Source organism: Pinus tabuliformis, chromosome J (assembly GCF_031772625.1).
Source record: "Pinus tabuliformis cultivar Carrire ecotype Pingquan chromosome J, CPIR1, whole genome shotgun sequence".
Classification (NCBI taxonomy): Eukaryota; Viridiplantae; Streptophyta; class Pinopsida; order Pinales; family Pinaceae; genus Pinus; species Pinus tabuliformis.
The window spans coordinates 114,055,959-114,120,561 of record NC_142295.1 but is presented as its reverse complement, the minus strand read 5'-3'; the positions used below and the strand labels follow the sequence as shown (position 1 = coordinate 114,120,561).

The 64,603-nt window shown below is 36.1% G+C and overlaps 1 protein-coding gene across 1 annotated transcript; it reads right to left on the bottom strand.

Moving 5' to 3' along the window:
• Positions 1–20,414: 20,414 nt before the first annotated feature.
• LOC149225802 (abietadienol/abietadienal oxidase-like) lies at positions 20,415–23,989 on the bottom strand. Its single transcript, XM_089375149.1, has 9 exons — positions 23,751–23,989; positions 22,133–22,460; positions 21,819–21,968; positions 21,500–21,733; positions 21,328–21,414; positions 21,146–21,224; positions 20,930–21,042; positions 20,723–20,841; positions 20,415–20,528 (listed from the first exon to the last, which is right to left on the bottom strand). The coding sequence occupies exons 1-9, from the start codon at positions 23,987–23,989 to the stop codon at positions 20,438–20,440; spliced, it is 1,440 nt and encodes a 479-aa protein (XP_089231275.1). The 3' UTR covers positions 20,415–20,437.
• Between the last annotated feature and the right edge of the window lie 40,614 nt (positions 23,990–64,603).

Below are 64,603 nucleotides of genomic sequence, written 5' to 3'. Positions count from 1 at the left end.
CTGCATCTGCAATCCACTCATGATAAGATGACGTCAATATGATAAACCCTGTGTCTCATATGTTGCATGATGATCCATTGATTGAGCCGAGACAGGCTAAGAGAGAGGCTCTATGATTGTGCAGTTTTGCAGCTCACGTAGTTAGGGGTGAAGATTGAGCCATGAGACTGCACAATGTGCAGTTCAGGCTGGACTGGGAAAGCAAATTGCGTATATTTTTGGGAGTCAGTGAGCCAGGTTGAGAGGTTTTGCATTGTTTCATCCAACTTTATAGTTTTGGGAAGCATAGGACGTCAGGTGACTGTGCAATTTCACAACTCAGGAGCTCAAGGGCTAGGCTTAAGGTATGAGATTGTGCAATGAGTAGTTCAAGCCTAGATGGAGAGCATGATTGCATAGTTTTGGAGGCCAAGTCCTATGCTTAAGCATTGAAATTACGAAATGCATAGTACTGGAAGGAGAAGGGGCTAGGTGATTACATAGTTGTGCAATTTAGGAGATCAAGACTAAGCCTTGAGGATTGCAACTACATAATGCACAGTGATGGCTTGGCTAGAGAGAAATATTGCACAGTTTTGAGACTCAAGAGATGGGCTTGAACACTAAGGTTGTGAAATGTAGAGTTATGGGAGGCAGAGACTGCACATTGCATAGTGCCAAGCACTAGTACAAAATGGCTAATTAGTTACTAAAACAATGACTAAAATTTGCATATAAACAACCATTTTTCAATTGGTGACCAGTAGTAGTTAATTTACATTATCTTATAACACGACCAAATTTTAGTCGTTTTTAGCTTAGTCATTAATTAGTTGTCTCAATTTTATCGTCTAGTAGTATATTTAGTCATAAATTTGGTGATTAATTTAGTCAATGATTTAGTCATTTATTGCCACAATTAATGGCCAAATATACAACAAAATATATTACTATATGATCATCCGAGAAAACAAATTAATGACCAAAATGTTGGTCGTGTTATAAGATATTGTAAATTAGCTACTAATAGTCATATATATGCAAATTTTATTCGTCGTTTTAAACCAATTAATGACCAAAGAAATATGACTAAATTTTTGTCTTGTTATAAGATACTGTAAATAAGCTACTAATAGTCGTATATATGAAAAATTTAGTTTTCATTTGTAATGACAAATTAATCATTTGCATTAGTCATTTATATTTTTTTGATAGTTTCATATTCATTTTATTTTCATTCATCATTAATCAATATAAACTACTAATTTAGTAGTTTTGGAGTGATTTTATGTGTTCATTATCAATCAACATAAATTAATTAGTATGATTTTGCGACTAAATTGAAAAAATGCCATACAATGTGCACTGGTTCATCTAATATGAAATTCAAAATTACATATGTTAATTAAAATACTAAACAATATCAAGTGTAACTACAAATAATTTCAACCACATAAATTATATTATATGAAATGTCAAGTATTACAATATGAGTTTCCAACTTAACATTGGTTGGACTACAATTTACACATGAAATGTTGTTTCATCACTACAAAACATTATCATTGTGTTGCCAAGTCATTGCAGGTGAATTCACCAACTCTGAAGACTTGAACATCAGTCTCTATGTGTGTGTCTTATGAAGGATATTTTCTTTAAGAGTATCACTAGACCGATTCTCTTCTCTATCTTTTTGCATTTGTCACTCTAGTGTTAGTGTTCTCTTTCTTCAAATCCTGCTGCTTACCATCAATACTGAGTTCCTTTTCTAAAAACAAAAGAAGATATAGTGCAGAGTGTAAGGCATGAAAGACAATGAACACTAGAATATAAACTAAAGTAGATTATAAAGGATTTATATGACATATACCTCAACATCAACAATGTTAAAGCCATTCTTCCCCATAAAAGAAAGAAACTCAAACAAGTTTTCTTCAGTTGAGCGATAGTGGCCACTATGTGGCCATATGACCTGTATAAACAAATAAACGTCACAATAGAAAAGAAAACCTTAGTAACTTAGTCTTCAAAACTCAGGGAAAGCTTAGGCAAAATCATGCCAACTAAGTTACATGCTAAAAATCTCATGTTGTAAATAACTTGTGAAAACAAATAATCTGAGGTGTGATGTCTAATCCTTGTCATTTTATTCGCAACAACAGTATGTTCTCTAATGCATGAACTTGGTCAAGTATATAAATAACATCTGCTCAAATAAAAACATGAAAGTAAACTTTTCTAATAGTCATGAAACTATTTCAACACAAAACAATTAAAATGACTTCAGTCAATATCATGTAATACTAATTTCATCTTCAAGCTTTGGTTGTTGTTTAAATGGACATAATACCAAGTATTTTCAATCTCATAGTTAAAATACAAAGCAAAATTTAAAAAAAAAAACGTTCAAAATAAAATCAAACAATAAAGGGAGGATATCATGGAATTTACATTGCAATTATAAAAAGTTTGTTTACCTGTTCATCGATGTCTTATTAGGCATTCCTAAAACATTTGCTTGCCCAAAGTAACCATGATGTGAAAGAATCACAACATTAAAAACCATAGGAATACCTACTATAAACATTTCCAAAATCGATGGCTGAAGTGTCTAAAGGATCTCCAACAACAAATGAATCATATCCAAGACATGATCTCCATATTGTCTCTCCATCCTTTTTCCAATCACATTTCATGCAACTTGCCCACACCAGAGTCAAGTAACAATCAAATGAAGGCATTGACATTTGTTTTTATCTTCTATATGTATAAAATTTGAATATAATTTGTTTTGGGAACATATTAATTCGTATTTAAAGCCTTCCTGTCATGAGAATGTATCAATCAAGTAGGACATCAAAAAAATTGACCACAATGAGGTCCTCTAACAATTTCTACAATATCAATATTTGCCTTGTTGTGATATCTTGGATAGAAAAAAGAACATATATGCAAAAGAAAAAGCCTTATATTACTTATGTCCAAACTATGTATATGGTGTATTCTTAGGTATCCTTTTAAGATGTCCCTCTGCATTTACCAAAGCGAATTGTAGCTTGGTTAAAATCTATATCCTTTAATTCAACATCATTTTCTGCAAGATAAATGTCACAGATTAGTATTTCCCATTTCTCAACATGTTATACATGATAAATTGAAAGTCACATAAAAGCAAGAGCAAACCCTTTTCTAACCAAAACAAACAAACAAGCAGTGCCTCTAATATAACTTCACACCTCATAAATTACTTTGCCACGTGCTCAGACTAAAGGTGATATTCTTTTAATCATATTTAGGTCATATTTAATGGGATATTTGTATGTTTAGCATGATGTCAATCTGATGCTAAAAGAAATATATAAATCCAGGTTATTATCAGTGAAATTCAAGTATAATTCAAAAAAATAATGTAATTACAAGGTATGGAGAGAGAAATATCTTCACAATTAGGATTCTCGAGTTGAGTTGGTATTTGAATATATAGTTTTATCTAAAGAAGTGAAATAGAAAGATGATAATCGAAATAGCCCAGTGAATTTTTCATTAATTCATATTATATGTCTCTAAAGCAGCCAGGTCATCCTTCTATGCTATGTGATAGAGATTTACTGGCATAGAATAATAATGAATTAACTATCAAACACAATTATGCAATATATTAAACAAGGAAAGAAAAATGACATGGTTTTCGTATTTGTGTGCTTGAAAGAAATCCAAAATTGGTTGTGTTCTTTCTTTATCATGAAATAGTATTGAAGACAAATGTTGGTTTAAAAATTGAACTCCATTACCAATAGGAGATGGTCATGTTGGGTAAGGAAAGGATGAATTGAATGGCTCAAGGTCTAGCTCCAATACATAGTTATCCTTGTCACTACAAAATACAAAGTTGTCATCATTTTGTTATCCAGGTAAAAATAAAAATGAGTTTGTATTTGTGCACTTGTGATAGTATATGAAAAATAGAGCACTAGTGGAAATCAAAGTGTGTCATCCCATCATCCAACCTACATAGAAAACATATATATTCAGTTGTTGACTACAGTAGAAATCAAATGTAAAAGCCACTCAACTTGATCTTTACATGGCATAGGTGTAATGAAATAGTACAATAGAAGCATGCTAACTCATAAAAAAAAGATGATAAAAAGGAATAATGGAACATTGTTTCTTGCCACATAATTGGCATGAATAAAATTTCCACAGAAACCATCCAAAAACTGAGAAGAACTTATGGATAAATAACATATCATTAGTGTTTTGTACCCTCTTTAACACATGTAGCCTAGGGAAGTAGAGGAGGCAAAATGTAGCAAGATTCCAATTGTGTGGGATATAAAATAGAAATGTGAGAAAACATGCATGCCAATTCATGAAATATCACTCTAAATAATAGAACATGTTGAGGATAGTAATGATGAAAACAAAGCAATATGAATATCAGGTGCCTTTAAGTTTCACCGAGATTCAGATTCTCCACATTTTCTAATTTTATGAAAAAAATCAAGAATATATTAGGTCTACAGCTAAAAGAATATGGTTTGTCCTTTCCAGAAATTACTTGAAAACTTATATAATCGAGAGGCTTTTCAAATCCAAATCTCAACATTGTACCTATAGCTTTGATTGCTCCAATTTGGTATACATTTATTTTTGGTGGCCTACATACAATCAATATTTAGGTGCTTTATGATTCCATAGGAACTGACCCATCCTAAAGGTAGGCTAAAACTTGACTTTTTAAAGAAATGCCTCCCTTTAATCTTTGTAACATGATTTTTTTCACACTTGTGAAAAAAAGATACAGCTTTCACGGCAAGCGATAACTCTTATAGACATATTTCTACAACAATATTGTTTATCAATTAGAATACTTCTAAGTTCCCCCACTCATGTGATTAAATTTGAACACGTGCATGAGCATGAGAAAGCCTCAACTACAACTTATGTTGCTAGAAGGACCAAGAGAGTGGATCAGGAACGTGCCTTAATAGAGGGCTAAAGAGATGAATTTGAGGACATGCTTCATGCTTTAACCTTGGAGAGAAATCAGATAAAAGAAGCAATGGGGTTTTCTCTAGATAATGTCGACACAACTGGCGAGGTAGTTGAGGTACTTACAGAGTCTTTGACTCTAAAGGAGATGCCTATTCCAACTAAAGTTGCAAGGATCATGTTAGTTTATGATATTCTTCACAATAGTAGTGCTCTTGTGAAAAATTCTTCTGCATATAGGACAAATTTTGAAGCAACATTTCCTGATATTATGGAAAGATTTAATGACTTATACTGAAACATCACTAGTCGAATTACTACAGAAGCTTTGAGGGAGAGAGTGATGAAATCTCTCTCGGTTTGGTCAGACTGGTTTATTTTTTCAGATACTTATGTGAATGTACTGAGAGCTATCTCTTTTCAGTTTGGAAATTTAGGTGTCCCTCCTTTTCATTCAATATGTGGAGATGCCCCACCATTGAAGGAACTTGATAGTTTTGAAGCCGATCTTACGGACATAACAAACAAATTTGGTCCAAATCAAGATGTTGCTATGGAAATTGGAGAGGGAGAAAAAACTCGAGAATTTTTTAGTAGTTCCCTTGTGGAGCTTGAAAGACGGTGTAGGAAAAATGGTTTATCTATTCGTGGTGGTAGGGATGTAATGGTTTTTCAATTGCTTAGCTTAGAAGAAGCAAAGAAGCATAAGAACCAAGATCAAGATGAGGATGCCAAGTATATCTAGGTGGATGTTGGTGGCCACCCACCTATCCCACTTGGACCCCCACAACTATCTCTTTCATTTTTTCAGTTTCCTTAATTGTAGCACAATTTACTATTTTTAGCAGTTTTTCTTCCGGAGTTGTTTTGAGGCCCTAAAAAACGTTTTTCGGGAAAACTGGGACATGGTGGTAAACATGGAGCTTGTCATTCCACCATACATTTTTTGGGAAAAATGCAACTGATGTTTCTCTTCCCAAAGTTGTAGTCCTCGGATAGATCTTTCTAACGAGGTATTGTATGCGTCAAACAAAGATCGTATGACAAAGTTACGACCTCGGGAAGTTGATGTACCAATTTACCCAAAACAGGGCCCATAGTTTGGCGCTTCATCTCCTAGGGTTAGGGTTTTGGATGTTTAGGGTTTTCCATTGTTTCTCAATAATAAGTAGGCCTTCGAGCCTCATTGTAAGACGGTTCAGAGGCATGTAGCTGCCACATCTCTCCTCAAAGATAAGCTACCATTGCTCGAGCTAGTTTATTTCCATTTCTATTTTGTAAGCATATTTTAGTATTGTACATTAATGAAATGAAGTATTATTTATGTTGTATCTTTGTATTTATGGTTATCTCTATAATTTTTTGTGTTCCTGTTTAAATCCGGATCAGTGGTATCAAAGAAGTTTGCTCTTTCTTTGTTTTTCTTTGCATGTCCGTAATGAGGTCGGGATATTAGGAGTTAGGGCTTGAACTGGTCGAACCTTTGCAAGACCAGCCTTGAAAATCCCGATGACCTCCCGTGGTAGATGAAAAGAAAGATAAGGGGGTTGGAGATCCTATTAAAATCTTGCTCGAAGAAGCCCTCGAGTGACAAAGGAATGCAATGATGGAAAACTTTGCCCAAATCCTTAAGCGACTACCCAGGGGCGACGCATCTGCTTCCAACAACTACTCTGGAAATGCCACACCCTTTAAGGTACAAGTTAACTTTGAAACCCCCATATTCAAGGGTCAGATAGACGTAGATGCCGTAGATAAATGGTTAAATCTGCTAGATGGTTATTTTTCTGTTCATGATTTTTCCAGCCGGGAAAAGATCACTTTTGCACTTCTCAAAGTAGCCCCCCATGTCAAACACTGGTAGGAAACCTACTACGAGCAGAAGGATGAAATTACAGGCTCATTATTTTCAGCCACACCCACTTGGAATTCATTTTGGGATGCCATCATGGAGCAGTACTACCCTATCAAGAGCTATGAGGACAAATAGATAAAGTGGACCACGCTATGGTAGGGAGGGGACCAAGATGTGCTGGAGTTCACAAATATTTTTCATACCCTTCACACAAAGTTGGGTATCAAGGATTTTGAGCTGCATTTGGTAGTTAAATATCATGGCTGCCTACACAGGTACGTCCAGGATGAGATGGAGTTCCTGAACATCTCTTTTCTCGACACAGCATACCGATACGCTGTCAAGATCGAGCAGAATTTTAAACAAAAGAAGTGAGACTTTGGATCTGTAAATCCAAAGAACAAAGGACAAAGCCAAGGAGGGGTGACGCAAGGCAACCCATCGAAGTTGCAAGAAAAGAACAACAAAATGAATTCAAAGGACACATGAAATTGGTGTGAGTTCCATAAGATCCCGATTCACAACACAAGTGAGTGTCGGACCAAGTAGTCGTTGGTGGCTGAGTTGAAGGCTTCAGAATCAGATGTATGTTCTGACCCTGAGTTAGAACCCGACAAGGGGAATAGCAAAGACAAGTAGATCATTAACATGGAGCTCAGTGCCACTGTTGCCACTGCCAAGATCCAGAAGATTGAGCCCGAAGATCCAGAGGAGGGGGAGCATATTTTCCACTCACAAATGTGGTTGAAGGATTCGCCACTACAATTCATTATTGATAGTGGCAGCCAAAAGAACCTCATTTCAGCAGAGGTCATGAAGCGGTTGAGCCTACTAACTACGCCACACCTGTAGCCATACAATACTGGGTGGCTTCACAAAGGACGAGATTTATGATTCCGCCAACAGTGTCGCCTTCCCTACAACATCAAGCCCTTCACAAATGAGGTATTGTGTGATGTTGAACCTCTTAATGTTTGCGATGTATTATGAGGCCCACCATACTTATGGAGGCGACATGCTATGTATGAGCGAAGGCCTTGCATTGTTATTATTTCTTTGGGTAATTCATTATACGGGATACCAGAGGTAGCCCCACCTACCGCCACTTCTTTGATCTCTACTAAGAAAGGCAATAAGATCATCTCCCAGACTAGGAAATTTATTTTTTGTCTAGTTTGCTCTCAAAGTAAGGGGAAGATCATAGACACATCCATGGCCCCAAGGGAGGGTTCCTCCATGCAATAGAAGCAGGTGGATACGGTCATGAAAGAAAACAGGGACATATTCTCCTCACCCATAGGGGTACCATTACATTGTCAGGTCAAGCATTCATCCGATCTGACTCCCAGAGCACCTCTACCCAATGGGCTAATATATCGCTGCTACATTGTGAAAAGTGCCAACTACAAGTAGAGAAATGATCAACATCGGGTACCACACAAGTTTCAAGTGGGCGACAACTTTTGGTTGCATCTGTAGAAAGAACGCCTTACAAGAGCCCATCAGAATCTCCGACCACTCTGATATGGTCCTTACACCATTACCAAGGTTGTGGGAAACAATGCTTTGGATCATAGCATTCCCCCATTCCTTGGATTGCACTGAGTGTTCAATGTGGACCACCCTCGACCATGCTTCCCACCATTACTGTACACATCAGAGGTTGCAGAACAACTCACCAGGGACCAAGTTCAACAAAAGTTTCCTCATCTCATGGAGGAACTCAACGCAATGGGGAGCATTGCTTCCTAAGGGGGGTGGAATGATCTAGGTGGATGTTGTTGGGCACCCACCTATCCGACCTGGACCCCCACAACTATCTCTTTCAGTTTTTTAGTTTCCTTAGTTGTAGCACAATTTACTATTTTAGCAGTTTTTCGGGTACTGAATTTCGAGAGCTGTTTTGAGGCCCTAAACAACATTTTTTGGGAAAACTGAGAGCAAAATGGATCCATGGACCAATGTTTCTCTTCTCAAATTTGTAGTCCTCTGATAGATATTTCTAATAAGGTATTGTGCGCATCAAACAGAGATCGCATGCCAAAGTTACGATCCTAGGAAGTTGATGTACCAATTTACCCAAAATGGGGCCCACAGTTTGGCGCTTCATCTCCTAGGGTTATGGTTTTGGATGTTTAAGGTTTTCCATTGTTTCTCAATAATAAATAGGCCTTCAAGCCTCATTGTAAGACAGTTCAGATGCATGTAGCCGCCACATCCTCCTTAGAGATAAGCTACCATCGCCTGAGCTAGTTTATTTCCATTTCTGTTTTGTAAGCATATTTCAGTATTTTACATTAATGAAAGTATTATTTCTACTGTATCTTTATATTTATTGTTATCTCTATAATTTTTTGTGTTCCTGTTTAAATCCGGATCAAAGTATGGGTATAAATTTGCAATCAGAGGGAAGCATGCAAGAGAAACTGATGCTTATTTAAAATTGGGAGTGGGGAGGTGGAGCACAGGTGAAGAAAGAAAATCTATACTTGATGATGATAAGAACTATATATCCTTATCATCATCTAGGAAAAATGTTTAGGAAGAATCATCTTTATGGTCATGGGCTGAGGAACATGAATCTGTGGATGCCTCTTCCAGTGGAACTTTACCAAAAAATGTTGGTGTGGTGATGGTAGTGTCATGTGAGGTGCCCCCAAAAGTTCAAAATATTGTAGGCAATACCAAGGAAAATTAATTTCTCTACTCCTTAACTCATATTTCGACCCATCAATGTTTTGATAGACCAATTATTAAGATCATAGAATGATATTCTCTTTAATGAGGGAGGCCAAGGGCTAACAGTTTAAGGATATGACCATTTTTTTTAAACAGACAGTCTTGTTTGACTTGCAAGAACTTGGGTCTCAAACTCACTGCCAAGACAATGTTATTCACATGTCAAAGTTTTGAGTATGACTTAGGGCTGAGCATGAATGAGAGGAGTTCACTTAATATTACATAGAGTCACGGAAAAGAATCAAATTCAGAGTCCATTTGAATTATGATTCATGAAGTGTAGTAACAGAGTTGCTGAGCTTAATAGGGCTCATCCTTGTCGTGATCTATTACACTCGAATGGCATGAATGCATGAATTTCAAAAGGGTGAGGTATGATATAAATCTGGGAAAATTTAGACCAAATAAATAACCCAAGCTTGACACTTGAGATATGATATAAATATTGGGAAATTTTAACCAAATACATAACCCAAACCTTAAACCTAGTAGTGTGAAATCCATTGTTTGAAGTGTGGCTACTCCAGACAAATTTATTAAATAATTTTAAAAATTAGCATGCAAATAATTTATAAAAGAAGGGCATTTATTTGTCAATCAAATGTCAAACCGAATAACAATTCAAGCGATAACCCGCAATGACAATCCAAAATAGACAACGCGTGTTGGAAAAATGTTCAAAACTCATTGGGAACATCCTAATCCTACAGGTTGCTCATCTAAAGAAACCAAAAATGTTACCTAGCCTGGGAAACATGGAATGTTAATGATATAAATGAAAAAAAGATAAATAATTAAAACTGGTTGTCAGAACCAACGCAAACAATGAATGATAAACAAAATGAAAATGGGGCAAACTTTTTCATACCCACTCCATGAGACTGTCATCCACTTCCATACTCAATGTTGCCCAAGACTAAGCAGGTCATTCAACTGGTGTCCACATCCTCTTATCCACAATAGAATATGTTCGCGTATCCACATACACCATGCATTGGCCATACCCTTCCATAAAGAAAAAAATAAAAGAAAATGAATCCAGAACTCCTTTTTATTGACCAATAGTTTAAATATTTTGAATCCTGTATTTAAAAATAAGATTCTCATACCAATATCCTTGTTTTATTTGAAATTCTATTCAAATACATCACTTCTTCCAAAAACTTTACATACCATGGATTGTCATAATCCAAGTCATCAATTAAACGAAGTTCCATGATCTCTAGAGTAGGGGTACTCTGAAGAAGGCAACCAAATACATTGATTTACCTATCATGAAAATCAGTTATGTCTACGTAAACCTGTATTGTACGGAGATGAGAGAATGGGAATCTAAGACGTTCGAGTATGGGATATTTTGCAAGTTCCTGCATTGCATTTCAAAACTAGAATAAGCTAACTATGCACTAATTTACGAGGTAAAATAAATAAATATTCATTATGAACATCATGGAAAAAAACCATGGAATAATTTTATGGTCTTTTCACATCTTATAGCAAGCTAAATTTTTTAATTTAGGTAGTGTATATTTTCATTAAGGAATAGATATGAAACAAAGTCATTACTTGGTTTTGTTTCATATCTATTAGATATAATGAATATGCAAACAAGACATAATAATGAATCAAAACATAATAGTCAACCTAAGCTACATCAATATATGCTTTGTATAAAAAAAATGATGCTATACCCTGACAACTAGGTAGAAAATGCAAACATTCTTAAACATTGAAACATGTTGTTCACCACACATTTAAATAAAAGGAAGAAATTTTGTTCTTACCAAGACAAAGTTGTCATCCATTAACAAATGTTGGAGATTAGGAAGCCTCTCAAACAACCAATTGAGAAGACACATATTTATTTAGGTAAAGGGCCCAACAGATATGACCAACTCCTTTAATGATTTAAAGCTCCCCATCATCTCAATCAATCTGTCCACAAATAAATTGTACACATTATCAAGATAGGAGTATGACATTTTCAATCTTACAATGGGCATGACAAATTTGAATAATATAAAACCTAATAATGAAAATTCTCTTACAATGGGTATGCATTTTCAATCATAAATTTCATTTCCAATCCTATGATGCAGTATGCCCAAATCATAAACAGTGATTTGCTACTGTACATTAATATGTTCCATAGTGCATGTGTTTTCTATGTAATACGTTATAAATAGATATCAATAAAGTAGTGAAATGTAGATAGATTGAGATATGTTGAGATATAAATATATTGTATGACCCTGGCTATCAATGGTAACCTTCACATTGTTTCAATTTGTTGCAACATATCTAGAGAGAGGGTAGCTCCAATGTTGATCCAGTGGATGAACAACACTTGTCTGATGGTTCACTCATGAAATACATAGTGAAATGCTCTTCGACAATGAGTGTAGTCAGAGATCCTACAAATTAGTATAGATAGCCACTGTCATTTTTTGGAGTCTTGAAGGATGTTGATAGTTGTGGTGGAGTCAGAATCAGAAGTAATTTCTATGTTTGGAAAGCAATCCATGTATAAGCTGCTACCATGAATAGTTAAGTAGGTTGAGGACTGTCTTTGTAGATAACTGGTAGCCTGACTGAGTAATTATGCATCGCATCATGAGAGACATGTTTTTGTTGAGGAACATGGAGGTGTCTAGGATCTGCTCTATGTGGCAGAAGGGAATTTTCTCTTGCTAGGTGTTTCAAAGCAGATGATGTTGTTGTTGATTCCAAGCAAGTAAAAGAAAAAGGGCGAGTTGGTGAATGGATATTCATTATGGTTTGGCTATTCGAATGGGGCATCCAATCAAATTGGATGAGCATAAAACTAAGCTTAAAAAGGGGTCCTATGCAAGGTTTTGTGCTGAGATTAACTTGCAGAAGTCTCTCATGCTAGGGATCTTTGTAGGAGTGACAAGGGAAGGGTTTTGGCAAAGGATTGAATCTGAAATCACTTGGGTGGTTGATATGTCGGTCTTTCAGGGGAAAACAACACACCTATCCATTGAAAATACAGCCTCACTACAAATATCTGGATCAATGATACCCTTGCAGAAAAGTGCAAATTTACTACCTTGGTGCTACCCTCGTAGAAAAACCCAAATTTACTACCTCAAGGCTACCCCCAGTTATCACATGCAATCCGGCAAGGCCATGATTTCCCACACTGGTGGATGTAGGTCCAACGAAAAAATGAAAATGAAAGAAACTAATAGACAACAGAGTGTGGGACCTAATCGATGACAAATTGTTTGCAGGTGTTGACAGGACTTGCATCGACAGGGGTATTTAAATATTTATTGAAAGGGTGGTGGCACCCACTCTATTCATTGTCTTGCACCTTGTGTTCTTCTTACTGCATTCTTTTTTTTCTCAGCCCGCATACTCTCTCCATTATTTTTATTTTATTGTGTGATAAATCACCCAAAACCCTAAATTTACCGCCTCTACAGTTTAAAATTAGATATTAAAATTGATTTTCAAATAAAATAAGATGGCTATATTTTTTAATATTAAAATTTAGTTTTACTTTGCCCCATGGTGTAGATTAGTTGATGATAGAATGGGTTTTTAAGGCATTTCCTATGATGTTATTGGTTTAAACTTTGATTAACTTAGTGTGTCACGTGTGAGGCAATGTGGGCATACACTTGGAGGTGATTGTGGTAGTGGATAGAATCGATCCCTATCACATAAGTACAAGCTCACTATAGTTGTCAATTCTCTCATATACAAAATAATAATAATAATAATAATAATCTTATTTTTTAAATTTTATTGAACTAATTATTTATCAAAATTAGATGTTATTAAATGCATATGATTTTATTGGAAGTAATTTAGGTGATAAAAATAAAGGAAACTAATTTTCTTCTAAGTGTTTTCAAATTGTATCTCCACTCAAACACTCTCATAGAAAAAAAAATCTTGACCACACCCAGAATGCCTAAAAAGCAACTATCAAGCAAGCCACCCAATGTCACCTTGGTGGCCTTCTCTCACTCTTTAGACTACAAGAAGTATATCCTTGTCTAGAGGGGAATCCTTAAGGATCGAGCTAAGATAGGTCATTGAGTAATGAAGGTAAGTTCCTTAACGAAGACTATTTATTTGACACTACTCACTCTCAAAGTAAAAGGCCGGGGATAAGCATGCAAATAGTCAAACAAATCATGAATTATTAACAAATATTGAATTATTTTAATTAGACAACTATTCTTATTCATGCAACGAAATTATACTTGAAAAATGAAAGATAAATCTTACTCAATTAACCATATAACATGAGATGTTAGTGAAGCATATATACAATGGCACAATAAAAATAGAAAATGAATCATAAATTTTCCATACAAGTAAGGAATTAGATCATTCATCCATCGTATTCATGAGAATTGGAGATTGAGAGTTCGTTATCATCATCAAGAGACCATTCCCCAATTAAGAGATCATAAACCAATAGTATTAACTATGTTTGGGACAACAAAGAGTTACATGCTTGCGATGATAAATAAAGGAAATATTCAAACTTGTCATTGTTACTAAGGACAATGAAGACAACAAAGTTGAATATGGACTACTTACACATTTGTAACATTCAAATGTCATCCATTTATCATCAATTTATCACCATTTATAGTTGGGTAGTTTGTAACCATAGAATTGTGACCCAAACGATGTATTTGTAACATTCCAAAGTGTGTAATTACAACTAATGAACCATGAGCAATACCATTAGCGTGTGAGCACAATAACCACTATGTATTTAGAACAAATTACCATTAAGACTAGAGATCAATGTAATTTTTAAAGAACCCCTAAACAATAAGAAATTCCATATGTCAACATCAAATATTTAAGAATTGTGTGCATTGTCTAAATTGTGTGCAAAGTGCACCAATAGTGGCACTATTGGGCTTCAATCACTATCTCGTTATGTGTGTTAGGATGTGGCATTTCAAATTATAAAGTGATCATACATCTACAAAAAGGCAAGCAAGTAAACCATCAAGATAATCTTAAAATTAGTGAATTGTTAGCCTTATGAACCAAGTCATCTCACGTTCCCATGCATTGATTTGCCTAAGGGTGTGGTTAAAATGTCAAACGTGTTCAAAAAATGTAAGAAATAAATGTTTCAAGAACAAAATTTTACCATGATGAAAATTTGTAAACCCTTTTCACTATTATTTATAAAGAGCTTAAATATCAAGGTGCTTCATGCATTCATGTACTCATGTGAAGCTTAAGAGTGTTTACTATGCCATAGATATGTTACCTAGATCTATCAAAATCCAACATGAACAAGTAAAAACATGATATTGTGTCCCTACAAGTAAAGAGCTAATCATTTTTAATTTCCGCTAATCATTTTTAATTTTGTCACTTATTATCTAGTCATATATTTTAGTCCTATACTAAATTATTCATTTAAGTTAGTCACTTTTAGTTGAGTCACTTAATATCTAGTCATATATTTTATCCCTAGACTAAATTAGTCGTTTTTAGTTTAGTCACTTAAAATTGCTCAAACAAGTAGTAGTTCACTTGAAATAATTGTGGTGACTAACATTTTTAGCCGGTTAGTCACTAATCTCTCATTTTGTACTAGTGAAGAGACAAGCTTGTTGCTTTACGACTGAGACTGTGCAATGCGCATTTTAGGGGGGTTGGATGAGGCTGAGTGGCTCAGATAGGAGTTTTTTCCAATTTTGACTATGTATTGGATCAATGGGAGGAATTTGAATAAAAGAAAGGCTTGAACATGATCACACACTTGGCTCACTTGATGACACAACATGGCATACTTAGAACACATGAACAACATACTTTCCTTGCAACAACATTGCGACAACCCATTCCAAGTGCGACACTAAAGATACACTTTGAACTGACAATGACAACACTTGTGTGAAAGTGTGTGAAACTTTGGAAATGAGTGTGGAACATGTCTACATGATATAAAAAATAATTATCACAAATATTTCCCCTTGAAACAAGCCAAAACTCCACTTTACACGATAAGTGACAATTCCCGGGCCAAAATACGACACGCTATATGAAAATTAAAGTGCGAACAACACTTGAAATATGTGAATGATGGTGAAAAAAACACATGTCAGGGCAAAGATAACATGAAAACAAAACTAATTAAAGGGAAAGAAAGTCAAAGTGACAACCGAAAACATGAAAATGACACTCGAGAAAACAAAGGTGCATGATGTGACAGTTTCCAAAACTCACTGAAATAGAAGTACAAACACAACTAGAAGTGAGAAAATGTCGATGTCAGTGTGCACTAACTATCAACATGGATTGGACATCACATATGAATAGTCTTGATAGAACATGCTATGCTTGTTCAAGCTTGCATAAAATTATGTGCTCATGCACTTGTTATAGACTAAGCATGTGTCAGCAAGTGACTTCAACACTTCCAATCCAAGAAGGGAGCTTAAAAGCATCAACTGAGCAAGAAGTGAATATGGAACTATTGATCATAAGATCCAGAGTAGGCTCCAAAATTCGATTGTAGGAAAATTTTTGGAGGGTGTTTGTTGCAGCGACAACATAGTCCTCACCCTGTCAAACCTACAAGAACCCTTTGGTATTGAGACAGATACCTTCAAGTATGTTATTCATGTAGTCCTCGCTTAGCAAGGGAATCTAGTGGCCTATAACAATGAGACACTTTATAATATTGTCCAAATATACCCCACCTATGATAAGTAGATGTATTCCATTGTACATGCATGTCGGTAATGGAAACATTATATTCTAGGTAAGGAGAAAATCATCCACATATCACCAACCTCTTCAATTTATGCAGACATAGAGGAAGTTACAAAATGATTGCCATTGTAAATGGTCCACATATCTACAACAATTCCATTTGAACATTAAATACAAGAAGGGTAGCACCATTCACATTTCATATTGCCTCTGTCTGCCCCTATTGTGGCACTAAACATAGTTCTCAACTATTGTGGGCATGATACCTATAGATGGCCATAGCTATATGATACTGATTCAGAATTTGCTACCACCTACAAGATGTTGATAACCGGTAAGCTAGTTTCAAACTTCCACCTTCAGGAATGATTGTTGTGCTACTTAGGACACCTTTATGTTCCTTCAAGTGAGCTATTCCAAACTAATTTAGGAGGCACATTACAGTTGGGTAGCAAGGAACTTTAGTGTGAAGAAGACAATGACGGTGCTGCAAAAGTATTTTTATTGGTCGAAACTATGACAAGTATGAAAATATATTAGGTCTTGCATTGCTTGTGTCATTTCCAAACCAACCATTAAAAAATAAGGCATGTACACCCCTCTGCCTACTCCTAGCCAATCTTTGGAATCCATCTCCATTTACTATATGTTTGTCCTTCCTTCTACCAAGCATGGTAAAGATTGTTTGTTTAATGTGATCATTGATATATTTTCTAAGAAGGCCATATTGGATGCATGTAAGAAGAATATCATAGGATAAGCCACTACCAAGCTCTTCTTCAAACAGGTGCAGGAACATTTTGGGATCCCGCAAACCGTCATATCAAATCAGGATAGCAGTTTCTTAAGCACATTTTGGTTGAGCCTCTCGTCATTTTAGACACCAAACTCACCAACTTGATTGCCTTCCACCCCTAGACTGATGGCTAGACAGAGGATATCAACAAGATGATCATGCACATGTTACATATGTATAACTACAAGCACCCATAAACATGGGATGAGAGTCTCTCCTATTCCAACATAGCTACAACTGAGCTCTACATATCTCAACTGGCCACAACCTTTTTAGGTGGGCCTAGAATTTTAACCATTGTGTCATATTCATGTTGCACTACCCCTTGCAACTACACAGATAGAATTCGTAAATGTTCAATTTAAATCCAACAAAGCCACCAAGTTTACAGAATGAACTCAACACATCCACTAATAGGTTCATGTTATCCTGCACAAGGCCAATACTAAGTACAAATAACATTATGATTAACATTGGGTGCCACATAAGTTTAAATGAGTGAAAAGGTTTGGTTGCATATGTAGAAGGAACGCATTGTTGGGGCCTGTCAGAAGCTTTAGGCACTTTCCTATGGACCATGGTTGTGGGTGATAATTATTTTGAGCTAAGTATCCCTGATTCATCAACTTTCACTCAATGTTTAATGTGGACTGCCTTCAACCCTACTTTCCACTAATGTTGGACACATAAAAAGTTATAGAACAACTAACACTGATAGAGCTCAACCTAGATTGCATTGAATAGGCCATGACTTACCAAATCATGGACACATATATTAAGAACATTGTCCAATAGAGAATCCAACTATATTGAGTTGTCAAACAAACATTTGTCTTTGAATAACATTGGAAATCAAAATTTCTTCTCCTCCGATACACCTTTTTAACAAACTATTGTGTGTGTCAAACAAAGAACATCTGTCAAAGTTACAACCATAGGAAGATGAAATTCCAACTCACCCCATTGGGACCCATAAGCCTTTGGTGCTTCATCTCCTATGGTTAGGGATATGGATTTTTAGGGTTTCCTATTGTTTCTTCACAAGAAAAAGTCCTATGAGCCTCATTATAACATAATTCAAAAGGCACGTAGCCATCACGTCTCTTCTTAGACACAAGCCACCATCGTTCGAGCTAGTTGGTTTTCATTCTACATGTAAATAGTTTTAGCATTTCTAGTTATTAATTGAAATTCATTTTAATTGTATTTTAATTTTAAATCTGTATTTCATTTTGTTCCCTTCTTAAATCTAGATCAATTTAATCCAAAAGAATTTTAAAACTTATAATATTAATGTTAAAGGAAATTGGGTGTGTGGTCATGGATATGTACTTAATGTGCAATAACAAGATAAACATAATGGATGAAACGAATATTCCTATACTTTCTTTCACCTCTAGCCAAAACCACCAATGCCCCAAGTGAAGATGGCATTAAGATGCAAAGTCTTGGCTAAATCATTAGGGAATATAGGAAGATATAATTTTGTACTGGTAATATTAAAAGTATTATTACATCTACATTTAAAGAGAATTTTTGCTGCAATAAAGAATTAAAAAAAAATGGAAGACAATATACTTCAAGGAAGTGGTCAACCCTAATTTATAATATCAAAAGTATCTCTCATTTTTAACTAGCACAAAGAAGGAAATCAACATTGCTAAAATATGAACCAACTCCCATGAGCTATGTACTAAAACTAAACATTGGGAGATTCTAAAATACTGTGGGATGCAAGAATTTTTCACCTTTGTGACACTAAGAGGGTTGAAGGTGAAATGTGTTTTCTCCTAGAGTGCTTGAAAACAAGTATAAATTAGTGCATCTTTCATTTCGAGATAAGAAAAAAAAACACTTCGATACTCTTGCTCCTCTTGTTATCCTATACCAATTTGAAGTTTGGGGATGCAATATCTCTAGAGAATAGTAGAAAAATAGAGAGAAAATCGATATATATATATATATATATATATATATATATATATATATATATATATATATATATATATATATATATATAATGTTAATGTTGAAAACAATACACCTTATCTTATCCTCCTCATAGAAGTAAACCTTTTCCCCATTGAGTACATGGCTATGGTTAGGGATTGAATATATAAAAATAAAATAAAAAAACATGGATGATGAGAGGCTCCCCAAAATTTCTTCCAATGCTATCCAAAACCACCAATGGCTAAAAGAGGGAAGGCATTACTCTTAGCTAAAATCATTAGATAATATAGAAATATGTCATTTTATATGATACTAATAATATATTATGTCTAAATTTAAAGAGAATTTGTTGTGTGATAAAGGATTAGAAAATAAAATGAAGCTAAGATACTACAAGAAGTTGATCAACCCTAATCTAGAAGATCAAAAGTATCTCTTAGTTCTCACTAGGACAAAGAAAAAAATCAACATTGCTAAAATATTAACCAACTCACATGAGCTAGCAACAAACCATTCCCAAAACACCCTAAGATACAAGAATTTGTCATCTTTGTAACACACAATTGAAGATAAAAGGCACTTTCTCCTAGAGTTCCCTATGTACACCCAAATTAGATCTTTATTTCAAAATATTTTTCACAAAATCCACTTACTTAACCTCCTTAGTCTTCAAAACTATGTTGATCTTCTCTTAATGCCCTTTTTAGCATAGAAATAAGGATGTAAAGAAATCTAGGTATTCTGTTACCTTTTTTAAATTCAGATAAACTAGTTTACAGTCTAGATGTCATTTTATTCTTCTTCTTTTTTGTTACTCTGTTGAGCCTTTATTGCATGCAAAAACATTGATCTGCCCACAATGAGATGCTTATCACTAAAATTGTGAGATGACCCACAATGAGATGCTTATCACTTATGTAAGGCGACATCAAATCTAGATACCCTTGGAACTTTAATTCCCTAAAATCATCATTAATTCTAAAGAAAAATAAATATATTTCAATTTAGTAAAAAAAAAAACATTTTAAATAATTCATCATAAAAAATATTCAAATTTTCTAAAAAATATATAATATATCCCAAAATTCAAGTAACATAGATAAAATTAAACTTATATAAAATTAAAGTTAAGAAAAATAATAACAATGATTCTTCCCACAATCCCTCCCAATAACCCTGAATAAATCTAATTAATAATTTTATAATATAAAATAAAAGTAACAAATACTATAATTACCTATAATAATAAAAAATTAAATACAATATTTCCTTCTGAATTTTCAAAAAATTATTGTAGTTTTTTCCATAACTATGAATTAAAAATATGATGTTTACATAAATAAATCATAATCTCATAATTCATATGATGTTTACATAAATAAATCACATCCTCATTCCCGGGGATGGAGGCGAATCGGAAGGCCCTTGGTCAAGTGAGGTAACGGAAGATATGAGATCTTATCATTTGCAAGTGTTTCCCATCTGCAATTACATAGTTAAAAAAAATTATTAATCTGGTTTAAAAATAAATTATATATATCTATCTATATATATAGATTTATCTTTAAAAAATTATTAAAACCTAATGTTATGGGTTTGAAACTATAAGTAAATAAATATCAAAATATGTCTTCTTTGTTTTCCAATATAAAAAATGTTACAGTAGAAATATAAACCTGAATCTTGTTATGAAAATGTGGAAAAAGAGAGCCAACTCAAGTTTAGCTAGATTATATCCTGGGCAAAGCCTGGCTCCAGCTCCAAAAGGTATATAAAATGGATCATATGAAGAATCCTGCAATATGATTAAAGTTTAATCATTCTAATTAAATTCCTTAAGAATATTCTAAATTCAAAACATAGATTGCATAAAATTAACCTACCTGATTTTGTTGCCATCGCCATGGATCAAACTTCAGAGGTGCATCGAACTTTTTATCCAGATGGTTAGCCGTGGTAAATGCAAAAATTACCCATCCTTTAGGAATAACATAACCTGAAAAATAAAAAATAAATATGAAAAATGTTTTATTAAAAATAAAAATAATATTTTTCATCTTTTCTAAAATGGTTTTCAAAATATATACATTTCACAATACCTTTCACTTTTGTGTCTTCCATAGCTTCTCTGAAAAACCCTGCTGCCAAATTACTTAATCTAAGTGTTTCATTTATGACCTGTATAAAATAAATAAAAAATATACTTTAATACATATCTTATCATATTAAAATAAAAACAAAATTGTATTAATATGGAATGAAATAACTGCAATTTACATACACATTGAGTAAATTTCATTGATGTGTAATCATCCCAGTTGAGTTTGTGATGGCCACCTTTAACTTTTAATATAGCATCATGCTCTTCCTGCCATGAGCATCACAAAATACCCTAAGTCCACCATAAAACCTGACTGTGTTACTCAGTGTTAAATATGAAAAACTGTACATACCTTCATCTGTTGCAATGCTCTGGGACAATCACTGAGAAATTTGATGGCAAATGGCATGGCTCTGAAAGATGTCTGGCCAGCAAAGAGCAAAAATAGAATAAAGTCACAAATAATTTCCTCTGAAAGGGTACCTTCTTCCATGAGCCTTGCCAGCAAATCATGATGAGCCACCTCTGGATGCTGCCTTCTCTCTTCCATTGTCTCTAAAATCTTTTTTATGAGAAGCTCCCTAGACTGCATCAATCAACACAGCAAATAATGAAAATGATAACTTAAAACTTTTTCACAACAAATTGTGATAACCAGATGATACTCATACCTTAATCCCATTGAAATAAGTGGAGCCAGGAATCTTGATAGGAAGTGCAACAGATGCATTGCCAAAATCAATGAACAGCTTACGAATTTCACTTGTCTCTTTGGAAGAAGATAAGTCTAGCAATTGTTTGGCCATCAAGTTGATGATCATCTGCAACAAGAAAAAACTGTATTATGAAAACTCACATGATTTCCAAATCTGCTGGCTGCATCTAAATGAAAAGATTGTTAGAATTATCTGGTGCCTGCATGTGCGATGTAGATGAAATGATTAATAAATTTTAACATGGAACCAAACCAATCTAGCTTGCTTGCCTGGTGACACTCTTTAAAAAGAAAAATCTCCTTCATCTCTGCCCATCTATCCAGAGTTGAGTGCACCAGAGTCTGTATTTCCTCCATAAAGTCAACTTTGAGCCTCTCAGATCTCAGCAAATTCACAGCTATTCCATGGAGCTTCCTGTGCAGGTCGCCATGCACTGTGAGCAGCCCATATTTGCCAATCATAATATTCATAGCCTTAGGGTATTTGGCTCGAAAGAGCCTTCCCTCGTTCTGCAGCACAAACTTTTTGAAGTGGGCATCTGCCGAAACAACCATCTTCTCTCCATATAAATGAGATATGAAAATGTCCGACTTATACCTGCAATTCTTTCCATCCATCAACTACAAGAAAGTGAAGCAAAAAAAACCACACAACAGCACATTTGCAGTTTTTTCTGATCACATTAACCAGAACCCTGAGGAAAAAGTTTCAAAACACAAAATCGTATTTTTGAAATTAAATTTGCAATTTTCCCTATCCTAACACATCCACATCAAAGTTGGTTTAAAGTTTCAAAATAGTATATATATATATGAATGATAGAAGTTAAATTTAATAATAGTTAAAATTAAATTGTATAAATTTATTTTAATTTTGAATTTATTATTAATTTATAAAAATCATTTTTTCAAAAATATTATAAATTTGTTTCAATCTTAAATTTATTATAAATTTATAAAATTCAAAATTTTAAAAATATTTATGTTTTTTTTCTTAAATTTAAGTGTAAAAATTTTATATTACACTTTATTTATTTTAATTTTCTATTCTCTAGCTATTAGGATGATCTATCTTCCTATTTAACCTTCTTCAATCTATCTCTTCATCTTGCCCTAAAGATGAACTACACTTGCTGATTCTAAATGAGTTGACCAAACATTGGCAATGTAATTTTTTCCAAAAATCTTCATAAATTAACAAGTTATGAATCACAGAAGCTTGAATTCGAATATTCCTTGATACTTAAATGGATTTCCTTTATATCTTAAAATATATACACAATTACACTCTACGAAGTTTTCTGTTTTAAAAACTTGTTTCAATTTTAATATAAATATTTCCATAGTCATTAATTTGATGTATATCAAATTTTTTGGTGAACTCTATGTTGTCATTTATATGTCTAATTTTTCAGGTCAACACTTCACTTATTTTCAGGGACATTAAGCTTTTCTAGATGAAGTGTTCACTGGAAAAGTTAAGCAGATAAATAGCAACAAACAGTTCACCAAAAATTTCTCGTTTCAATTTTCAATTTAGTTCACAACAGATTTGGAATTAAAAAAACTAGCCTAATTTTATATTTATATATTTTTTCAGAGAAAAAAAACCAACCTAACTTATTTATATATATCTTATTAAATATTAAAAATATCATCCATTAGAAAATCCAAATAGATCAATTCAAAGGGATCTATTTGCCCAACAAACTAACAAAGCCTAACTTAAAAAGGGAAAAAAAATTGAACAACCCTATAAATTATACACTGCAACAACACTATCAACAAATATTTAAGGTAACCCTTTGCCAGGTAATCAACCAAAGATATATTACATAAACTAACCCTTCACCATGTAATCAACCAAAGATATTAGATGTGATGTTACCTTCTCTCTCGTTCCTCAATGAACTTTGTGGGATGGTTACTGGTCATGGATAAATAATAACTCAGAGTTTCTCCAACCAGCGGCCACCCAGTCGACCCAGGTGGCAGACGGCCATGATTCGTCTCCACCTTATTCCTCTCTCTCCTGCCCTGTATATTTCCCCACGCCCTGTAGATAAGGTGGACAAGCACCACTGCGGCAGTGAACGCTACCACCATTAAAGTCATTTGGTCCGCCATACTCAAATTAATTCCCGGACCAACTTAAGCGAACATAGATTGCTTCTGAGAGGGCGCGAGGAATTTATAGCTTGGAAATCATAATATCAATTATTTGCGTACTTCACGCTGCTGCTGTCACATTTTTAATTTTACGTATGTCCTTACTATAATCATTGAGCTAATAATTACTCTCATAATTGAGCAGTAGAAAACCAATAATTGAGCCATAAAGACTGGGACATCGACATGGCCACTGTATTCACCTTTACATTTTTCTTTACAGCTGGTTAACCGACAAAGTTCCGATTCCTGCGCCTCAAAAAAATAAGTTACCCCATTCCCGTACGGGCTCTATAACCTGCAAACTCCTTCAATAATATAGTAGCAGAAGCTTCTGAGCGCCTCTATATAGCAATTTATTGATTTTCAGTGTAAAAAAAGGTATTCTCATCTACGCGGGTCTCATTTTCTAGCATGTTCTCGGAAGAATCTTATCCTGATAATGCTCATGTCGACACTGACGCGTCTGGTTCTGATAGATTTCATCTTCTGCATGAAGTGCGTTGTTTTTTATTCAGAGGACAAGATTCCTTTCTGAAACTGAGAGAACCCTTTTAGCTTTGGCCAATTTTAAAGGAGTAGTTTATGGAGGTGGAGGAATGGAACTGATTGTTAAAAACCATTGGAATCTGAATAAAATATTTCGAAAAATCTTGTAGATGTAATGTTTGAATTTCAACCTCATAAAAAACTTTTAAATATTGACACTTTTTATTTAAATTTAAATGAAAACTCTACCAGATTTTTGTACTACTCTTACATGTGCTGGATTTAGATGAGACGTTTTTGCTATAACATCTTAAGCATGGTGAGTATAGTTCATTAAGATTACTTCATGACTTAGGTGACCTCGTTCTTATGATTACCTAAATAATTTTTATATTTTACACCTCAGTGTATTTTCGGCAAAGCATATTTACATACTAGTTGCATAATAATTTCTCAACTGGTTTAATGCAAGCTATATATTTCTCATCTAAAGGGATGTGTTTTTTTATCATATATAAAATAAAATAAAAATTATAAATTAGTTTTTAAATTAATATAAAAAGTAATTAACTAAATACATAAATATATTATATAATTTATTTTGTATATTAGTTCTAATAAAAGAAAATTTGAAGTAATATTTATTTGATATTAATAAGATAATGTTAATTATATATAAATATGAAAATATAATCTATATAAATTTATAAAATTATTTAGTCTAAAATTTATTAAAAATAATGAGTTAAATCTTTAACAACATAATTTTATAAAGTAAAATACAATGTAATGTAAAAATCAATTTTAATTTTATGTATTAACTATAATTTCTATCAAAATAGTGTTTAAGGACTTAATTTATTTTAATTTTTAATAAATTGGAAACTATTTTTTATGATATACATATTTCATTGACATTTAAAATAACTTAATTGATAATAAAATTACTAAATAAAATTTTCAATATTAAAAATGATAGAGAATTTGTTTTTTTTCAATCTCAAATAAATTAAAAATAACATCTATATATTTTATTAAAATTTTAAAATGAGTTAATTATAATTATTGCGTTATTTCTTTTCCCATTTTCCTATTTACTTTTTTTATGATAAATAAACACATATAAATTTCTAAAAGTACATAGATTTTTGTTATTTCTTTTTCAATTTTTCAATTCTTCCATTATTATAATTGCTTTTTTTAATTTTCTTATTTAGAATTTGTAAATTTATTATTGTAAAATATTATTTATATACCTGTTTAGTAAATGCACTTTGTCACTCTCATCATAATTATTAGAATATATTGAATTCACAATTTTATGGTTTGATAAATGACTAGCATTTATTTTGTACAGGTATTACCAAAACATAATTATAAATTTTCAAATAAAAATATAATGTTTTTCTAAATATTATGTTGAGAAATATTTGGCAACATAAATATGATGGTTAAATTTGCACGTATAAAAACTATGCATTATCGTGAACATAAACTAATGCAATTGCTTATCAAACACCACAAACAACTATTCATTATCATGAACATAAACTCCAATGCAATTATTCACCAAACACCATAAACTTAGACCAATCCCTTTTCAAGTCCACACTATACCCTTCTAGATATGGGCTTCCCAATTTAAAAAATTACAAAAGTAACACTACTTCCATTGAGTTTGGAAAACAATTAAATCAATTAATGAACATATTTATCTCTAACTAACCTAATTATGGAAAAATTAACACATTGGTCTCAAGGCCTAGCACCATTTTTCCATGAGTTTGTTGAATGTGATTTTGTGTTGAAATATTGATTGGTTAGAAGATATTCTACTTATAATATAGAAGAGGAATGTTAACATGTTATATATAGCATCAAATTTGTCCAACATTGATGTCATTTCAAATATTTTCTTTGGTAATGTAGGTGCTTTTATGTTAGATTACAACAAAATAGGTAATATGAAATGTAAAATTCAATATTTTTATCCATTGGAGTTTATATTTATTTATTTTTAAACTTTTCAAATATTTTTTTTGGTAATGTAGATGCTCTTATGTTAGATTACAACAAAACAAGTAATATGAAGTGTACAATTCAATATTTTTATCCATTGGAGTTTATATTTCCTTATCTTTTAACTTTTTATGATTAATAATATTAAAACAATAGTATTCTAAATTTTAAGATGAATCAATACTATATATATAGCTAAGCATATATATATATTTATTAATGTATATTTAATTTACATTAATTGATATTAATATATACCATTGATTTATTCAATTATTATTTAATTTTAATTCATTTTACAATTTTATCATTGTTGTTGTTGGGAGTACTTTTTACAACACATCATGACATCAAAATATTTTACTTAATCTAAGCGGCATAGAATGGAAATTTGTGTATACATGCACTTCATCTGTGTGGAGAGCGCCATCTTACCTGAATATTCTTCAGCCAAGTATTGAAAGAAAAATAGTTAAAAATGAGTATAAAGTATATAGCCAATTGCAAGAGTGATTCATAATTTATCCTTTAACCATCATTAAAATTACATGCCACCCTTAGAAAGGGCATATTTGTATCAATATTAGATATTAAATATTTTTTCGTTAAAAAAATTAATATATCAATCAATTTCTTATTTACAAGTATATATTTACATTAATTTAATTCAATCCATTTGTATAATATATTAAATGTTTGACATTATAAAGCAAAACAAGTACCATAGCAGTGATCGTCTCTATTGATAGTGAGTTTGAAAAATAACTAATAACATGACCATAATTCATCAAAGTAGTTTATACATTAATTAACTATAAAAATTAAATAAGTGGTAAATGTTTAAAGAAATATTTTCTAATATGGTTAAAAGAAAAAAGAAATCATAAAAACTAATTAAATGAAAGAAGTTTTAAATTACATATATAACAAAAGAATTTATCAATAATAAGCAATAATTTAATATTATAAAAGCATAATAAAAATATAATTTACACATGTAAACATGGTATTATTTTTCATTAAATTGAAAATTAAAAAAGCTTATTAAAAAAGGCATAACTAGTTTTTACATAAATCTTAACTTTTTATCTTTGATTATTATTAAAATTAGACTAACCATATAAATTAAATGGCTCACAAATTCATATAGACATCAAAATACTTATCTTATAATATATCTAGCATTACCCAATTTAAATAAAAATAAAAAAACAATTATAACTTCATTATTATTAATATTATTAATATTGATACGAAAAAGGATTAATGTATTGTTTAAACATATATATGTATACTTTAATACTTGTAATGTGATATATATAATGATGTAGATTAATCCCACTTGGCATGAAGATTCCTAACCTATAAATAGATTTTGGTACAATACCATGGGACAATACCATGGCTTGCTAATAGCGCATGCTCCAAAATCCTTAACTAGTGTTCATATGATATATGTTTTTTTAATTAACCAATTTAATTAAAAAGGAAGAAAGAGCTTAACTACTTTTTTAATACCACATGCTTAAGAAACCTATAGCTCATTTCATATGACATTTCTTTAATTAATTAAATTAAACCAGAAAAATGGTCATAACTATTTGGAGATAAATCTTAAATATCTTAAAAAAAAAAATTTTACATATTAAATATCTTGAAATTTTAATTGTTAAATTTTTCTTCAATATTTTTGAAAAAAGATGTGGTAAAATATGCCATAAAATGACCATTTCATTTATTGGTTAAATTAGACAAATATAGTTGCTATCCACTTGCTAAAATTTGTTACCATATATTCTACAAAGTGAATCGAGCATATATACCATCTATAACATATATTCTTGTTCAAATGTGGGAGCTTTGTTACCATATATTCTACAAAGTGAATCTAGCATATATTCTTGTTCAAATGTTGGGAGTTCGTTCATACGTTTCAAATTTCAATAATTAAAGTGAGCCCAGGGACTTTTTACGTTTCGTTTTATTTATAATTATTATGTTGTAAGTAGACATTCTTCATGATTGGAATGTAATTGAAGTAGATCTATTTTAATTATTTACCAAAAGTAAAAATTAATTTTAATTTTAGATTTACTAAAAATAAAAATTAATCAATCAAAATGTAATTTTTTTTTTCTTTGGGTAGCTCAATTGGCAGTCGAGGTGGAAATGAAGTATCATCAAACCAGAAGTTTGGGTTCAAATCTTGTGCTTCCCCCGGGGTGAGAAATTGAACCTGATGAAGATGTAGTCCTACCAAACTTACAAAAAGAAAATGTATTTTTTTTAGTTTATAAAATTTGAAAAAAATTACCTTTTAAAAAGATTTGATTTTTCATTAAATTAATTTATGATAATTTTTTATAATATTCGTTATATTTATATAATTTTCATATCTCTTTCCATATAAAAATCTTCTTGGGCTAAGTCCTTATAATATTATTTATATTTATATAAATTTCACATCTTTCTCAATATAAAATTATTCTTATTTTTAATTTTAATAGAACAATAATAACACATATGGTTTTATATGGTATTTTTTTTACATATTTTGTAATTTTTTTCTTAAATTTATTTTTTTAATCTGATACGCACAATATTGATTATATATTTACATAGATAGATAAACTATTTAGAAAAAAAAATATTATAAACATAAAATTTGTATATAGTTTTTAATTAAACTTAAATATAAAATTTGTGAATATAATAGTTACACATATTAATCATTATTTAAATTTATATAATAAAATAGATGTTAATTTATAGATATTATTTATATATGTTTATATTTTAATATATAGAAAATATTGTTTATTTCTAACTATAGGTTTATTAGTTAAATTTTTGTATGTTTGTTAATTATATTTTCTAAAATATCATAGTTATGAATATGAATTATTGTTGTTTCAATTTATCTTAATGTGATATGAATATTTTGATATTTTGCTCACAAATTTGTTTGTAAAAATAAATAAATTACAATATGATAAATTGAATTGAATGATTTATTATTTTTATTACTTTTTAATTGAGCCAACTTTGTATTTTACTATTATTATATTTTTATTTATAGCGCACCTCCTGGGGCTCTTTTTGAGTGCAAAAACTAGAGGAAAGATTTGCAACTAGAGAGAATTAATTCCTCTTTGTCCTATAATTGAAAACTCCACATAGTCTACCCTAGTGTTTACAATCTCCTCTTTCACTTGTGATTTTGGTTTTTTGTTGGTCTTTGAGTTTTCTCTATTGTTTTCCAACCTGATCTGGTGCCTTTTAGACTAATTTGCTTCATATCGAATTAGATCTTCCATTGATTTAAGTTTTAAATTCAAAGTGGAATTTGGTAATTCCATAGATTGTGCACAGCAAACCTGTGGACTTCACATCCACTTTGCTCATAGCCAACCTGTGTCTTTCTTGTAAAATTGATTTTTTGAGGGTCTGTAGAATGTAAAAAAACACATTTTTTTGACATTTTTTCAGGGTTTTTTCTTGTGAACCCCGAGAGTCTATTATTTGAGAAGAGGCCATTGGGAATGATTTGGAATTGATCATATGTGACGCTTAGATAGAGCCTCACCTCTCACCTGAATATTCCAAAAACTTGACTCAAAAACAAATGAATCAACACTATAAAACAAGATAAGATAAAAGATTCTAACATTCACTTTATCATGAGGCTTGATGACCTATTAAAGAGATTGCAAATACATATTTTAGAACTTGTCTCCTTTGTTGTGAGTTGTCAAATGGGAAAAGGTTAAATACATAATTTGGATATTTTCTTTCTTGATATAATTTGCCTAGGACTAGTTGTTTCCTTCTTTATTAGATGTTACCATTATGAGTTAGGTAGATTGGCTTCCCAATTCCTCCCTATTTAAACGGAAAACGTCCCCTGCTTTCTGCCTCCAAGTTTAAGTGTGAAGACATGGCTAAAATTATTTTTTGATGTTGCTAGAGTTGATGTGATGATGTGTTATACAAACTTGAAGGTGATAGGAAAAATTGCAAGTAAAATTTTATGTCTTTTAGGAAATGGATCACTTTGAAAAAGAACGTAAAATAATGATTTTAAACTTAGCTAAAAGTATAAAAACATAGACAAATATACCATATCAAAAACATAAGATAGAAATATGATAAAGGAGTTCACCCTTCTCCTCGGCTACATCTCCTGGTCCAACTTCCAATGTTGGCCCTCTTTTATTAAGTGCTCAAATTTGTGTTTACATGGATTTATAGTGCTCAAAATGTAAAAATTATGTCTCCAATGGCTCCAAAACAGTAAAAAACCCCTAGCTAGGCTCTTGTTGGGTTCAATTTGGCCAAAAACTAAAGAAGTTATGCTCTAGAGAAGCTTTTCTGCTAACAAGTCTACAAACTACACTGCTCTACTAATTGTTCTACGAATTCCGTAATTCCATGGCCTGTTGAGTGCTAATTTCGCCTAGCGCCAGTGAGATTCTTGTTGGTTCGGGTGCAATTTGTTGCCTCTTTTAAATTCGCAATGAGGCCTTTTACGGAAAATTTGGGCCACATGGGGCCATGCACCCAGGGGTTGGGGCTAACCGCCCACCCTCGTCGGCGTAGACCCCAGGCTCTTAGTATACAGTTTTGTGGCTGCCATATAATCTAGGGTCGTTGCCCAAACATCCTCACCTGTCGCCAAACTTGGCTCTGCCTCCACATTTGGTTGTATGCCATGTGTCGAGACTGTGGGCTAGGCTTAATTGTTAGCCCCCTCAATTGTTAGCGCTCTAGTCTGGTGGTAATATATTGTTGGTTCCAGAACCTTGGGCCTTCGCTAAGCTTGAGCCCTTGGCTCCCTTCTGTCTATGGTCTCTTGGGTGTTAAGGTGACAGGGGGCCAGGGCTCAACTCTAGCCCCGTCCCATAAATAGTAACTACCAAAAATTCAAATAGAAATTCACCACTATGGTTTTTAAGTCATACCCTTGGCGCGGCGGTAGAGCGTTGTATTGTTGGTTCAATGGTCTCGTGTTAAAATCTAGTTAGGAGTCCGATTGACCCATGCCAAATTTTGCACTATGTCAAGGTGCCATGTGGCAGCCTACGACTGGGCCACATGGCATCCCACCATTGGTCCACTTAAAAACTCTAACTACCAATCAAATGCACCCAAAAATCAACCAATCACGTGAGGCCACTTGGAAGCCTATCATTGGCCCATGAGGTACAGTCAACTTTCCCATTCACCCTGCCCAATCATCGTATGGATTTCCCAGTCAGCAGTCCTACATCCAACCTGCAAAATTTTTACCTGTTTAGGAAAACGACCAAACGTGATATTGGGAGCATATGGTATCGGTTTTGAGCGATTCAAGTTGCTTTAGATTCAAGTTGTCTTGCTCTATGATTTGGCACATTATTTCGAGCACTTGTGAACACTTTGAATTTTGAGCACTTTATTGATCCCTTAGATCATGTGATGTGATGTTCACTGTTGATGAAGTAGCAGGTGCCTGCATAGCTTGGGGGGGGAGGAAACATGTCCAAATGAAATCAAGATGAATGATGTTATGCTAAGTGTTGATGAAATAGCAGGTGCCTACATAGCTTGGATTGGGAGGGCATATCTCGAAATGAACGTGAGCCAAATGTTGTTATGTTGACTGTTGATGAAATAGAAAGTCCTTACATAGCTTAGGGTGGGAGGGCACATCTCCAAAGGAATCCAAGTTATATGCCGCTATGTTGAATGTGAAGTAGGTGCCTACTAAAGCGGGGTGGGAGGGCACATCTGCAAAGGGAATTTCTCTGAATGTTGATCTTGATATTAAAACTCATGGATTTTTTGTGGGACATAGAACCAGGCCACGCCAGAGATATACTTGAACTATGAATGTGTTGCACACTTGTAACAAAAGTGGATATGTGTGTTGTAGATGTTGTGATGAAGCAGAGGCACTGAGACTAAAACAATTAGTATATGGGCCTTAACTATGGGTGCTTCTTCTGTGTGGTGTCAATATATTGAATCATTGAGAGGAAGTGACCACCAATACCTCCAAAATGTGATTAACAAACTGACATATGTGGGAAACATTTGAGCAAAAATAGGTGAGAAGTAAATGACAAACATTGGCTACATCTCCTGGTCCAACTTCCAATGTTGGCCCTCCTTTATTAAGTGCTCAAATTTGTGTTTACATGGATTTATAGTGCTCAAAATGTAAAAATTAGGTCTCCAATGGCTCCGAAACAGTCAAAAACCCCTAGCTAGGCTCTTCTTGGGCTCAATTTGGCCAAAAACTAAAGAAGTTATGCTCTAGCGAAGCTTTTCTGCTAACAAGTCTACAAACTAGACTACTCTACTAATTGTTCTACGAATTCCGCAATTCCATGGCCCGTTGAGTGCTAATTACGCCTGGTGCTAGTGAGATTCTTGTCGGTTCAGGTGTAATTTGTTGCCTCTTTTAAATTCGCAATGAGGCCTTTTATGGAAAATTTGGGCCACATGGGGCCATGCACCCAGGGGTTGGGGCTAACCGCCTACCCTCGTCGGCGTAGACCCCAGGCTCTTAGTATACAGTTTTGTGGTTGCCATATAATCTAGGGTCGTTCCCCAAACATCCTCACCTGTCGCCAAACTTGGCTCTGCCTCCACATTTGGTTGTATGCCATGTGTCGAGACTGTGGCCTAGGCTTAATTGTTAGCCCCCTCAATTGTTAGCGCTCTAGTCTGGTGGTAATATATTGTTGGTTCTGGAACCTTGGGCCTTGGCTAAGCCTAAGCCCTTGGCTCCCTTCTGTCTATGGTCTCTTGGGTGTTAAGGTGACAGGGGGCCAGGGCTCAACTCCAGCCCCGTCCCATAAACAGTAACTGCCAAAAATTCAAATAGAAATTCACCACTATGGTTTTTAAGTCATACCCTTGGCGCGGCGGTAGAGCGTTATATTGTTGGTTCAATGGTCTCGTGTTAAATTCCAGTTAGGCATCCAATTGACCCATGCCAAATTTTGCACTATGTCAAGGTGCCATGTGGTAGCCCATGACTCGGCCACATGGCATCCCACCGTTGGTCCACTTAAAAACTCTAACTACCAATCAAATGCACCCAAAAATCAACCAATCACGTGAGGCCACTTGGAAGCCTGTCATTGGCCCATGAGGTACAGTCATCTTTCCCATTCACCCTGCCCAGTCATCGTATGGATTTCCCAATCAGCAGTCCTACATCCAACCTGCAAAATTTTTACCTGTTTAGGAAAACGACCAAAACGTGATATTGGGAGCATATGGTATCGGTTTTGAGAAATTCAAGTTGCTTTAGATTCAGGTTGTCTTTCTTTATGATTTGGCAAATTATTTTGAGCACTTTTGAACACTTTGAATTTTGAGCACTTTACTGATCCCTTAGATCATGTGATGTGATGTTAACTGTTGATGAAGTAGCAGGTGTCTGCATAGCTTGGGGTGGGAGGGAACATCTCCAAATGAAATCGAGATGAATGATGTTATGCTAAGTGTTGATGAAATAGCAGGTGCCTACATAGCTTGGACTAGGAGGGAATATCTCGAAATGAACCCGAGCCAAATGTTGTTATGTTGACTGTTGATGAAATAGAAAGTCCTTACATAGCTTAGGGTGGGAGGGCACATCTCCAAAGGAATCCAAGTTATATGCCGCTATGTTGAATGTGAAGTAGGTGCCTACTAAAGCGGGGTGGGAGGGCACATCTGTAAAGGGAATTGCTCTGAATGTTGATCCTGATATAAAAACTCATGGATTTTTTGTGGGACATAGAACCAGGCCACGCCAGAGATATACCTGAACTATAAATGTGTTGCACACTTGTAACAAAAGTGGATATGTGTGTTGTAGATGTTGTGATGAAGCAGAGGCACTGAGACTAAAACAATTAGTATATGGGCCTTAACTATGTGTGCTTCTTCTGTGTGGTGTCAATATATTGAATCATTGAGAGGAAGTGACCACCAATACCTCCAAAATGTGATTAACAAATTGACATATGTGGGAAACATTTGAGCAAAAATAGGTGAGAAGTAAATGACAAACATTGGTAGTGGTATACATAGAAAATGGAGGTAGAGAAAGGCAACAATAAAAATAACATAATCGTGAGGTAAGTGAGGAATAAGCACAAGGAAATGAATTTAACGAGCATTATAAAAAAATTGGATCAGGCCTCAAGGAGCGACTTTCTCTAATACTAATTGATCTGCAATTGATTGAAGGTGAGGCTTAGGGAGCCTCACCTCTCAACTAGATCTTCCAAAAACTTGACATTGAAACAAATGAATCAAACACAATCACACAAGATAAGATAAAATACTCTAACATTCACTTGTATTATCATGAGGTTTGATGGCCTTTTAAAGAGATTGCAAATACATATTTTAGAACTTGCCTCCTTTGTTGTGAGTTGTCAAATAGAAAAAAGAAAAATACATTATTTAGATAATTCCTTTCTTGATATAAGTTTCCTATGACTAGATGTTTCCTTCCTCATTAGATGTTACAATTATGATCCAGGCAGCCTGGATGCATAGGGAGCCTCTTTTTTTATGTAGTTTTTGATGATTCCTTTCATACTATAAAGAGGAAAAAGAAAAGCTAGTTTTTGTGAAGGTGCTTGTTTGAGGCATTTTGAGTGTGATATGATTTTCATATTTTTCCTGAAGCTTAGATCTATTCTCTTTTGATTGTATAGGTTCAGATTTATCTCATATCTAATTCAGAACTGCTGTATTACATTGGATATATAAAAAAACCAATTTTGGTGTTTCCATCGAGGTTATTTTTCTCTATTTTGGTTGCTTCCATTATGAATTTTTCTTCTTGTTGGTTGTGGTTGTGCAAAACTAGATTTGAGAGGTTTGGTTTAGACTTTTAGATTTGTTCACTTAATCAAGTTTGAAAAATTCTCTTTTATTTCCATACTTCTCTAGTCTTGGCCTCAAATTAGGGTTTGGTTTTTTTACCATTATAGATCATTACCGTTGCATGAGCTTGCTATCTCATTGAGATACAATCCTAAAACTTTATTTGCACTTCCTTTTCTTGTTTGTCAACTTGTGATAAATTTCTTTTGGGTGATCTTTTTGTTTGCAAATCTAAGTTTGAGCTTTTAAGTGCTTGGTGTTGAAGCCTTTTTGGTAAATTTTTTTAGCTTTTTTTTGAGTTGGTTTCTTTTATGAATTTAGTGAATTTTAGGAGTGAAAACTGAATGTGTGTGAGGTTGATGCCTTTCTTTTGAAAAGGAAAATGTCTCTCTTCTATTTTGTAGCTAGATTTCATCGAACAAAAGAAGCAAAAAAATCCATTTCCATATAGATTACATTAAGATTGGGTCTTAAGTCTTTACACACCATAACAGTTGCATGTTGCTTCCCTTTCAGTCAATAACAACCATAAAATAAATGCGTAATAAAATTGATTTCAATTTTTTTATTTTCTTTAGTAGCACACAAATGGTAGCTTAGACTAGGGTCTTAGATTATAGGAGTGAGGTAAATTCTTCAAAACCATGAAAACAAACCTAGCATCTTAAGGTATGGAGAGAAAATCCATTTGTAGTAGCACGTTTCCTGGGAAGCCCTTCTCACACAAGGGTCAATCATGAGGTCACATCGGGACAACAAATTGATATTCCCTACTTTGTTTGGTCTTAGCGGAATTGGTCTACATGTATTATTTGGTGACTTACTTGAGAGGCGTATGACTTGCTTTGAGTAATCTCTTAGAAATTTTCAGGCATAGTTTCCTTACCCTTACATGTAGATCTAACTGATGATTGTTCCCACATGTCAGGTTGTTATGCATGTTAACTTTAGTTTCCATAATCCTAGGTGTCTTACATAGGTGATGACAAGGGGGACATCCTTGTTGTACCCAGGGAAGATGTTGATGAAACTCAGTAAGGCCTCCCAGGGTTACCCCATGACTAATAGGGATATTTGTGTCGATTCTAAAAGTATTATAAAGCAAATAACCAATATAACTCTCCCAACCACATCTTCACTGTTGACTTGGGCCCTTATCAACTAAGCTTCAATAGTAAGGAGTTCCCTTTCTCTCTCTCTCTTGGTTTGTGTGTGTTTGACTTGTAATGGGGGCCAACCTTGGTTAACTAATAGGAGTAGGTATTTTTACACCTAGCTCGTCTATATCTATGGTTCCTTTACTTGATATAGGCATTTTTACTTCAGGGAACATTTAGGGCATATCTTCTAATGATCTATTTTGGCCTCTAGCCAGGTTGGAGGCATTATTAATGTTTTTAGGGTAACATATCAACCTTGGTGTAGTTCTATGTTAGGCAAGATGCCTTTCTCATAGGGTTCCTTTTTCTTTGGATGGGCTAGTTTACGGGGGTAATTCACCATACTAGTATTAGTATGCCTACAATTTCTTATACTTACAATGATACATTTACATAGGGAGGTATTTATTCTATTGTAGGGTATGATCCCATGAGAAATCACACTTTTAAGAATCCCTTGTTCACTGGGGGCATTTTCCCTAGTGGACAATATCCTTTCACCATATTTATTAGCCCAGGAACACAATTTCCTAGAATGAGCTATACTTATGGTCCATCAACATCCCCCATGAACTATGATATGGGGGGACCATGAGGTCCTTAGGGGGGTCTATTTTTTCCCTCCTGATCCTATAAAATTCTGGGAACAAAATATTGGAAAATATTCCAAACTTACGCTTTATAATTACTTATTTTATTTTATTCTATTATCATGATTACCATATCATATACTATGATGTAAATAAGCCACATGATGCACCATAATAAAGAGCACAGAAATTTATATGCCGATTAACCAAAAGGGACCGCAAAAATATAATGCAACCAAAAGGGACCATAAAAAAATATAATCCAACTAAAGGGAGAAATTAATATATGAACACCATATCAGCCATATCTTATAATTCCAATTCGATATCTCCCAAGGCAAATACTATGCATATTTATTACACATAAATAATAATATCAACATGTGATGAGTTGAGGGAGATTCTTGGAAAGTATAATGACGCCTTCCAATATTTCCATGATCTTGTGCAATTAAATCGACAACAGATTGATGGCTTGTGCAATTAAATTGGCATTTGATGGCCCACAACATGTATGGTCTAGTAGCCCTCTAATGGTATCACAGCCTTGGAGATCCTACGCAGCAGTTGGGAAACTTAATAATCCACCAATGCAGACCCTTTTTACCTTACAACATGTTGTGCTCCTTCACAGCTCTCCAATACTTCCCACCTGCTACCTTGAAACTCTTCTTACTCTACCTGTAGATCCCTCAGGTGATTGAGAGGGAGATCGATTGACCCCTTGGCTGATTCTATCCTTCTCCAGTTGCGATCTGACAATTATGGTTCAACGGTTCCTATCCAGTGATGTCTCACAACTCCCTGTATGGTTCTCTTACACTACAAATACAGGAACTGTATCACCAATATCGTAGAGAATAAGCTCATTATGAGATCTTCAGAGGAACCCAAGAAACCAATACCCACAACGAGAAACACAAAACAAAAACTAAACCAGCTAGGGTGATTTCAAGAACCACCGAAACTAGATTTTCTAACTAGGGTGAATATGAACCTCACCAAAGTTAGTTGGAATGCTCTCGCTTGGAACCCTTCCTCCTTGAAAACTCGTCTAAGCCTTCAATCAAGATGAAAAAGAAAGAAAATCCCAAACATGTTTCTCGTGTTCCTCCTCTACCCTCTTAAAGCTCAATTACCTTAGAGAAACCACAGGAAAATACCTTGGTTTAGAATTACCTGGGGCCAAAACTACACCCCTTATTCAATCATTTATTTATTTATTTTTAACTTGGTCCAACTCGGTCAATTGGTTGGGGATATTACAGTTCCCCCCTACTCGAAATTTCTTTCCCTCAAGCAATTTCAATGTTGGATGCTGCAATATGTGCTCTCCTTCCCAGGTCGCATCTTTGATGGGAAAATATTTCCATTGTACCAAATATTCACGTATGGCCCTACTTTGAAGCTTCTTTTCTCGAACCTCTAACACCTCCTCTAGAACTAGTTGAAGGTGTCCCTCCACATCTAATGGGGGTAAATCAGGTGATGATTTGGTGTTCTCCCCTATCGCCTTCTTCAAACAAGAAACCTGAAATATGCTATGATTTTTTCTCTTAGCTGGAATCTCCTATTCATATGCCACTTCTCCTATTTTTTGGATAACTCTATAGGGCCAGTAGAATCATGGCTTTAAATTTTTTGTTCCTTTCTTCTTCAAGGTAGATTATTGGTACGGTTGTAGCCAGAGGTAAACTACATCTCCCACTTCAAAACTCCTTTCTAGCCTTTTTCGATCTGCATATAACTTCTGTCGATTCTAAGTTGTCTGTAGGTTATCCTTGAGTTCCCGAAGAATATCCTAACATCCTTGGATGCAATCCTTCACTAATGGGGCCCTTCTATCTGCAAATATCTTTTCTGTGAAATATAGTGCCTCATATCCATATAGGGTTTGGAAAGATGACATCCCTATGGACATGTGATAAGTGGCATTATAGATATATTCTCCTAAATACAACCACTTGGTCCATGCTCTTTGTTGCCCTATGACATAGTTTCACAAGTAACCCTCCACCCATTTCTTTATGGCTTCTATTTTTCCATCTGTCTAAGGGTGGTAAGTTGTACCAGGAATAAGTTTTGTGTCTGCTAACCTAAATAAATCTTTCCAAAATTCTCCCATGAACATGTTATCATGATCGCTCACAATGGTTTTGGGAAAACCATGTACACAAAATACTCCTTGGAAAAATATTTTTGTTATCTGAGAGGTAGAGCTTCTGGATGAAATCACAAAGAAATGAAATCCAAGGAGACACTCCCATTTTTGTTATGGAATGGGCAACAATTGTAACAAACCTGTCGAGTGTGTATGTTCAACCTTATTACTCTGAAAGATACCTCATTCCTATACATATTTGACAATGTTCCTCTTGAGACCCTTCCATGTGAACCCCTCACTAATGGTCCTGTAAGTCTTCAGAAATCTTGAATTTCCTTCTAGATGGGAGTTTTGGGTTCCTTGTATGATCTTCATCTTCAATTGGGACTATGGTGCTAGATATATTTGGTCCTTATAATAGATAATGTCATTGACAACTCTATATCGTTTATCTGATGACTGTCCATCAAGAATCTCACAAGCTAACCAGTTCTTCAAATATTCCACCAAAAGATGTGACTTCCACTCTTCTACAATGTTTACGAGGGAGAATGTAGTTGGTAGCTTGGACAAGGCATCTGCAACTGCATTGTTTTTTCCTTTTCTGTATTCAATCTCGAAGTCATAGGCTTGAATTTTTCTAACCCATTTTTGTTGCCTCTTGTTCAATCCCTTCTGATCCAGGAAGTACCTAAGACTATTATGATCAGTTTTGACCTTGAACCTGTTGCCCACTAGATATGGTTGAAACTTGGCCAGTGCATGCATAATTTCCAGCATTTCTTTGTCATAAATGGAATAAGGGAACTCATAATCTTAGAGGTTCATCTAACTCTTCCGACTCTCCTTGGTCCTTAGTGTTGACCTCTTTTTTCTTCCCTCCTTGAATTCTAGCCTTTCTCCCTTTCTAATTCATAGCAATCCCTTTTTGTTTTTCTTTTCTTAGCATCCCACAATTGGCCAAGATTGTGGCTCTCATGACTATTGTAACATTCTCGGAACAAAATATTGGAAAATATTCCAAAATCACCCTTTTTAATTACTTATTTTATTTTATTCTATTAGCATGATTAATATATCATATACTATGATGTAAATATGCTACATGATGCACCATAATAAAGAGCCTGAAACTTTATATGCCGATCAACCAAAAGGGACCATAAAAGTATAATCCACCCAAAAGGGACCATAAAAAAAATATAATCCAACCAAAGGGAGAAATTAATATATGAGCATCATATCATCCATACCGTATAATTCCAATTGGATATCTCCTAGGGCGAATACTATGTAGATTTATTACACAGAAATAATAATATCAACCTTTGATGAGTCGAGGTCGATTCTTTCCAAGTATAATGATGCCTTCCAATATTTCCATGATCTTGTGCAATTAAATTGGCAATGGATTGATGGTCAGGATTGATTGAGGGATCTATGTTGAAAATAATATTGAGAGGGGGGGGGGGGGGGGCGGGGCTGAATCAATATTATCAAATTCTTTTTCAACTTATATAAATATTAGCAGATCTAACTAATGAAACTTGTGTATACCTTCCTGACTTATAATTTCGTTTATTCTTCAGATATTGATCATTAATCTGTGTGTCAGAACCATATAACAGTAAGCAGGAACAGAAAAGTAGAGTAGACAACCACACAAAGCAACACAAGATATAAGGTGGAAACCCAATGTGGGTGAAAACCACCTACTGCAATATGTCTCTATCTTCTTTCAATTAGAAACTTCCTCTTACAATGACTCTGTACTGGTGCAGTCTTATACCAGCACACAGGCTTCAACCTACACAAGGCTACAACCTTCTCTCGTTCTCCAGACTCTTCTGGAAGGGAGCCACAACCCCCTTAGCTCTTGTACTAGCTGAGGTACTAGTACATAGGTGCTGACCTACAGAAAACTTCTCTTTTCTTCCTGGGACCATGTTTCATAAATTTTCAAACTAGATCCATGAATATCAATCAACCATCAAATAGATCTGCAATCAACCAACTTCCTTGTACAAATACTGAATCAATAACTTCTCAGAACATAGTACCAGTAACCAGACACCAAGTCAGAACCCTGAACACTACAGAAATAGACAAAAGTAGCTAAAACATATTTCAAGGAAAAAGTCTGCAACTTCACCAATAGAAACCTGCGTACGTCCACAGTATTCCCTTCTTTACCCTGTGAGTATCTGTACTTCCTCTGTGTCGAACCTGTGGTATCCTCACCTGCGCTCTGCCGAAACTGTGGGTATTCGCACCTCCTCTATCTTGACCCTACGGGTATCCACAGCTGCAGTGTGTCGAGCCTGCGGGTATCTGCGCCTGAGCTGTCTCGAGCCTACGGGTATCCACGCCTACACTCTGTTGAGCCTACGGGTATAGAAATTTATCAGACATCAATTATACCCTAGATTATCAGATTTACAGATCTGATCATGCGCCAAAGAGGTCTCGACCCATCAGTAGATCTGTCTTGTAATGCTCAGGTTTCTCCTTGATTTAGGTCCAGCTATAACTCACCAAACGATCACCATTATTTCAGATCTTGCTCCTCTCAAGATATTCAACACATTCGTTGCCCAAGCCAAATGATCTCCTTTCCTTTTTATAGTCTAGGCCTCACTCAAACCATGGTCCAAAACCATATAGATCCAATACTAGGGACCCAAAACCTAGGTTCAATACTTTATATGCAAAACCACAGACCAAAACCATAGGATCAAAAATGTCGGACTAGATACCATGGACCAACCATAAGATTTCCCACATGCACACTTTTCTCTACATGAAAGTGTGTGAACTTTACATCTGCCCTTTTTGTTCGGAGCACCTGTGTACATGTCCACACCTTTTGTTCGGCGCACCTGCGTATGTCCGTGGCTTTGTGAATAGAAACCTGCGGGTATCTCATTTTCTACTATTTTGAGAGCCTAAACTTGTGATCTGCACTTTGAGTGAGTTGCCATCAAGGACAACACTTATGTCATCAAGCCAAACCTGTGTCATAATGCCAACAATCTCCCCCCTTTGGACTTGATGGCAACCTAAAGTCACTCAAAGTCTTTTCTCCCCCTTTGACATCAAGGGCAAAGGGTTATGCTCCCCCTGAGTACATGCTGGAATCTTTGTTGTGCTGTCCAAGCTCCCCTTGACATATAAGCAAGATCTGCAAGAAGATGTTCTACAAAAGATATATGACTTTATACATCATAACTGACCTTCCTATCACCAAAGACTCATACATACGACTCCAAACCAAGTGGGGATACATGATATAATAAGCATATTAAATTATCCATCCCAGGCATAGTGGGGCACTAAGATAGGCCATTACATGACTTTGACAAAAGAAAGACAAAATATCAACAACATCTGTCAATCATTATTCAGATCAGTATCCATGATCTCCTTCTAGACTTGCTCCTCCTGAAATCAACACAACTGAAGAATTGAACCAAGATCTTCTATAATAATGCCAACAATGCATTATTAGAAGAATATATGCTCCCCCTGAACCTGTGCCAGACCCATATCGGACTCTTCTCATCCTTGCTTTTCTTCAAGTCAACATATACATAAATCAGCGTATGTATGCGTATACCTCATATGAAACTCGCGTACAACAATCTCTGAAACATACAAGATTCAACAACAAGATGATGCATCAACTACCCCCAGATTTTGTCTGAGGTATTCAAAGGTCTCCCTGGGTAGTGGTTTGGTGAGGATGTCAGCAACGTGTTCCTTAGAGGGAACATACTCTAATTTGACCTTTTGTTCAAGCACTTGTTCTCGGAGAAAATGATACTTGATCGGTATGTGCTTAGTCTTTGAATGCATGACAGGATTCTTAGAAATACTGATTGCACTTGTATTATCACAAAAAATGGAGATAGGTGCAGTACAAGTGATTTAAAGATCTTGCAATGTTTGCATCATCCAAAGGAGTTGTGTGCAGCAAGATGCAGCAACTACATTTTCTGCTTCAGCTCTAGATAATGCAATAGAGCTTTGTTTCTTGCTGAACCAAGATACTAATCTAGGACCCATGAAGAATGCACCACCACTAGTGCTTTTCCTGTCATCCACGCTTCCTACCCAATCTGCATCTGTGTATGCATGAAGTGTGAGATTTGTACCTCTAGGATACTATAAGCCATAGTTTTGAGTTCCTTGAAGATACTTGAAAATTCTCTTAACTGCCTGAAGATGAGTTTCCTTTGGATTTGCCTGAAACCTTCCAACTATTCCCACTGCATTCATAATGTCTGGTCAGGTACCTGTTAGATAGAGCAGACTACCAATCATGGATCTATAGGTGGGTTGATGTACTGCTGCCGATTCATCATTCGTGCTGAGGCTGCATCCTGTCACCATCCCATATTTCTTTAAGATCTTCTTGAGATATTTGGTTTGTAATAGAAAAATGTCGTCTTTGTTTTGTTGGACTTATAAACCAAGAAAATATGTGAGCTCACCAAGCATGGACATTTCAAACTCTTTTTGCATTACCAAGGCAAAATTTTGACTCATGTCTTCTTCATTTCTATCAAGACGATATCATCAACATACACAACAAGTATCAGCAACTTATCATTATCAATTTTTATATACAGATTGCTATCAGTTGATCCTTTTATAAAACCTTGTTGATGGAGGTACTTATCCAACTGATAATACCACTCCCTTGGAGCTTGTTTAAGGCCATAGAGAGCCTTTTTGAGTCTGCATACAAGTTTTGGATCATTTCCAAGAATAAACCCATCTGGTTGTTCAATATATACTTCTTCATTTAAGTCTCCATTCAGAAAGGCAGATTTTACGTCCATCTGAAATACTTTGAACTTCTAAAAGCTAGAGAGAGCAAGGAACATCCTTATAGCCTCAAGCCTGGCAACTGGAGCAAAAGTTTCTTCAAATTCTATGCCTTCTTGTTGCGCATATCCTTTACAAACGAGTCTTGCCTTGTTTCTAACCACATTCCCATTTTCATTCAGCTTATTTTTGAAAATCCATTTTGTCCCTATGACATTCTTATCTTTTGGTCTAGGAACCAACTCCCAAGTGTTATTCTTTTCAATCTGCTCGAGTTCTTCCTCCATGGCCTTGACCCAGCATTCATCTTTGCAAGCCTCTCTTACATTTTGCGGTTCAGTGGAGGAGAGCAATGCTAGATAAATTGAAGCTTCTGAAATGGTTCTTCTTGTTTGTACACCTGCCTCTTTCTGCCCCAAAATTTGAGATTCTGGATGATTCTTCTGAACATATCTGGATGGAGTCTTTTCTTCTATCCTTATCTGTTCTTCTGGAGCCTCATGGGTTTCTTCTTCGTCATGAATCTGATTTGATGTTGACGGATAGTCTTCATTATCTTCGCAATCTTCAGATTTTACCTGCCTAGGAGTGTTTCCTTCTTCATCAATCACTACACCAATACTTTCAACAATTTTACCAAGTATTTTATTGTAACATTTGTAAGCTTTGCTGTGGGGAGAGTAGCCAAGTAAAATGCCTTCATCTGCTCTAGGTTCAAACTTGCCGAGATTTTCATCAGTCCTTTTAATGTAGCATTTGCTTCCAAAAAATTTGAAGTATTTTACCGTGGGAGTCTTACCGTACCAAAGTTCATGAGGAGTCTGAGTGCTGTTTACCCGGACGTTTGTCTTGTTGAGAATAGTAACAACAGCAAAGGCGGCTTCACCCCAAAAAGTTGCGAGAGTTCCAGACTCATCAAGCATAGCACAAGCCATTTGTTGAACCGTTCTGTTCATCCTTTCCACAACTCCATTTTGCTGAGGAGTCCTTGCAGTAGAAAATTCCCTTCTTATTCCATGTTCTTCACAAAAATTGAAAAATTCATCTGAGGTAAATTCCCCTCCTCGATCAGATCTGAGGCATTTGATTCTACGATCTGATTCGTTTTCAACCAAAGCTTTGAATGACTTGAACTTTTCGAAAGCTTCATCTTTATACTTCATGAGTCCTATCCAACACATCCTTGAAAATTCGTCAATGAACAATATGAAATACTCTTCTCCTCGGGGTGATCTCTTCCTAGTTGGACCACATATATCGGTGTGAACAAGTTCAAGTGGTCTGCTAGCAGATCCTTCCTTCTCAGGGAAATTAGTTCTAGTTTGCTTACCAAATTGACATGATTTTCATATTGTATTGTCTGGAATTTTGATGTAAGGAAGATCACAAACTGCTTGATATTTGCATGCTTTCCTTATCTGAGAGAAGCTAAGATGCCCCAGTCTTCTATGCCATAGCCAGTGTTCATCATTCTTGCTTAAATAGCATTATTTTTGTTCTCCCTTGAGTACGTATAAGTTATTTGGAGTTCTTATGCCTCTGATCACTGTCTTTCCTATATCAAGCTCACGAACAATACATCCATTTGATCGAAATATTACCTCAGTTCCTTGATCACACATCTGACTGACACTTAATAGATTATGCTTTAAGCCATCAACATACATAACATTACCAGCCTTGACCTTTTCTTTCAAACGAACAGAGCCTTTACCTTTTATGAATGCAGGGGTGTCATTTCCAAATGAGACCTTCTTTTCCTTTTCTAAGGCACTATATGACTGAAGTTTTTCTTTATTACCTGTCATATGTTTCGAGCACCCACTATCGATGTACCATTGATTTTCTTGTCCTTCCGCATATAGGGCTATCCCACATCTTTCTAGTTGCGTTTCTTTCTTTTTCCATGTTTTGGAATTCAATGAGGCTTACTCCTTCTGAGTTGTTTGCCAAAACCTGCTTTTGCATTCAGAATCCTCATGACCGAAGTTGTTACAGATAGAACATTCTATTTCATTTTCAAGAGCAGAGAAGTTATTGTAGGTTCTTTTCATGATTCCTGTCATACTCCTTTGTTTTTGAGCTTCCCTAGTCATGATGGTCTTGTAGGCAACACATTGAGCAGCTTTATGACCAAAGTTATGACAAGAGAAACATTGGCCATTGAAGAAATTCCTACGGTTATCAAATCTACCAACCATATGATTGTAGTTTCCATCCATTCTTGAGCCAATATGAGAATGATTTACCTGTGTTCAGTTGATGTTATAGATCTGATACCACTTGTTATAGTTCTGATACCAAAATATAAATATACCCAAGAATAACAAGATAGAAATATATAGAAATGCTTCTTTATTATCAAAACCCTTATGGTAGGGCAACACCATACATTCACTCCTTAAGGAAGGAGAACACTCCACAAGCCATATACCTATTCATACAATAATCCTTCATCCTCTCCATGTGGAGTCTCTAGCCTCTATATAGGCCTCATACATACAATACCATGGATAATTACCATGGTTCCCTCATACCATCAAACTAATACCATGGGCCCATTACATTATTATTAACTACTTGTGGTCCCTTACATGATATGGGTTAACCACCTTATTTGTTACTATGGCCCATCACATTATTACATTATTACCTTGGGTACCTCCCTTGGTACCCCATATTATCCCCTCTAGGTATATAACATTCCACCCCCCTTTGCATGTTTCGTCCCCGAAACATGGGAAGAACATAAATAATAAGATCTACTCAAAAGAGTAGTCCATTGGTACCATGCACGTGCATCTAGCCATCCAAGAGAAAGGTGAACCCTCGATCTTGCTGGTGCCTCGCTCACTTGAGATGGAGGTTGACTGTGGTAGCTCTTCAGTGTTGATGTGTAGTAGGTGGATCTTCGCTCCTCTCTATCTGTCCTGCGGGGGTTGTTGTCCATGTGGCTAATTGGTTGCCATCTTGATGGTTGTCTTGCGGGGTGATGTGGGTGATGATATGTTGAAGTTTTAACCCACGATGTCTTTTTCTTTAATTCACCCTGCTGTGGTGCCTGTTGTGGTGTCTTCTTTTCCAATATGACTTCAACCACTGAGCCCTCATCTGATGTACCTATAACCTTTTCTGCTTCAGCCTCTGTTTGTGTTTGAGTGTCGATCATCAAAGGCTCATCATCTGATATGTCAGTCCCTGGAACATCTTCTGCTTCAGCCTCCATGTACTCTACTTGTTTATTGATAGAAATATCCTGTAATGTAATTTTCTTCTTTTTATACCAGAGCTTCAGGAATTTCTTCTGCACATTAATATTGATAGTACCCGCAGATTCCATCCAAGGATATCCCAAAACAACATCCATATTATCCATCTCTGAAGTATAAAAATCACCATGCAACACATACTTATCCATAGAAATCTTCAAATATTTATACACTAGAACATCCTCATTATCCACTTGTGTATTTTCAATGTGTTTTTTTGGAACTTGCAATTTTTTTTCCAAATTAACATTGATGAAATTATGCTTGCAACTAGGATTTATAGAAACAATGATCTTCTCTTTCTGAATCAATCCATGAACCTGTAATAATGATATACCAGTAGGAAATAGACCCACATGTTTCTCCTTATCTTGTTTTCTGGCATGAGACCATCTGTCTAAAAGTAATTTTTCAAATTCTTCATTGGGCAGGTTGAAACACTTCTGTTGGTTAAGTAATCCCCACCATGTGGCCACCTCATCTCTAAATGTAGCCAGTGCCACCCATTTCCAATTGTGTCTAAATAACCTCTTGTATTCATTTATGTGTTCTTCAATAGTAGGACCCTTATCATTCCCTGTAAAAAATTCCTTGCTAGAAGCCATGAGGGTTTGGAAAAAATTCACTTGGCGAAAATTTGAAATTGTCACAGTTTAGTCAGTATTGCTCAGAATTCATATTATGACCTATTTTCGGGAATGGAACAATCATTCTGCATCTACCCATGTGATAGAAATCTTGATACAGACACTAGAATTTCAGATCTGCGCTGCAACTCTCCCGCCGTCACCAAAATTTTAGCAAAAAGAGCTGATTTTAAATCAGCGATATCTCCCTCATCCGGACTCCGATTCGACTGATTTTTTTTTTGAAATTGGGTATTTTTTCACAAAAAATCCATATCTAGAATTATATTTTGCAGATCTTGCACCAAGACATCCAGATCTGTGCTGCAAATTCGCTGCCCCAAAAAATTGTCTACAACCCCACTGATTTTTAAATCAGCGATATCTCCTTCATCCGGACTCCGATTCAGCCGATTTTTTTTTGAAATCGGGTATTTTTTCACATAGAATTCATATCTGCAATTATATTTTATAGAACTTGCACCAAAACATACATATCTGATCTGCAAACTCGCCGCCCCCGAAATCCTGCAAAAAATTAAAACAATTTCTCCACTTTTGCCCATGAAAGTGCTATGATACCAATTGTTATAGATCTAATACCACTTGTTATAGATCTGATACCAAAATATAAATATACTCAAGAATAACAAGATAGAAATATATAGAAATGCTTCTTTATTATCAAAACCCTTATGGTAGGGCAACACCATACATTCACTCCTTAAGGAAGGAGAACACTCCACAAGCCATATGCCTGTTCATACAATAATCCTTCATCCTCTCCATGTGGAGTCTCTAGCCTCTATATAGGCCTCATACATACAATACCATGGATCATTACCATGATTCCCTCATACCATCAAACTAATACCATGGGCCCATTACATTATTATTAACTACTTGTGGTCCCTTACATGATATGGGTTAACCACCTTATTTATTACTATGGCCCATCCCATTATTACATTATTACCTTGGGTACCTCCCTTGGTACCCCATATTATCCCCCCTAGGTATATAACAGTTGAGGCTTCTATTCATCCTTGACGTAGATTGCCCCTGATTTACTTGATAATCTTTGATCATTCTTGAAGCAAATTGTCCCTGATTTACCTAGTGATCTGCATTATGCTTTTGTTATTGATTGTCAACTTGTTCACTCTTCCTTGCTGCATCAAGATAACTTTTGGAGGTGGATGGATTCTGCACTTGCTTCTGAGCTTGAGATGCTTCTTCAGAATATCCAAGACCAGTCTTGATTAGGGGAGAACGCTGCACTTTGATAATCTCATCTAGAGTTTTAGATCCTTTAGCAAATCTGAGATTAAGAGCTTTTGTTTTCTCAATTTCTTTTCTAAGTCCCACAATTTCACATTCTAAATCTTCATTGTGTTTATATTTTTCAGCAAGTTGGAATGTTAGAGTATCTATAATAATTTTCTTTTTCTCTAAACAAACTTTAAGTTTAGAAGTTTCTTCATAAAGACCTTCTTCATTTATAGCATCTAAGAAATCATCATCCTTAAAAGCCATCAAAAGTCCATCATCATTACCTTGTTCATCTCCATCACTATTTGACAATCCATCACTGTCTTCATGCGTGTAATAGCTCTTCTTATTTACACTCTGTTTTCTGTTCCATCTAACAGGGTCCTTACCTTTGTCTAGTTTATCTTTATGAGGACATTTTGCAGCATAATGACCGACTCTACCACAAGCAAAGAATTTGAAAGGCAGCTTACCTCTGAATCTTCCAGTTCCCCGTTGAAGGTTCTTGACAAAATTTGATTCTTCCTCTTCTTCTGACATATGTCCCGGCTCATAGTAATCTACTTTTCTTGAAGCCTTAAATGCAGCTTCTCTCCTATTTGATGGTCCTCCTTTTCTCATTTCATAAGCATTTAGAATTCCGTGCAGCTGTGACATGGTAAGGCTCTGTAGATTCTTCTTTTCTTCTATGGCAGAAAATTTTGAATCAAACTTAGGAGATAAAGATCTTAGAACCTTTTCAACCAAAACAACTTCTTTTATTTCTTCACCCAAGTTTTTCATACAATTTACGATCTCATCTATACATAGGAAATAGCTAGCCCCACTTTCATCATTATGCATTTTGAGACTTTCATATTGAATTCTAAGAGTTTTTAATTTTGCTTTTTTTACCTGTTCATCTCCTTCATAGCTCAGAACGAACTTGTCTCATATTTCTTTTGCGCTTTTGAGTTGCATAACCTTGATGAATTCTGATTGAGATAGACTTCCTAATAGAGTATTGACAGCATTTGCATTTGTTTCATACTGCTTTTCACCAGCTGCATCTATAGGAGCTGCTGATGGAAATGTGTATCCTGTTTCCACAATATCCCAAACATCTGTACCAAGAGATTGAAGATAGGCAGTGATTCTTACCTTCCAATAGACGAAGTTGCTCCCATAAAAAATCGGTGGCCTGATAGATGCTTCCTTTTCGTAGTTTCTCATGATGATAGATCTTCCTTCAAGTGATCAAGCTTTTCCTGAAGGATCGGCTCTAATACCAATTGTTGAAAATAATACTGAGAGGGGGGGTGAATTAGTATTATCAATTTTTTTTTCAACTTATATAAAGATTAGCATATCTGACTAATGAAACTTGTGTATACTTTCCTGACTTAGAATTTAATTTATTCTTCAGATATTGATCATTAATTTGTGTGTCAGAACCATATAACAGTAAGCAGGAACATAAAAGTAGAGCAGACAATCACACAAAGGAACACAAGATATAAGGTGGAAACCCAATGTGGGTGAAAACCACCTGCTGCAATATGTCTCTATCTTCTTTCAATTAGAAACTTCCTTTTACAATGATTCTGTACTAGTGCAGTCTTATACCAGCACGCAGGCTTCAACCTACAGAAGGCTACAACCTTCTCTCGTTCTCTAGACTCTTCTGGAAGGGAGCTACAACCCCCTTAGCTCTTGTACTAGCTGAGGTACTAGTACGTAGGTGCTGACCTACAGAAAACTTCTCTTTTCTTCCTGGGACCACGTTTCATAAATTTTCAAACTAGATCCATGAATATCAATCAACCATCAAATAGATCTGGAATCAACCAACTTCCTTGTACAAATACTGAATCAATAACTTCTCAGAACACAGTACCAGTAACCAGACACCAAGTTAGAACCCTGAACACTACAGAAATAGACAAAAGCAGCTAAAACATATTTCAAGGAAAAAGTCCACAACTTCACCAATAGAAACCTGCGTACGTCCACAGTATTCCTTTCTTTACCCTGTGAGTATCCGCACTTCCTCTGTGTCGAACCTGTGGTATCCGCACTTGCGCTCTGCCAGAACTGTCGGTATCTGCACCTCCTCTGTCTTGACCCTGCGGGTATCCGCAGTTGTGGTGTGTCGAGCCTGCGGGTATCCGCACCTGAGCTATCTCGAGCCTGCGAGTATCCGCGCCTGTGCTGTGTTGAGCCTGCGGGTATAGAAATTTATCAGACTTCAATTATACCCCAGATTATCAGATTTACAAATCTGATCATGCGCCAAAGAGATCTCGACCCATCAGTAGATCCGTCTTGTAATGCTCAGGTTTCTCCTTGATTCAGGTCTAGCTATAACTCACCAACCGATCACTAGTATTTCAGATCTTACTCCTCTCAAGATATTCAACACATTCGTTGCCCAAGCCAAATGATCTCCTTTCCTTTTTATAGTCTAGGCCTCACTCAAACCATGTTCCAAAACCATAGAGATCCAATACTAGGGACCCAAAACCTGGGTTCAATACTTTAGATGCAAAACCACAGACCAAAACCATAGGATCAAAAATGTTGGACTAGATACCATGGACCAACCATAATATTTCCCATGTGCACGCTTTTCTCTACATGAAAGTGCGTGAAATTTACGTCCGCACTTTTTGTTTGGAGTACCTGCATACATGTCTGCACCTTTTGTTCGGAGCACCTATTTATGTCCACGGCTTTGTGAATAGAAACCTGCGGGTATCTCATTTTCTACTATTCTAAGATCCTGAACTTGTGATCTGCACTTTGAGTGAGTTGCCATCAAGGACAAAACTTATGTCATCGAGCCAAACCTATGTCATAATGCCAACAATCTCACCTAGAACCCTTCCTCCTTGAAAGCTTGCCTAAGCCTTCAATCAAGATGCTGAAGAAAGAAAATCCCAATCATGTTTCTCTCATTCCTCAGTTTCCCTTTTAAATCCCAATTACCTGATAGAAACCACAGGTAAATACCTTGGTTGAGAATTACCTGAGGTCAAAACTATGCCCCTTATTCCATCATTTATTTATTTATTTATTTTTGTTTTTTAACTCGGTCCAACTGGGTCAATTGGTTAGGGATATTACAGATCCACTTAATCAGCACCAAATTCCATATATGGCCTCTCTTGATTCACCAAACTTGGAAAAAATAACAAATTACCCGATATGTCAAATTTCCACCCATGCCTGCCAAACTTCCTTCTTATATTCTTAAGTTTGAAGGGAAGTCAGGAGAAAACCCATCCACTTACATCACCACCTACCATCTATGGTGTTCTTCCATTTCTTTGGTGGATGATTTTGTGAGGTTGTATCTTTTCCAAAAACCCTGGCCAATGATAGCACTAAATGGTTTATTCAACTTGATAGGGAATATTATAATGACTTCACTTGCTTGTCCTGTACCTTTTTTTAATCATTTTTAGTACCTTCATAGTATGATCTCGTGACTGGCCTTTTATCTACTTTTAAATAAGATAACTATAATCACATCTATGATCATATACATGAGTGGAGAAGACACAAGAGGTTAGTTAGAACCAAGCTTCCTGATGAGGTGCTCAAATATTGGTTCACCATATCCTTATTTCCACCTATATCCAAGGATGTCACTATGGTCAAGGAAATGACTAAGGAGAAAGCTATCCTACATGCTCAACATCTGGACTTGATTTATTCTTTGTCAGGCACTTTATATAATTTTCTTCCCTAATGCTCCTCAACCTTCAACTAAAAAAAAAATATGACCCAAGCCAAGACCACACTCTAATGGTGTCATTGATTCCATTTCCTCTAATGTTGTGAGCCAATTAGCTTCTCAACTAGGGAAAATGATTGTCACATCCCAAGTCCTAGCAAGTGCATCTGGTTATCAGCAAGCATAGTCTTAGATCTGAGACTTCTGTGATCCATATTGTATATAAATGTCTTTCAGATTAAGCACATCATTAGTGAAGTCCACAACATCTAAGAATCCTTAGGAACCTGGTAGTAAAAAGAACAAGAACAAACAAAAGAATAACCTTAAACCTACTCAAGAAATTCCTCAAAATCAACCTAATCAGGATGGAGGCACAAATGAGTGATGTCATAAGGTGACATTTCCTTGTAATATATGACAAGGATATCATTTGACTCACACGCTCCCAAATATGGATGAAGTTCATCATCTTCTTGCACCACCGATAGCCACCCAACAACAAGTAATTTTGAATCATCCATTCCCTGCCCATTCACAAAAACAAATGGTTGCATAAGCTCCTCCACCTCTACCTAGGGGCAGTGAGGGGAAACATAATCTTCCTCCAATCTATGTTCCTATACATGCCTATACGAAACAAGTTAACTTTTTTATGACATCTAAGTCTTACAATGCTCCTATGTCAAGTTGTTTTCCAAGGAACCTTTCATCCCTATTTTTCCCATTCGACCTCTCACACTAGAGAATCCTTTGGAGCTAGTATATCGCCCACCTAAGAGTTTTGTCCATAATTCAACACACAACCCTAATGCAAAAGATACTCAACACTACACTATCATTAAATACTAGCCCAAACACCTTGTTCCATGTCTACTCTAGAGGTTTTACAGAGCTGGCCTACATGACACAAAGCCTTGTTGACTATTATCAGAGGGGTTGACCCCTCATATTCTAGTTTGATCACATTTGACATTAACGCCCCTAATTTTATACTCACTCATCAGATAACTTTCAAAATCTCAGTGCATGTTTTCATATTTGAGATATTTTGCACTCGTGTGGATGAGGGGTCTTCTACATGTGTGATTTATGCATCATGCTAGAAAGCTATTTTTTCTCCCACACTTGTTAAGTATTACTTTGCAGGCCTCTGAAGGTCACACCTTCATGTTGTTGAAAAATGTAACTAGGCTCAATATTCATAATGACATATGAAATCATGATTTTATGTATTTAATGAAAAAGGAAAAATAAATTTATTATTGTGAGTCTTGACATGGGTTTCATGCTCAAGATAAATTTATTTTTAGGTCAAGCTCCCATTGTGAGCTCTTAGGGTTGTTCATTGAGTCATCAAGTCATTAAAGGTCATTTTCATGTATGAAAGACCCATTTGGGAATTTTACATATTGTAAGAAGAATTTATTTAAGTCAAAGTCAAGTCAAATAAATCTCCAAAGACCAATTCATAAAGCAAAGAACAAATCAGCCTTCAGAATATTCAAGTTAGCCTAGAGACATCTTCAAGTCGGCCTCAAAGCATGAATAAAGAGTCTATATATAGGAGGAATCGACCTCACTCAAGGAGGCATTTGATCATCTTCATAAAGTTCGATATAAGCAAGAGAAAGTATGCAAAAAAGGGAAACGAAGAAGGAGACAATCTTCATTAGAATAAATCAGAAGTTTGCATTTGTTTTAGGGCTGGAATCTTTCACACATGTGAGGAAGGATTAGGGCATTCATTTGTTTTAGAAGGACCGAGTTATAGACCTTAAGGAATCCAAATCAAGATAAGGAATCAATCTATCATTCAAGCTAAGATCCCAAGTAAACCAACTCTAATTAAGCGAAGGGGTAAAGGGATGAAATTACCCCAAATCTGTCACACGTGAGAAAAGTTTAATTCATTGCAGGAGGTCGAAAATTGCAATCAAGGAGGCTGAAAATTTCAAACTAGAGTTGCAGGATAAAAGGCTAAAAATTGAAGAGGAGATTGTAGCTGAATCAAGAAAGGGTTAATTTTGACTTGAGGCAAATTGAATTAGTCTTGGAGAAGTTCTTGGTCAAGGGTCTAGGTTTTGGAATTCATCAAATCGAAGATTCTATAAGAAGAATAATTTTGTGGGTTTTCCTCTCAAGATCGAAGAGTTTTTAGCCGTGGTTGATCGCCTATATCTTGTGTCCTTTATCTCATTGTTCATTATGATTTGGTAGTTGTTTGTTGAAGATAACATTAATAATAATTAAATATGAAGAACCTGATGAAAAAATTTCACAAGAAGTTATCATAAAGATAAATCACCTATATTGTTGCCCATAGATTTCTCAACATGGTTTCAGAGCTAAGGTAACAAGTCACGGAAGGGAAGCTTAATAAAGGATTCTCTAGCATTTAAGGACCAAAGCACTAGAAGATCATCAAAGGCATCAATCATCAAGAAGGACCTCTCACCTCAAGAGCACTTCAAGGACAAGGATCACATCATCATCTTGAAGGAAGTCTAAACCCTAGTTCATTCAAAGGAGGCATCTCAACTTAGCATCATGTTGTAACGGCTACAACACCCTCCAAAATTTTGGCCTACATCCAATTTCTAAGCCTCCCTTGGGTTTTTACTTGATGTTTGCAAGCACCCGGGCTCACCCCGTGAGTTCATTTTGAGTTTTGCACCCTACTCGTTTGACCATTCAATGGGCATCCTTTTGCATGTTGGTCACAATTCCACGCTTGCATCCATGTTCTAGCCGAGCACAAGGTCTCGCTTCATGTGTACAAGTTACATTCGCTATGTAATCATCCATCGCATTCACACACGAAGTTGTATGCACTATTGTGTGAACATTGTCGCGGTCATTCAACGATCTATCACAAGCATCGCACTTGTCGCTCGGACTGTCAGTCAGTCACACTAAGTATATGTTGTCTTGATGGTTTGAGGTGTCTTGTCATCGAGTCATGTTGAGTGTGTGTTTGCAAGGTCACATATGCGTAAATTCACTCACTCGCACACTTAACCATTTTTGCTGAAGTTCTGACGACTGAATCATCCTCAAGCAGTTAGACCCTCACTGAGCTGCATTGCATAGTTTCAACACTTAGTGAACATGTACTACTACCTAGAATTGTGCAGAGCTTGAGGTTGTCCTCCAGGCAGCCTACACTGCACAATCCTAGAATCGACCGAACCAACTATCATCTAGAACAATGTAAAATTTTCTCATCAAGCCATCTCAATCTGCGTTGCCTGCAAGCGAAACAACCAACCCTCTAGCATGGGCCCATATTCCAGATGAAAAGCATAAAGCCTTAGAACCTAAGAGTGAGAAATGTACTTTTGTTGGATATTCTGAAGATGTAAAAGGCTATAGACTTATTCCATTTAAGTCCAAAAATGTTATCATTAGAAGAGATGTAAAATTTGATGAAAATAAATCGGCCTGCGAGCCTAGTCCGGCGGATGTGCCACCTCTTCCTATCTCTTCTATCTTTGAAAACATTTCTTCTTCTGATGATGAAAGCGAGGATGATAATCCTTCCCCACCTTCTCAGGATCCTCAACTTCCAAGATGGGTCCGTGCTACTCGGGATGCAGCAGGTGATCTTGCCGGTGATCCTACAGATCAGCGACGTACACGTTCTCAGTTTGAAAGAGCCTCTTCTTTACTGGCTCAAGCTCCAGTAAATCATGATCCTGACACTTTTGCAGAAGCTTCAGGCCATCCACATTGGGAAACAGCTATGAATGAAGAATATCATTCATTGATGACAAATGATACATGGGATCTTGTTCCTCTACCAAAGGGACGCAAACTTGTTAGATGCAAATGGGTTTACAGAACCAAGTATGGACCAGATGGGAAAGTTGATAAACATAAAGCTCGTCTAGTTGCTAAGGGCTTTTCACAGGTTGAAGGCATTGACTACACTGAAACCTTCTCTCCAGTTGCCAAAATGAACTCTATCCGCCTTGTTCTTTCCCTTGCTGCCTCTTTAAAATGGGAAGTCCATCAAATGGATGTTAAATCTGCCTTCTTGCATGGTGACTTGCAGGAAGAAATCTATATGGAACAACCCATTGGCTTCATACAAACAGACTCCAGCCTCGTTTGTCGACTTAAGAAATCCCTTTATGGCCTCAAGCAAGCTCCTCGAGCTTGGTATGCCAAAATGGACAGCTTTCTTTTAGAATCTGGCTTTTCTAGGTGTCATTCTGACAATACTGTCTACACCAAGAAAGTGGGCAACTCTCTCATCATCCTTGTTCTTTATGTTGATGATCTTATTCTTACTGGTAGTGATCCCAACCTTATAAACCATGTGAAGTCCAGCCTTAAAAAGAAATTTGAAATGACAGACTTAGGACACTTACACTATTTTCTCGGTCTTCAAGTCTTGCAATCCCAAGAGGGTATTTTCCTTTCCCAGTCCAAGTATGCTTGTGATATTCTTCGTCATTTTCACATGGAAGACTGTAAGCCAGCCACTTCTCCCTTTCAGTCTGGAGTCAAACTTTCAGTCTCTTGTACTTCTCCTGAAGTTGATGCTACCTTATACCGTCAACTTGTCGGAAAACTCTTGTATTTAACCCATACTCGTCCTGATCTTTCCTTTGCTGTTGGCCTTGTTGCTCGTTTTATGCAAAACCCCCGTGAAAGTCATTGGAAAGCAGCTAAAAGAATACTTCGTTATGTTCGAGGTACAGTACAGTTTGGGATTCATTACAGTGCCAAAGCAGCTCCTCTGTTAGTTGGTTTCACTGATTCTGATTGGGCTGGTGACCTTGATGATCGGAAGTCTACTGCCGGTTATGTCTTCACTCTTGGTTCAGGACCTATTACATGGGCTTGTAAGAAACAGGCTGCCATTTCTCTTTCATCAGCAGAAGCAGAGTATCGTGGTGCCGTGGAAGCTAGTAAGGAAGCCTTGTGGCTTCGTCAGATCCTATCAGAGTTTGGCTTTGAGCAGCAGCATCCAACCACACTTTGGTGTGATAATCAAAGTGCCATTCAGCTATGCAAAGATCCAGTCCAGCATCAGCGCAGCAAACACATTGAACTACACATGCACTTCATCAGAAAGCTCATTCATGACCATGTTCTTGAAGTGCAATATTGTCCAACAGATGATCAGGTTGCAGACATCTTCACAAAGGCTCTCACAGAGGCGAAGTTCACTAAACTTCGATATATGCTTGGAGTTCAGGAAGTTGTCACTAAGGGGGGATAGGCTCTAGTGCCTCCTTCCTTCTCCTATTGTGTCATATTTGTAAATCCTTCAATCCTATCCCAAGTTGTTCTTAAGGGGGGATGTTAGGATATTCCGACACATAGGATATAGTTAAGTTCAACTTGGTCTAGTATAGAGTTAGGTTAGAGTTAGGTAAAGTGTGTTTCTTTACCGTTGTACATTTTGTAACTTACAATCCGACGGTCACGATATGTAGTGATCCGACGGTTCACTCTCACCTTGGTATTACCGACACTTGATCCGTGGCTTGACACCCGATTGGTCCATGAGTTCTATTTAAAGCGCATGGAGGGTCATTGTTCGGGTAATCCGTGCATGAGAGAAGCTTATGTAAATTTTCATTCTTTGATTAATAAATTGTCTGTACCCACGTTGGGACAGGCCGTGGACTGTTTCCCTCCTTGCACTCTGAGGGTTTTAACCACGTCAAAAATACTGGTGTATTGATTTGAGATCTGGTTGTGAGCGGTGTCCTCTTGGTATTCTTTCTGAGGAACTTACCCTGTAAATTACTACATAGTCAATCGGGGAGTTTTACCAGGAAGTGACCTTGGGACTCACTCCCCCAGAAAATTGAGCAAAAGTTGTAGACCTGACCCACTCCACTAACTGAAGAAATCACACTCACATGTCGAACAGACACCCTATGTCTGTCCCTGCTTCCCTTAAAAAATTGCGTAGTTTTTCTAGCCATCCACCCAGTCAGTTAGCTTGTTGCTCACCCAAAAACTATGATGGGAAATCAACCAGCAGCCCAGCATCCCTCTCAGCTCAAAAACTATGATGGGTTGTCCAGTAGGCCAGCCTCCTAGCATTTACATAGTTTTCACTAGTAGCACTCCTGAAGCTCATTGTTAGCACCTTGAAAAAAATGCGCATTTTTTCCTAGCAAGAATCTTGCATCCCGCTGAGAGCTCCCCGAAGGAATTGCGCAATTTTTGCTACCAAGCCCCTCTATTGCCTGCACTACTTCCTCCAAAAAATTACGCAGATCTGCCCACCAGCCAAGCCACATCTCGTGGACAATCACTACTAATACGGATTGTCCATATCAGTCTCCCAGTGACTTCTACACAATTTTCATTGGCAGTGCCCGGAGCCCACATCCCACCTTGAAATCTGCCTTGTTCAGTTTCGTAGCCTTGTCCTCTCTCTGAGTCACCTACAATAGGAGGTTTATGGATTTTATGTCATCTCATCATGAGTGATTGTAGATACAGGTACATGGATAAGACATGATGTGATGACAAATGAGATGAACAAGGAGAGCACATGCAAGGAGATTTGTTCGCAAACGGATGAATGAATGATGCATGTGAGGAGATTTTCTCACGAACAGACGATGCATGCGAGGGGATTTTTTCGCATACAGACAATGCATGCGATGATATTTTTTTGCGAATGAACGAACATGTGAGGATATTTTTCTACGAACAGACGAACATGTGAAGCATGCCAAAGCACAAGAAAAGGAGCATCGTGCACATGTAACATCAAGAAAACACTAAGACCATCGAAGACTTCACACACCTTTCCATGTGGAGGTGAAGCTATGATACAACAAGAGGACATCCATCACTCAACATCATTGCAGCTTGACATGGACACCACCAGCAACATGAACATAATTGAGTTTAGGCTTCTGTGATCCATATCAAGTTAGAGAAAGATTTCGGCGAAAATCACATGGAATCTCATTTGTCGACACGTTTCGAACCAACTAGTGTGGTTCATCGTCAGGCCTGACGATGAACCACACTAGTTGGTTCGAAACGCGTCGACAAATGAGATTCCATGTGATTTTCGCCGAAATCTTTCTCTAACATGAACATACCAGCACTATCGTGTCGAGTCATGTTAGCCACATCACTACTATGGGCCATACTGTCGTAAATCAATGTAATGTAATGTGGAAGTCCAAGAGACCCACATGTAATCTGAAGAGTAATGTAATCTGAAAAGTCATGAATGTCAAACAGTCACGAGGGAAGTCAAACAGTAACAAGGGCCAGTTTTACCCTTGGCTATAAATACCCCTCATTTGTACATGCAAAAGAATTTTAACCTTGGCTCCTCCCACATAGCCTTGAGAGTTTGTAGTGTTTTCTTTGAGGAGTGAGCAGTGGCTCCAATGCCCCTTTCACAAGGTTAGTGATGTATGTGTACCATTGTGTCTTAGAACTTTCGCTTAATTCAGGAGCATGATAATAGGCCAGCACGTTTTCACACATGTACTATAATTATTTGTGAGACTAATCTTGAACACTTGTAATGCATGTTTCTTTAACCTATGTTAAAAAATTGAACTCTTTTGGTTTCTCTAATACATATATTTATGAAAATGTGTTGTATGAGTGTTAATGTTATCCTTCCCACTTGAGTTGCATCATTGGGCATCAGATAGAAACTTTCCCATAAACTTGTTATAATGACCGTCGCACTTGTGCGGACTGCTTTGTTGGGTGTTGTACCTGCTATATTCTCTTGTGTCTTGCGACAACCACATCCGTGTGGACTTCTCCTCTGGAAGTTGTGCACGTCTTGTTGTGTTGTGTGTCTCTAACAAAGTTGGGACTTTTTCCCTTTCAAGTGGAGACTCACTTCCACCCTCTCTCTCTGTGGTGAAAGGACCTTGACACAAGTAACACTATCACTCACCAAGCACACAAACCTTGTTGTTCAAAAATGAAGCATACCACTCTCACGTGCTAACAAGAAAGAGCTACGACATATATTTAATATAATGGAAACTGGGCCATTGTACTAGATGGGACTCCTACACCAAACTATGTGAGGACTAGTTGGGACTTCGTACCGAGGAGATCCCTTGAGTGTTGGTAGGTCCAGCACCATCAACATTTTGGCGCTAGAAGGAGGGCTAGATGACAAGCTGAGTCCTCACAATTTGTGTTGAATCTTCGCACATCTATCATGGAGTTTGTTATAGTTCACCCTTCGAAATGTCTGTCCAACAGACATATCTTTCACGTCGAGAGGGATTTCTGGGATGACTTGTCACAAATCACATATGATGGTGAAGGCGAAGTGGCCTGGCCTGAGCACTTAGATGACTTCCATGCGCTCATGGAGAACGTGGAAGGTTTTAATGAAATAGAGGTCTGTTCACTGCTCGCACACACACTTCGCGACCACCCATTGCGATGGTGTAGCATACTGCCTCATAACTTTGTGCACTCATTCAAGCAGTTCAGTGATCTAATTGAATCTGTTTTTCACCATTTTGATCCTGAAGCACTTGATAAAAAATTGTTAAAACAACGAAAGGTCCCGCATGAATCACCTATGGATTTTTCGCAGCGCTTTCGTCTATTCATGTTTGAAGCTCTGAAAAGTCAGATGAAATTCCAATATCTCATGGACATATTTCAATATTTCCTTACAAAATCACTATGTCCCAAGATGAAGTTGAAGTTCAAACCCCACTCGGAATACTTCGATGATGGAGCTGCGCAATCACAAGCGGACACAGTCGTTGTCACAAGTGGTTGTCTGCCTTCCCCTCATCAAACAGCTCCACCATTGCAGAGTGATGTGGGAGAACATGTGCACATGTATGTTCAAATGTCACATCCTCCCACCCTCACTACTATCAATATCTGCATAGATTTGGTTGGGAATCCCATTGGTTGTCATACACACTTGTTACCTCAACCTTTGTCTCTGTGTTCTACTGATCCTTTGGATTTCACTATCTTGTGTTCTTCCATTTCAGATTCTACAGTTGTTGTGAATGAGGATCAAGTCATCGACGAAGTTGATGTTGCACAACCAACCTGCGTTGTCATTGATAAAGAGTATGACCAAGCATCTGAGCATGAACCCGTGGTAAAATATGACCTCCTTCTATCCTTGCCTCCTCTTTTTCCTAACATCGTTGGTGATTCTATTATCCCTGATTGTCTTTGTGTTAATCCATCCACAGGTGCATCTTCTTCCAATCATTCGTAGAACACATCTGATGTCATTCCATCGTTTGATAACAGAGAGGAAAAACCGTTCATTAAAAATACACTTTATCTTTCATCTATTTTTTCTAAAAACGCAGAGGGTGAACATTCTTGCTTCTCATCTAACCCTCTATATGATTCATCAAATCATGAAGATGTCAACAAAAATCCTAAATTTTCTAATCATGGTTGTCGTGATCTCTTTACTTCTTCATCTAATCATGATGTTGATTCACTCTTTGTTAATATGTCTAAGCCACTGGTCTTTGATGATTTATCTATTGATGAAGTGGAAACCCCGCAAGCTATCGAGGCACTTCAGCCTGAGATGATGGTTATGTCAAGCCCTCGCTGTCCTAAGGTTAGTTCAATTATGATCAGAAAATTTGCAAAACACCCAAGGCTCCTCATATCTCATTTGTATGCATTGAATATCGATCCGACACACATATTTTGCTTCCTCCACCAGAATCACATGATCCCATCGCCTATGCACTGGAGGAATCATTCGCAGTAAGCACACTTGCAAGGTGTAAGTTGTCTCTTTTTCTCATGTTTTCTTGTCTTCCAAAATCAAGAGAGTGCATTGTTTATCATCTCGATGTAGTGTGTCATAGAACCATGGCAAGTCCACAGAGGGTTTGTCTTGCACTTTCACTCTTTTCTTTTTTGTGGATGCGTTTAACCTCAGAGTGTGTTGATCTTCATTGTTATATATTTTATGTTTGTTGATTTGCTTGACTGTGTTTCTTGCAAACCATGCCTTCACCAACATGGGCCATCCAGTGCAACAGTGGCTTCATTGGAAATATCACTTCACGTAAGTAGGCCCATGCACTGTTAGCGTAGGAGTAGGAGTAGTGTTTGTTTTCCTGCTTGTCCTTGTTTGCTGATTTTCTTTCTCTCTTTGCTTGATTTTTGTTTTGTTTTTCTTTCTTACTATTTTTGTTTCATTTTGTTTTGTTTTCTTAGTATCATGCTATTTTTAATTTTGTAAATAAGGTCTTCCCTCTACTGAGTTATGGCTTTTGAATGAGTACGTGGCTGAGATCCAAAGAGTCTTGTGACACTGCAGCACTTGGACAATCCTTTGTCCATCTTCTTTGTGCTTGGTTATAACCTTTGGTTGATGAAGTCTTGACAAAAAATACAAGCCATCTGCAAGGGAATCTTGGGTCCAACCATGAACCTATGTCCACACTAGGAAACCCCATGCCTATACTTAGCCTTCTGCTCTGTGTGCTTAAGCTCATTTAACTAGTAGAAGCAGAGAAGGGGAAAATCTAAACAAGAAAACCTATGTCAGAGGTCTTACATGTTTCTCTAAAGGAACAAAATCTTCTTCTCTCAATAAGTCAGGATCCCTCTTCCACCCCAAAAATAAATAAGTGCCTATGCACAATCCTCTTTAAAAAGAATACAAAGTTGAAAGAAGAGAAAGGCTTCCTGCGCGGAGAGGTTAAGCATGCAACTACAATGGGGTACTGACCAGGCTCGTTGGCAGTGGAGAAATGCATGTGTTCCTCCATGACTCCACAGGGGTACTGTCTAGGCCTCCTGGCAATGGAGAAACACTAGAGATGGAAAGTTATACCCTAAAAAATTTTAACTCGCAAGCCAAACTACCCTTCCCGATTTCAAAACACTGTGATCAAGCTAAAACTTCTCGTTTTATTTGACTGAGTTGGTGAAAGGTGAACCATGTCTATCCATGGGGTAAATGGGGAGGCCGAAGTAATCCACAAAGTGATTCAATACTCCTTAAAATACCAAGGCCCTGTGATGTCAATGGACCAAAACAGAGAAGCTGGATTTTAAGCAGTGCGTCGCCAAGTGTTGTAGCGGCTGCAACACCCTCCAAATTTTTGGCATGGATCCAATTTTGGAGCCTTCCTTGGGTTTTTAGTTGACGTTTGAAAGCACTTGGGCTCACCTCGTGAGCTGGTGTTGAGTATTTACACCATCCTTGCTAGACCATTCAACGAACATCCTTTTGCATGTTGGTTACAATGTCGTGCTTGCAGCCATGTTTGGGTCATGCACAAGGTCCTACTTCGTATGTACAAGTTGTATTCGCTATGTAAGCATCCTTCACACTCACACACGAAGTTGTATGCACTGTCACGCAAGCATCGTCATGGTCATTCAACAATCTATCACAAGCATCGTGCTTTTCGCTCGCACCATCGGTCAGTCACACTGATTATATGTTGTCTTGATGATTTGAGGCATCTTGTCATCGAGTTGTGTTGAGTGTGTGTTCGCAAGGTTGTAGGTTTTAATCCCTTATAGAAATTACCTGCATACGAATTCTAAAACACAAAAATAAACAATGTGAGAGCATAACACATAAAACACATATACACAGAGATTTCCCCTGGATCCCAAAACTGGGA

Coding starts and splice junctions, on each gene's coding strand:
- LOC149225802 (XM_089375149.1), bottom strand. CDS start 23,989: ATGGCGGACCAAATGACTTTAATGGTGGTAGCGTTCACTGCCGCAGTG. Junction 21,969..22,132: donor TTTTTAAAGAGTGTCACCAG/GCAAGCAAGCTA, acceptor TTCTTGTTGCAG/ATGATCATCAACTTGATGGC. Junction 21,734..21,818: donor CTTATTTCAATGGGATTAAG/GTATGAGTATCA, acceptor TGATTGATGCAG/TCTAGGGAGCTTCTCATAAA.